At 39.1% G+C, this 53,829-nt stretch overlaps 1 protein-coding gene across 2 annotated transcripts; it reads right to left on the reverse strand.

The window, feature by feature from the left end:
- Positions 1-19,044: 19,044 nt before the first annotated feature.
- Positions 19,045-46,341, reverse strand: LOC101538594 (cytochrome P450 2C19-like). 2 transcript variants are annotated; one of them, XM_055119012.1, is made up of 9 exons: positions 46,174-46,341; positions 31,457-31,619; positions 31,150-31,299; positions 29,533-29,693; positions 27,111-27,287; positions 25,751-25,892; positions 21,624-21,811; positions 19,984-20,125; positions 19,045-19,226 (listed from the first exon to the last, which is right to left on the reverse strand). In XM_055119012.1, the coding sequence occupies exons 1-9, from the start codon at positions 46,339-46,341 to the stop codon at positions 19,045-19,047; spliced, it is 1,473 nt and encodes a 490-aa protein (XP_054974987.1). The 2 variants fall into 2 exon arrangements, with proteins under 2 accessions (XP_054974987.1, XP_054974988.1); XM_055119013.1 differs by lacking the exon at positions 27,111-27,287.
- Between the last annotated feature and the right edge of the window lie 7,488 nt (positions 46,342-53,829).

Consider the following 53,829-nt stretch of genomic DNA (forward strand, 5'->3'; position numbering starts at 1 on the left):
ATCTTGATGTACTGATTTGATGCACTGTTTGGCTAGGGCTTCAATGACAGCTTCAGTCTCAACAGAATCAAAGGCCTTCTTTAAATCTATGAACCTTAGACAGAGTGGCATCTTGAATTCTTGCGAAAGTTCAACGAGCTTGTCACTGTGTGGATATGGTCGATTGTGCTGAATCCTTTTCAGAACCGGGCTTGCTTGCATGGTTGTCCTTCATCTAGTGTTTTGTCTATTTTATTCATGATGACTCGAGTGAAAAACTTGTAGATGATGGCCAATAGGCAGATCAGGCTATAGTTGTGGATGTTTCCTTTCTCGTCCAACAGAATGGTCCTGCTGGTTTTCCATCGGGATGGAACCTTGCATATTGACAGGTAGTGTGTGAAGAGCTGAATCAGTGTATTGACAAGTACTGGCATCAGATTCTTCAGGTGTTTGGGTCTGACCTTGTCTGGGCCAGGTGCTGTACACATCTTTACCGATGAAATGGTGTGTCGGATTTTGGAAGGGAGTACGTTGGGAACAACATATCCATCCTGCGGAATTTGGTATATGGACAGGTGGATGTGGCTATCAAAAAGATATGAGTACAAGTCGTGAATAATCCTCTCCATTGCCCTTCTGGAAAATGTGATAGATCCATCAGGATGTCAGAGGTCAGACATCTTGGTCTTGTAGTTGGCGAAGGACAGGTGAGTGTTGTGAGTACTTTTCCCGGCTTCTGCCGCATCAGCCAATACTGCTGCTCTTCTCTCCTTGAGGTCTTCCTTTATCGCTTCTCGGCACAGCTTTGCGAGCTTAGATGTTATCTTGTGGTTGCCTGAGGCTCGTGCCAAACCACATTGGCAAATGAGCTTGAGAGTTTCCAACGTTAGGTGTCTGTTTTTTGCTTTCCCACACTTGGCATTCCTCATGCAGTCATGGAGGTGCTGAACCAGTCAATCGTATTCCTTGTTAATGTTGTCAATGACGGCATCGTCCTACTTTGCCGCAATAGTGCCAAAGCTCCCAGTTGGTAGACATTCTAGGAGTTCTCTTCTTCAACTTAAACTTTGCAGTCCTTTCTCCCTGCACTGTTAAGTAGAGTTTTGTACAAAGGAGATGGTGGTCTGATCCTGTTTGGAATTTTGGGAGAACAGCGACATTGGTCAGGCAAAACAGTCAATTGAGTATGATGTGGTCAATTTCGTTGTGGAACTGTCTACTTGGAGACTCTCCTGTCCAACGTTTAGATTCGGCCTTCTGGAACTGTGAGTTACCATGGATGGTCTTGGTCGACATGATGAACTCAGACAGTCTCTCACCCTGTTTATTCCATTCTAGGCCATAGGTCCCAATGTGGAGTTCTTCAGGTGACCTTCTTGGTCCTATCTTGGCATTAAAATCACCGACAATGATCTTATAGTAGGTGTGGTCTTCGTTATAGAACTTCTCCAGCTCCATGTAGAACTTCTCCGTTTCTTCTTCATCGTAGCTGGATGTTGGTGCATAGATGAGGAATATAGAAGCTGCTGGCAGTGAGCCACATCTATTCAAGCATAATGGTATGATTCAGGTTGTTAGGCATTCGAATGAATCAATGCTCATGACCAAGTTTGTGTTGACAAGAACACTGATGCCACTGACGCCTCTGTTGTCGCATGTTCCGAGGAATAGTTCTTCTCCAGTGTTGAAAATGGTGTGATGTGATCGATGCCTTCTCCTTTTGGCCAGACTAATGATGTTGTACTTGATCTTCTGTGCTTGCACCAACAGATCCTCAATGGATGCTCCCAATGCCGGTGCACATGCATTGAAAGTACAGACAGTCATTTGAGTCACTTCTTTGTTTTGGCAGTCTAGCTCATCCCTGATATTTTATCAGCCTCTTTTTGCTCATCCTTCTTAGCTCTGCCATATTGGGGGCTCTTTCGGTGTCAGGAAAATGAAGCCCATTGTTGTTACTGTTTTTGGTATATTGAATGTGCCACAGGTAGCTTGCCAGGCTCTGCCATGCGGGCCAGGTAATCTCGGTAGTTTGCCAGTCTCTCCAAGAGGGATGGAGACTTTTAGGGAAGCTTTTAATTGCCCTTATAGGTGTTCCCATGGTTCACACCATATTTGAACCCCATCAAATGTGGTGTGGAAATTATGGGTTTAAGTGTTTTATGGTGTGTCGCAAGGCCTCAAGACGGCTGCACAGTCTGGAAAGAAGTCTGGAGCGTGGTGGTGGCTGGGTAGTGGAGGTAGTGGAGGTCAGTCGATGAGGTATTTATCTGGCGCGTTTAGGGTGGGGAAATCTATGTTTGATCCCTGAGGTACCAAAGATTGGAGGAGGCAGACAGAGAATCTGTTTCCGGGTCTCGTTGAGCCTGGAGTCCAAGGTCACATAGTTATGCTTTACCTGGTTCTGTGGCCTTCACTCATGTGTGAGGTTCTGCCTGAGTATTCAGAAAATGGGCTGGAGTGTGGTGGTGGCTGGGTATCATAATCTAACATTACCCAAGTTAGATTATGATACAGAAAATGAAATAGTATTATAAATTCAAATGGAAGAGGCTGTTGCTTTCCTTGCTATGGTGGAATATGATCCAGTTGAATTACTTTCAAGTAGCAAACAGCCAAATAATTTCATTGATTCCTATACCTCTATGCTTATTGTGTTACCTGAGTGTTTTTTCCAAATCTTTAAATATTTTGAGCCTTGTCTTTCATCACATTTCTCTATTTCTTCCTTTTTTGCTTTCCACTTGGGTTTTTGATCTATGATATCTGTTTATGCTTTTCCTCTATTTTTCTCCAACTTTGTCCCTTACTGCACCATTGTATGTGCATTATGAGTTTAATAGTAGTTGATATTGAATTTAATGATTCTCATCTAGATAAACTTGAATCTTTCAATATGAAAAGGTAAAGTTTAAAACATCTTTGAATTTCCTAATCTTTCATTTTCTTATAGATAGTCACAAATTTTTATATATTCCACTGCTAATTTGGCAGCATGTAACTGATAAAATGGCTTATAGATGTAATAGCAGTGACTTAAGGTTCTAACTCATTTAGTTAGTAGTTATGTGATGTCAGACTCATTATTAACTCTTTCCATACCTAAAACCCTAAGCTAATTTGAGAGATAACAATATTTCTTAACATCCATTGTCTTTTCCTCAAAGAATAAGTCATTCAAATGTTTTTTCCCCCTTTTTATTGATTCACCGTGAGGTACAGTAACACAGCTTTCATGTTTGAGCTTTGATCATACAATCATCAAACACCCATCCCTTCACCAGTGCATGTTTTCCACCACCAAAATCCCCATTATCCCCCTGCCCTGTTCCACACTTTCCCTGCCTGTGTGGTGACAATTTGCACAATACTCTTTCTCTACTTTGGCTACATTCAATATTTCGAGACCAGTCCCACCACCATTCATACCTGCTGAAAAGGCAGTGCTAGACAATTTCTTTTGTATTGCTTGTTATGGATAAAATATAATGTTGCAGCTGAGCACTCTAGGAATTCTAAAATTTTAATAATTAGGGTTTGGAGAGATTGCTGCAGCAAGTTCCTCAGGTTCGAGATTTGTGTGTGTGTGTGTTTGTGTGTGTGTGTGTATCTGGATCATGGCCGTGTGGGAGCTTAGGAAGACGGTGGCCTTATGTGGGCATCATCTCAGTGTCCCATCAGGGCGGGGGGGAAGGAGAGGGACTGTTTCCTACCCTGTCCCGTGAGGCCTGTCTTTTCCCCCCAGTACCACCACCATGTACCCGGAGCTTTTGATTAATTCTTGAAGATGGTGGCCTCCAAGATTCCTAGGGGGCAGGTGGAGGGACCGCACCTGCTCTTGTCTGTAGTGGCCTGGCGAAAATGGCCTATTGCAAAGTCCAGAGCCATCTCTTCAGTAAGTTGCTTGGGTCTGAGATTCTTTCCAGGGTTTTTTTTCAGATAGTTATTAGTCATACTTAAACTGCTATGCTGAGTCAACTAAATATTTTATTCAATTTTCCTATTTATTAAGCACTTATACTAGTAGTTTTATATTTGTTTGTTTTTTGTTTTGGGGCCACATCGGCTGTGCTCAGGGCCTATTTCTTTCTCTGTGCTCAGGGATCACTCCTGGCTCTGAGCTCAGGGATCCGATCATATGTGGTGCGTGGACTGATCCCTCGTTGGCCCACATGCAAGACAAGAGCCCTGCCTGCTGTAATATTGCTTTCATCCCCATACTGGGTAGTTAAAAACCTGAAACATTCTCGGTTAAATAAAACACTCCTGGACCTGAGAGATGGTACAAAGGGTAAAGTGCTTGCTTTGCATATAGTCGACCTGGGTTTGATCCCCAGCACCACATATGTTGAATCCATGAGATTAGATCCAGAGTAAGATTTGAATACCATCAGCTGTGGTTTTAAAAGCTCACACTCTGGTAAACATGAAGTTGTTAAAACTACATGCTCTTTATTGAGAATTTGGATCCTAATTTCCTGAGTTCAACAAAGAAAAACACCCACAAAAGGTAAAATAAAGTTCAGAAATTAATTTCATAGTATAGTTGGATTATATATAACATGTACTTAATACATATAACATATGATGAAATCATTCTTTACTATATTTGCAACACAAAATTTATATTTGTATATATTTCTTATAATAGAATTTATATCAAATATCATAGATTAATATTATATACATTACATATCACATATATCACATATAATATACATATTTATCAGATTGTATATATCAAATTTATTATATATTATATGTTGCAAAATAACATGTAATTTATTATACTATGTATACAATATAATATGATAATTATATGATTTATCATATTTATATCATTTATAATATTTTATTGCACAATGTTTATTATGAATATCCATTGTTACAATATAAGATAATGTTACATTATATAATTATACATATAATTATGTCACATATAATTATATGCGTAATTATATATGATTATACATGATTGTATATAATCACATATGATGTACAATCATGGGGTTGGAGTGATAGCACAGCAGTTGGACGTTCACCTTTCACGTGGCTGACCCGAGTTTGATTCCTCTGCCCCTCTCAGAGAGCCTGGGAAGCTACTGAGAGTATCAAGCCTGCGCGGCAGAGCCTGGCAAGCTACCAGTGCATATTGGATATGCCAAAAACAGAAACAATAAGTCTCTCAATGAGAGACATTACTGGTGCCCGCTTGAACAAATCGATGAGCAACAGGATGACAGTGATATACAATCATATATAATTGCATTATTTATATATACTTTATATATATTATATAATTATATTATATATTATTATATTATGGAGCTATAGTTCAGCGAATAGGGCGTTCACCTTGCACACAGCCAACCCGGGTTCTATTCTACCACCCCTCTCAGAGAGCCCTGCAAACTACCGAGAGTATCCCGCTCACAGGACAGTGCCTGGCAAGCTACCTGAGGCATACTCGATATGCCAAAAACAGTAACAAGTCTCACAATGGAGACTTACTGGAGCCCTCTAGAGCAAATCAATGAGCAATGGGATGACAGTGACAGATTTTAATAATATTATATTATGTTATAATATTATTATTAGGCTGCTATAATCTCAGGGCTGGTATAAATGTGCCCGCTCAAGCAAATTGATGAGCAGCGGGATGACAGTGATACAGTAATACATGATGAATGGAGACGTTATTGGCGTCCGCTCGAGCAAATCAATGATCACTGGATGACAGTGATACAGTGAATATTTATTATATGCAATAAATTTATTATGCATAACATATACATTTGTATATTAAATATTGATATTTAGTAGAATTTAAGATGCCCCCAAAAGGAAAATTATGTTCCTTTAAAATCAAACTTAAAGATGACTCAGATAGTGGGTGCCCCCTTCCTTTGGCACTAAGGTGCCCCTCCCCTCGCAGAAGAGCCAACTTGACGGCAGCAGTGTAACAGGAAGATTTTTTAAATGAGTTGCAGTGGTGAAAGACAAGTGTTTGGTAACCAACCCTGATTGTGCCACAAATGCCTGGTCTCTCCCCCAAACATGGTCACCAGTTAATCTCCCCTTCCGTATCCCATAAGACCCACGCCTTCATCTCAGACTCTTTTATTGAACACTCACCAGAGCAACATGGCTACCTCTTATACATTAGACCAATAGCCTTTAGCCCCTACTCCAATCAACATTTTCTCCAAACCCACAAAAATAACACTGAGTATAAAAAACAATATAACCCCAATCTTTGATAAGAGTTCAGGCTAAGAACATGTACTGAATCAGCGCAAGAGACTTCACACAAGTTACCCAGAAGCACCAAAGAGAAAGGTAAATATCCTTGAAGGAGAAAAGAGACCACCACTCACTGAGTTCCCACAGAGTACTCCCTGGCAGTGAGGGGGATACACTGATAGTATTTTGGAAGGAACCACCTCCAAATCACCACAGGTACCATGGGAAAACAGCACAGAACACCCCATCTTCCACCATAGGGAATAGATGAAGATAGCCCTGAACTCTCAACAAGGAATGCCTGCATCCATAATCTCTTTGACAAAGAATTCAGAGATGAAATGATGAGGATGTTTAGTGAGTTCAAAGAGACAGTGGAATCACATCCAATAAAATACAGGAGGACATGAGAGAGAAACATTGGAATGGACAGCCAATAAGATAAAGGAAGAAATGAGAGCCTAAACAAGAAAAATATAAGCAGAAATGTCAATAATCAAATAAAATTGATAGGTGAAATGAAAAATTCAGTGGGTACCCTCAACATAGAGTAACAACAGCTGAAGACAGAATAAGTGAGTCTAAAGATAAGCTGCAGAAAATATCCAAGCAACAACAGAAGATGGAAAAGGACCTCAAAATACTTCAAGGGTGGGCAACTATGGGATGAATTCAAGAGGAAAAACACAGGAATCATCAGAGTCCAAGAGGGACAGTGGGGCATCCTCAATGAGGTAGCAACAGTTAAAGACATCATCACTGAAAAACTACCTGAGCTGAAGAATGCAGGCATCCAGATCCAAGAAGCTCGAAGAGTACCAACCAAAAGAAACCCTAGTAAAAGAAAAACTCCAAGACATCTTAATCAGAACAATGAATACCATAGAGACACAATACTGCCAGCTGCAAGATCAAAGAAGGAAGTTACATACAAGGAGTGTCCCTTAGGTTTATAGCAGACTTATCAGATAAAACCCTCCTGGGATATAATGAAAAAGCTGAAATGAATGCCTCACCAAGAATACTTAATCTGGCTAGACTCTCACTCAGACTTCAAGGAAAGTTACACTACTTCATGGATAAATTGATCAGAAACTTCACTCAAATGCAACCTTAAAAGAGGGACTGAAGGGGCTACTGTAAGACAAGACAAACATCACAAGCACAACTACTTTCTACAGAAAGATGGCACAAAACCCTATGACAATAATCACTCTCAATGGCAATGGTCTAAATACACCAATTAAGAGACATTAAGTGGCAAAATGGATTAAAAAACAATTAAATAATCTGCTGCCTACAAGGATTATATTTGTGTACTCAGAGCAAATACAGACTCAATATTACAGACTGAAAAACAATTACTTTTTTTGGAGGGGGGTGTGATCACACTCACTGATGCACAGGGGTTACTCCTGGCTTTGCACTCAGAAATTACTCCTGGAGGTGCTTGGGGGACCATGTGAGATGCTGAGAATTGAACCCAGGTGAGCCGCGTGCAAGACAAACACCCTACCTTCTGTGCTATTGCTCCAGACCCCTGGAAAACAATTCTTCAAGCAAACAACTCCGTTAAAAAGGCTGGGGTGAGTATATTAGTATCTGACAACATAGATTTCAGGCTGAAAACAGTTAGAAAGGACAACAAAGGCAATTTGTTAATGATCAAGGGATATACACATCAGGAAGAAATTACACTCCTAAATATTTATGGTCTCAGTGAGGGACCAGTAAAATACTTCAAACAACTACTAATAGACTTCAAAGAAGACATTGGTAGCAACAAAATGGTAGTTGGAAACTTCAACACAGCTTGGTCACCTCTTGATAGAACAATGACACTAAAACTCAAAAAGGAAATACTGGTTTTGAATGAAGAAATGGAGGAGAAGTGGCTAGTTGATATAGATAGGACTTTTATCGCCTAAAGGCTGAACACACATTCTTCTCCAAATCACATGGGACATTCTCCAAGATATATGAGATGCTGGACCATAAAACATGTTTCCATAAACCCAAGAAGGTAGAAATTATATAACTATCTTTTCAGAACATGATGCACTGAAAATAGAATTTAGTCACATACAGAACCAAAGAATCAAATCAACTACCTGGAAATTAAACAACTCACTGCTGAACAACCAGTAGGTTAGAGGAAATCACAGAATAAATCAAAAGGTTCTTGGAAACAAATGAGAATGAGGACATGATTATCAGAACTTGTGGAACATATCAAAAGCAGTGTTAAGAGGAAAGTTTATAGCTATACAAGTATTTATCAGAGAGGAAGAAAGGCCCACATAAAGAACTTGAGCCCTCAGCTTAAGATCTTGGAAAATGACCACAAAAGAACCCAGACCAGGCAGAAGAAAGGAAAGAATAAAATAGAGCAGAAATTAAATTAGAGCTTTTAGTTAATTAATTAATTAATTTAATTAAAAAGGATCCAAACGACCAATGAAACCAATAGCTGGTTCTTTAAGAAAATAAATAAGATTGATAAATCATTAGCAAGACTCAGAAAGAAAGAGAGAGAGAGAGAAGAGAGAGAGAGAGAAGAAAAGTGCCTGCCATAGAGGCAGACTAAGGATGGGGTGGGGGTGGAAGGAGGGAAATTGGGGGCATTGGTGGTGGGAAGTGTACACTGGTGAAGGGATTTATGCTGGAACATTGTAAGATTCAAACCAGATCATGGACAACTTTGCAAATGTTTATCTCTTGGTAATTAAAAAAATTTTTTTAAATGACATCTACAGTAATAGCTTCCTTTGGTTTAGGAAAGAATGAGCACCAACTTCACATTCAGTTTTATTTTTGTTTAAAACCTTTTATCGAAGTACCAAGATTTACAATATGCATGATCAGTTTTAATAAGCTTTTTGTAATATAGCACTGTAGCACTGTCTTTCTGTTGTTCCCCGATTTGCTCTACCGGGCACCACGTCTCCCTTGTGAGACTTGCTGTTACTGTTTTTGGCATATCAAATACGCCACTGGGAGTTTGCCAGGCTCTGCCATGCAGGCAGGATACTCTCGGTAGCTTCCCGGGCTGTCTGAGAGGGACAGAGGAATCGAACCCGGGTCAGCCACATGCAAGGCAAATGCCCTATCCACTGTGCTATCGCTCTTTTGTATATTGTTTGTAATATACAAAAGAAAATATCCAAAACTTAGAGCAAGCAAACATAATCATAATTTTCCTACTTCTCATCTTCTACCACAATGTAGCATATTAATAAGGTGAAATCTTGTCCCTTTTGCATGAATTCCAATTTTTCTCTTGCCAAGCTAAAGCCAAGGAGGAGATTGAGCTTGTGATTGGCAAACACCGGAGTCCTTCAATGACGGAAAGGAGCAACATGCCCTACATGGTATGCCTTGATACATGAAATCCAGAGATAAATCGACATTGTCCCCAACAGCATGCCTCATGCTGTGACTCAGAATATTAAGTTCAGAAAATACTTTATTCCGAAGATGAAAATGTTTTCCTCAGTGCTACTTCTTAGGAATTTTAGGCTACCAGACTTTTAAGTATGAAAAGATAGTCTACTTGTGGAGACTGCTTCCGGTTCCCCAAGAGTCTCAGTCCCAGTTCACAGGCTTGTCCCACAGGTGTGACCTCTGAGCTAGGGGGCGTGGCCTCAAGGAAAGTGGGCATGGCCTCCTGTGGGGCCAGCTGCTGCCCTTATTTTCCCCTTTCCCAGCACTCTGGACTTGTATCTCCACCTCCATCAAGTAATTCTGGGGACAATATCCTGGCCATGTCAAGCACATTAGGCTAATAATACATTAGGCTATCCCAATGGCACCATAATACCGGTAGACACAAAAATCTGTACAAGTTCAATATAAAAGAACACATCCTCCAAAGCTTCACCAGAGGCCTCACATAAGCGACAGAGGAGCAGCTGAGAGGAAGTTGCAACTACAGAAGAGGTAAAAAGGCGACCACCATCGGCTGAACTTACCCAGAATCCTTTATCGTAGCAAGAGGTAAAAGTGGTAGTGAACTGGAAGGTCCCACCTCCATACTACCATAACAACATGAAGAAACAGCACAAATCCCCACTACAAAGGGAAAATGAAGAAAAGGTCTAGAAGCTTGAACAGGAGCCACCCTCAAAGGCGATCTCTCCAATAAGGAATTTAAAGTTGAAATGTTGAAGATGTTCAATGAACTCAAAGAAACGTTGGAGCAGACATCCAGGAAATTAAAAGAGGACTTGAATGAAACAGTGGAATGTGCAGTCCAAAAAATGAGAGAAGAAATGAGAGAAGAAATTGAAAAGCTACAAACAAAAATGTCACAAATATAGGTAGATGAAATAAAAAACTCGGTGGGTGCCCTCAACAGTAGAATGACTACAGTCGAAGACAGAGTCAGTGAACTTGAAGATGAGCAGCAGAAAGTTTACAGACAACAACAAACAAAGGGAAAAGATCTCAAAATAGCTCTAAGGTGAAGCAGAGTCCTGGGGATGAATCCAAGAGGAAGAACATAAGAATCATCAGAGTACCAGAAGAACAGGGAGTCAAACCCAATGAAAAAGCCACAGTTAAAGATATCATTGCCAAAAATCTCCCAGAGCTGGAGAATGCAGGCATCCAGATCCAAAGGTCCCAAAGGATGCCAGCTAAAAGAGACAGAGCTGCCCGAAGAGCTCACAAGTGCACACGCCCTTAGGCGTGCATAGTTTTATACAGGTAACAATTAAAACAGTTTGGTACTAGAACAAAGGCAGAGCTGCAGACCAATACCCTTACACACACCCTCAAATATACTATCATCTAATCTTTGATAAAGGCGCAAGAAATGTGAAGTGCAGCAAGAAAAGCCTCTTTAAAAATGGTGCTGGCAAAACTGGACATGCAAAAAAATGGGCTCAGACCTCTACCCAACATCACGCACAAAAGTAAGATCAAAATGAATTAAACACCTCAGCGTCAGACCAGAATCTATCAGGTACATTGAAGACATGGTTGGCAAAACCCTCCACAACATTGAAGCTAAAGGTATCTGTAAGGAGAACACTCTATTGGCCAAACAGTGGAAACAGAGATTGTTGCATGAATGTTCGTGCAGTTGGAGGCTCTGAGATAAGGAACACGAAAGAAATGTATTTCATGGAGGGCCAAGGTTCTCTCCTACTCTTGACAAAGGTTAGAGAGCCCTGTGATCTCCTTTTATGGATCATGGTACCTCTAAAGGGCACAATACAGTGACTTCACCAAAGGCATCAAAAGAAGTTACAGAAAGTACATTGAGGCAGCAAAACATGCATTGTTTCCTTGCATCTGCAGGCCAGGAATTTTGGCCTCTGGAAAGAATATACAAAACCAAAACATTTCTTGGGCTACAAGCATTTGGATTTACATCCCAAAAACAAGACTGGGCTGCCACCTGAAATCTACACTTCAAATACAAACTGGGCAGGCACTGAAATCTACATCCCAAAGATTAGGCTGGGCCAAAGCCTGCAATTTACAATAACAAAGATTATGCCTGGCTAACACCTAACATCTTTAAAGATGAAAGACCACTGACAAGCAAGTAGAAGTGCAGATAAACAAATGGGACTACATGAAACTAAGAAAGGTCTGCACCTCAAAAGAAATAGTGACCAGAATGGAAAAGGAAACAGCCCATGGAATAGGAAAAATTATTTACCCAATATCCATCAGATACAGGATTAATATACAAGATATATAAGGCACTGGTAGAACTTTACAAGAAAAAAATTCCAAACCCATCAAAAAAGGAAGAGAAAAAATGAACAGGAACTTCCTCAAAAAAAGATATACAAATAGTCAAAAGACACAGGAAAAAAGGGCTCTACATCAGTAATTAGCAGGGAGATGCAAATCAAAACAACAATGAGATATCATCTCACACCACACTGTCACACATTAAAAGGAACAAGAAACCTGTGCTGGTGCAGAGGTAGAGAGAAAGGAACTTATTCATTGTTGGTGGGAATACTCACTGGTTCAGTCTTTTTGGAAAATAATATGGGCATTTCTCAAAAAATTAGAAATCCAGCTTCCATTTGACACAGCAATACCATTTCTGGAATATTTCTGGGGTCTCAAAGACACACAACAGAAATGCAATCAGCACTTCTATGTTCATTGAAGCTCTTTTCATAATACAAAGAATCTGGAAACAACCCAAGTGCCCAAGAACAGAAGACTGGTTAAAGAAACTTGGTATATCTATACCATGTGATTTATGCATCTGTTAGAAGAAATGGATTTATGAAATTTGCTTATAAATGAATGGAGAGTATCATGCTGAGTAAAATGAGTCAGAAGAAGAGGGGCAGACAGAATGATTGCACTTATTTGTGGGATATAAAATTAAACAGTATGATACTAATACACCAGGACAGTAGAAACAAGGGCTAGGAGGATTGGTCCACAGTTAGAAGCCTAGAGCTTCCAACCTAGTGCTTCTCCCAAGAGCTGGGGGGAAGGCAGTTGAGATAGAGAAGGGACCATTATGACAATGATAGTTGGAAATGATCATTCTAGACAAGGACTGCACACTAAAAGTAGGTAAAAGGACAAACATGATAACCTCTTAGTATCTGTATTGCAAACTATAATGCCCAAAAGAAGAGAGAGAGAGAGAGAGAGAGAGAGAGAGAGAGAGAGAGAGAGAGAGAGAGAGAGAGAGAGAGAGAGAGAGAGAGAGAGAGAGAGATAGTGCCTGCCAGAGTCAGTCCTTGAGTGTGGCAGGAGGGATACTGGGCACATTGGTGGTGGGAAATGAACACTGGTGAGGGAAGGGTGATGGAGCATTGTATGACTGAAACCTGATCATGAACAGGTTTGTAACTATATCTCACAGTGATTCAATTAAAAAAAATAAGAAAACAACTTCTTTCTGTCTCCTGGGTAAACTTCTTTATTAGTCCCCAGTAATGCCTGATGGATCACTGTCTTGGATCTTTTGAGGGACAGGTTGGGTATCTTTTCTTATAAAAATATAGGCATATCCTCTCCACCAAACATTTGCATCTTCCTATTTATTCTGTTTCCCCTTTTCTTCATCCCTAAACAAGATATGCTCATTTTTCTGGATTTTATCTAGAACATTAGCCAGTGTTTTCAGCTGCACAATTTTCCTTTTCCTTGAAGACAGAAAAAAGGGGGTTGGGGGTGTTTTTGCAAATAATGTTCTATGCATAATAAATACATTAACTTGGCAATTTTGTAAGTGCCTTTAAAGTTAATCAGCTTCTTCATGGACTCTAATAGAGATTAATATTTTCTATATTTTCACTACTCTGACTGCATACTGGCTATCAGAAACAATATTTATTTCTTCTGTCACATCTTTTAATAATGGAATCACTGCCACCAGTTCCACTTTCTGGGCTGAAAAATAAGGTGTTTGCCACATCTTCATAGTGGGTCCCCAATAGGCCTCTTTTAAAATCAAATTCATTACTTTTAAGAATTGAAACAAGTTAGAGGAAGTGTTTTCATTATCACACAGCCCTAATGAAGTCAGTAAGTTCTAATTGCCATCCCAAATTCATTGGAGTGCTTTTTTTAACGTGTAAATTAGTAAGGACAAAGACTGTTTTATTTGTACCTTGATTAATTAATTGGTGTAAATGGCAGCGTCTTTAAGTATTCTTCCTATTTTGTGTAAGCAAATTTCCAGTCTCTCTTTTTGTTGTTGTCCATGAGATAAAAATATCCAGTCCTTAATTTCTTTTTTTTTTTTTTGCTTTTTGCTTTTTGGGTCACACCTGGCGATGCACAGGGGTTACTCCTGGCTCTGCACTCAGGAATTACCCCTGGCCATGCTCAGGGGACCATATGGGATGCTGGGATTTGAACCCGGGTCGGCCGCATGCAAGGCAAACGCCCTACCCACTGTGCTATCTCTCCAGCCCCCAGTCCTTAATTTCTTGTTGATTAAAAAACTCCTGTAGAGGAATTTTGGAAGGAAAGCTAACAGGCATATTTCTTCATTTAAAGAGATATGCTCTAGTTTGGTTTTGTAAATTCTATCTTGTACCCATTTTAATTCAAATTTCTTAAGTGGGAATTCCCAAAATAGTTCAGATCCAGTTTATATCTCTATTTCTGAAAGTTGTTTAATGTGTTTAAGTTATCAATATAAGCTGTACCTTCTTGTGGCACAATGATATTTCTATTTATTAAATGATCAAGATATAGATTTGTATATTCCTTCTGAATTTTATCAGAAACTAGCCAAAAACCTGTCTGAGCCAACTGATCTTTTAATATGGAATACCAGTTAGAAGGTGATCATCAGTTTGGATGACTATTAAGATATCATTCATATATTGACATAACATAAACACACTCCTGGAAGGCCAAGACTAAATGTGAGGCTGTTTAACATTCCTTGAGGCCTGACTGTAGGCCTGAAATGATTTTAGGGCCTAATGATTTTAATGCTAATGATAAAGAAGAACATTTCATAGAGGTCAAATGTAGGGAACCATTTTACCTTACTGATCTTATCCTGTCACTATTTGTTTATCACTAGCTAACCCCATGCCACACCTAGCAAAGGTTGCCACTCCTAATCTTACTGATCTTATCCTATCAGCATTTGTTTATTACTAGCTGAATCCCGTGCCACACCCTGCATTTCTATTGGGGGTCCCAGCACCACCTCCTCCCAGCAGGGAGGTATAAATACTGTAACTGCCATAGAATAAAGGCCTTTTCTCCCTCCTCTGGGCTCTGTATCTGTTCTTTCGGCTGTGCCCCACGAAGGGTTCTCCCTGCTGAACAGAACAAGACCTCCACATCAACTTCCATAGTCAAACATACAGACTATATAGTTTAAACCACAATATCACATTTGCTTGGTTCTATTAGTTTTATGTGAAAAAAACTTAATTAATTACTTGTTTCAAATTTTTTAAATTTGGTGGCAGGAGGGATACTTCGGACATTGGTCGTGGGAAATGTACTCTGTGGAGAGAGGGGTGTTGGAACATTGTATGACTGAAACCCGATCATGAAATCTTTGTAACTATGTCTGTCCTGGTGATTCAGTAAAAATAAATAAATAAATAAATAAATAAATAAATAAATAAAAGGCCCAGTTCTTTTTTGAAAGAGAATCAGTTTTGCATTTATCCTAACTATTTCAAATCATGAATTATCTAGGCCAGATGTTCTAACACTTCCACACAGAAACAAAACAAACAAGTGCACTTACAGAAAAAGGCCTTCAATCTTTTACTAAATGTTTAGATGCCAGCATAAGAAAACACTTAAATTTCCAATTCTGATAAACACAAGAAGCCTTCTTTGATGGCTTCTGTGCCTCTGTTATTTGTAACACAGCCTAACTTCTCATTAAAGCCAGCTGAGATCAACATTCCATCTCAGAAACCAAACCTTTCAGTCTAATACTAGTCTAACAAGATCCAAAAGTACCTAATTTTTTTAAGTTGTTGGGTTGCGTATCACTCTGATCTATAGTGATGATGCATCTTGCTCAGGTCTGTTGGGGTCTCAGCAGCCAGCCCGGGACCCTGGCCAAATCCCTGCCTTAGAAGCAGGAGCAGGTTCTCTTCACTGGAGCCTAAGGCCCTGTGCCAGCACTCCACCCAGAAAGGTGCCTTTGGTTGAGGAGATAATGGGATGAAACCTGAAAGTCACCGCTTGTCTGAGCTAAATACCCGACCTTGAGAAGCAGGAAACATAAATCATTAGCTAACATCTGTAGAGGGCACAGCAAAGTGTTTACGCCAAAAGTTGATAACCAGGTGTTCACAGTATCCAAACTGCCCTAAAATGTTTATATAAATATCAGTGTGTGAGAGCTAATAAAATGAGAGTTGTTTGACCTCCAACTCTTACCCCTCTGCGTGGTTCTTTCTCGGTGGTGGAGGTGGGGTGGCCGAGGTTTGCAGAGGGCTGGGCAGAGGCTTCTCCCCCTCCCACTCCCTCTCCCATAGGAAGTAAGTCTGGTAGCTTGGGAGATCATACTCCAGTTTGCCGGGGTCTACTGGCCAGGACCCTTACAAGGTCTAAGAATTTCTTTTACTTCTTATTTCAGCCTGGCTGTAATATTCCGGTGTTACACACACACACACACAGACAAATTGACTCCAGAGGGGTAGCTGCCCGCCCCCAACCCAAGAACCCCCCCAACACATATACAAGCTCAATTGGACCCTACCAGTGAAATAAATAGTGCTCTCCCACTCCTCAAAGCTCACTGCTTAGTTTTTTCTGGCTCATAATGAGAATTTCCACAACAAAAAGAAAATACAAATTAGAATTTGCACTCTAGTGTCCACAGTAATATTATTTCTAATAGCCAAATATATGAAATCAACCTTAATACTTATTGACAGATTCTTCACAACAGGTTGTAGTAAATACACTGAATGCAATACTATACCACCATAAAGAAAAAAGATAAAATTGTGCCTTATTCAACAATATGGCTAAAACTGGAGGTCAACAAGTTAAGTGAAATAAGGGAAAGGCAACTGTGGATAATTTCATTCACATGAAATATATACACTACAAAGAACTAAACAAGTCTCTGAATTCTGACTCCAGAAATAAAATAATCAGAAGGGTTCAAGATGGTAGGAAAAGATGGAGAAGATCCAGTGGTCTATAGGGAGGCTCACTGATACTTTGGGAGCAGGTATGTGTACATATATGTATAATATATAACATATGTGTATGAAAATTTGTGATCTTGAAATCATAGAATTCATACTTGAGTAGAAGTTTCTCTGTAAGACTCTCAGAATGTCAAAGCATCATATAGCAGAGAAACTTTAGGGCCTGAGTGATAGTGCAGGGGCTAAGATACTTGCTTTGCATACAGTCATTCCTGGATATTCCCCCAAATCTTGCCAGGAGTGATCCCTAAGAACAGAGCCAGGAATAATCCCTGATACTTTCTGGTGTGAGTCCCCAAACTACAAAAATGTATGAAAGAGTTTAGTTGAAAAACAGAGGACTGGATCAATAGTACAGAAGATAGGTCAGTTGCCTTGTTCACAGCTGACCTGAGTTCAATCCCTGGCACATCATATGGACCTCCGAATCTACCAGGAGTGATCCCTGAGCACAGAGCCAGAAGTAAACCTTGGACACTGCCAGATGTAGTCCAATAAGCAAGAAAACAAAAAAGCACAAGGAAAAGAAAAGAATGAGAGATATTTTAAAAGAAATTGTTTTTAACTGTTTTTCACCAGAGAATTTCTGCATATGCACATATCAATAGTTTATAATTGTTCTATATATTTTTTCGCAGAAGTAGTTTTTATATGTACCACTCCAAGTGATGCCTACAGGTATAAGTGTGACAGTTCACTGCAGTTCTTGGGCCCAGGGGAAGTCAGGTCACCAGGAACCCCAGCAGTGCTCAGAAGCCACCAGGGTCACACCCAACAATGTTTGAGGACCAACAGGGCTACAGGGCTACCCAGGAGACATGTGGTAGGTATCAGATTCACAGCCTTACACATTCTAGACATATGTCCAAACTCCCCAGAACCTATAAATATTTTTTATCAAGTTTAATTTGCAATTTTAATTAAAAAGTACAAAGTTCATCTATGCTTTGAAAACACAAGTGTAGACAAAGTCTTGGATAATTTACATTAGGATGGCTATTAGAAAAGACTAATTTCCAAGAACTTGAAATGGTTTTGTTTTAGAATGATCCCCAAAGGTTACTCTTAATGGGTGTTTCCCAGGTCTTCTGATAAAACCTGAATATACACTTTAGTCAGGTTTGATAAATTTCATTTCCCTAGTAGACAACAGTCTTATTCTACTAAAATATACATTCACTCCTGTTTCTAAACAATCCCAAACCTCAGAAGCAACCAGTACTCTGGATTATAACAATTAATTAGTTTTGTGCGTCTGGAACTAGAAAGAAACAAACACTTTTAGAACACTGTTGTCAATATTTCCCAACAGGATGAAAATTCTCCAGTGCATAATTTCTTTCATTTCCAAGATGATACATGAAAAAATTCCAGGAGGCATGTAGTCACGAGAGCTCATCTACACTAATCCTCTTTGTCCTTCTCTGTGACTGTCATTATGAGGACAAACATAATCCCAAACCCTTTGGATTAATTCTTATGTCTCTTGCCTGCATTGTGGAGAGAGAAAAGGAAGTTTGAAAATTGGCTCATAAAATTTTATTTTTAAAATATAAAACATGATAAGAAAAATTTGCTGTATATTGGCATTCACTAACCCTTGCTCAATTTTATAGTGCCTACTTTCAGTTTTTGGAAGTATGAGCATATTGATGTTATGATTCAATTTTAGAAAGTATGAGCGTATAAGGGTTGGAGCAATAGCACAGCAAGTAGAGCGTTTGCCTTTCACGTGGCCGACCAGGGGTTCGATTCCTCCATACCTCTCTGAGAGCCCTGCAAGCTAACGAGAGTATGTCACCCACACGGGAGAATCTCTCAAGCAACCCGTGGCATATTCGATATGCCAAAACCAGTAACAACAAGTCTCACAATGGAGACATCACTGGTGCCTGCTCGAGCAAATTGATGAGCAATGGGATGACAGTGATAACAGTGATGAGCATATAAATGTTACAGACTATGAAGAAATAACATGGTTTTGAAGTGAAACTCTGAAAGTCCATCTTTAATGAACACTGGATCTTTTTGAATTGAAGACAATGGAGAGATGAGGGGAGGAGAGATCAGAGATAGCATCTCAGGAAATGGATAAAGAGGGAAGGAGTAAACAAAGCCCTATATGGAGGAATTTTCAGACAAAATCATAACAAAAGTAGGTGATCTATTCTTCTCACAGAGGAACAAAGCAGAGCTTGTAAGAAGGGGGCACAGAAGTGAATCCGCTAGCAACAGGGGTAGTATCAAGGTCCTTGGGATCAACCACAGATTTCAAGTTGAATTTCTGTAAAATGGTGGTCAGGAATAAGAACAGTTCCATGCGGGCCAGGCTTTCTCCTACGCATGAGCGTTTACCTGAAAAAAGGAAATACAAGAAAAGCTAGTCCTCGAACACTGTTTCTGGCTGTCAGTTGGAGAATATGCAATAATTATTTAAAGAGTGGTTAAATGGGTGAATAAAAAAATATGATGCTTTGACAAATGGATGAAAAGTGTAATACACACACACACACACACAAACACACACACCATACATTGCCTAACGGCTTATTTTAAAGGTGTTCTTTCAACGGTTATTGAGATGAACACAAAGGAAGAACTTTGAAAAGTCATTTTATATTATAACTCCTGCTTTCATATATAAGGGTTCCATTAATACTTTTCTTGAAACAAATACATTACCTGTGTTATCTGTATCTAATTTGATATTATATAATGTTTGCTGTTTCTAATTTGATATTAGATGATCTGTCCATTTTGTCTGACTCTTTTTCATACTTTAACAGAACTCATGCTAAATAACTCCAACATATCATGATATTTCAAGTTTTATCTCACACTGTTTCATTTTATAAAGTGCAATTTTCTTATATTTTGTCTTTTAAAAAAATTCTTTCTGAATTTGGAAGAAATGAATAAATTTTCCAAAATATCAGTGATCTGACCTAATAATGAAGGTGTGTAGAAAGAGGGAAAACTGCTTAGACCATAAGATTGTGTTCTTGATCATGAACAAAGAACTATTCTACCAGCCCTAGAGTGAGCTCTGTGTATTGTCAGCAAATCCATTGTCAATTGACTGCTGATGTACAAAGGAAATAAATTTTAATACCTGCTGAAAAAGCCATGAAGTAGTCACTTTTCTTAAATTTTCCACTCTCATCCAGAAAGTGGCCAGGGTCAAACATCTTTGCATTCGGGAATTCTCTTTCATCATGCAACACAGAAGTCAGTGATGTAATTATAGTTGTGCCCTGGAACAAAACACAACTAATCTGAGTCATAAAGTATTTGTGGAGCTGTAAGAAATGTACGAGGTAATATTAAGCAGCAAGGTGTTCCTCTTCAATAAATGTTAGGAAAACTGGATACTGAGATGCAAAAGAATCAAAGTAGCCCACTGCCTAGCACCATAAATAAAAATTAATTCAAAATAGATTATGGTATAGTATATAAGACTAGAAACACAAAACAGATAGAAGAAAAACAGGAGTGGGAATATTGGCCTATGGTGTCTTTGTTTACTTAATTGCAAATGGCAGAAAACAAAAGTAAAACTAACAAACATGATTACATCAAACTACAAACCTTTTCCTAAGTGAAAATAACAATGATAAATGATGAGGCACCCTAATGAATGGCAGAATATAATTGCACACCTTCCATCTGGTAAAGAGCTGATATCCAAGATTTATGAAGAATTCAGGAAACCAACAACAAAAAAATTCAATAACCCCTTTTTACTGATCAAAAATTATTTATAAAACTTAAAATTAAATATTTATGCCATGTATAAAAAATAGCTCAAAATGTATTAAAGACTTGGCTGTAAAACTTAAAATCAAAAATTATGTTGTGAAAAGCATTGACAATAAACTCCAACATCAGATCAACATGCACATCACATCAGAGATGTCAATTCCAATGACATAAGAAACAAAATTCAAAATAAATTAGTTAAATTAAACTAAAATCCTTAGGACAGTCAAGGAAACCACACACACACACACACACACACACACACACATACACACACACACACACACAAACGGCAGCTAACTGACTGGGAGAAGATATCTGGACAACATTTATAGGACAAGGGACAATTATTCAAAAGATATGAAAAGCTTACAACTCATCAAAAACAACAAAGAACAGGGGCCAGAGAGCACAGTTGGGAAGGCTTTTGCCTTGAATACACCCCACCTGGTTAGATCCCCCACACCTCGTAATGGATCCCTAAAATCCATCCCCAAAATCACTCCTTTCCAGGAGTGATCCTGAGCACAGAATCAAGAATAACCCTGAGCAGAGCCATATGGGACCTAAAAACCCAGAACAAATAACAACAACAAAACGTCAAAACAACTCAATTTAAAAATGAGTACAAGACTTGATCTTCAAGCCTGTGTTTTCTCCTGAACACGTTTCTCTTTTGATTGTCTCTACATTTCTTTACTTGTTTATTTCTACTCTGGTGAAGCCTCTGTTCATTCTTGAAAACATTTCCCTCTTTCACTCCTCTTACATCTTTGTAAGCAGTTTCATTCTATAAAAACTACCTAAAATATAAGATAAAAATTAATATTAGCAGAAGATTGAATAGATGTCATTCTAAGGAAGACATACAGGTAGGCACCAGATATGTTTTTAATTTTTGCAAATCTCTCTGTGTTCATTAAGAATTGGATATATATAATGTGAAAAGGAAAAATGGTAAGCAGAGGTCAGTATAAGAATAATAAATTTTACCTTGGGAATGATGTAATTTCTGAATTTAATATCCCGGGTCACAGCATGGGGAAGGTTGAGAGGGACGAGATCAATGAATCTCTGGACCTCGTGCACCAAGGCATCCATGTAGGGCATGTTGCTCCTGTCCTGCATGCAGGGGCTCCGGTGTCTGCCAATCACACGCTCAATCTCTTCCTGGGCTTTAGCTGTAATACACAAATCATGACTCAGAGAAAGAAAAATTTAAGCTGTGTTTGTGTACCACTTCAAGGATGCATGAAATAGGCTTGTGAAGTTATCACAACACCATTTTTGTGTCAAGAAGTGCACTTAGACATAGATAATTCTATTATACAGATAAATATCATTACCTATAAGCCAAACAAGATAGTCTATACCTACCTATTATTATAATATATGACAATACAAAGGAAAATGCAGGAATGTTTTTAAATAGAACAGAATTACATCAGAAAATTCAATCAGAAAATTAAAGTCTTGAATCACACAAAGAGAAATCAAACATTGTTTTAATCAGAATTAAAAATGGTTAAAAACTAAATTATAATGTAACTATATGTAGGTGTTGAGTTTTCATTTTTTTGTATTTACTATTTATATCTCTTATCTACCAGATTGGCTGATCTAGAGGTCACCTCCATCCTCAACTCCTATTTCCAGATTCTACTTCTCCAATATGTTTACACCAAAAGTACTATCAGAATCTTTATTTCAATGTCATTCTGATTACGCAAACAATGCACCCAAGCAATATAACCATAATCACTTTGAGTACTTACTTGTACCTAACCATATCTTCCAATTCAATTCTAACTTTATACAATCTCATTTTTTAATTATTTCCAAATAGGAACATATAGTTTCAAACCCACAACAATAATTTTTCTATAGAGCCCTCCTTGCTAATACAGAAATTAGAGGATAAAATTACTTTATTAAATAGAGGAAAATGGTCTTTGATGGAGCATATCAGTTAACTTGAAGGTTAGTACTTAATCATTTCTCTAAAGCTCAAAGTTGTCTGTGCCCTGGCTGTATACATTCTGTTGCTGACACTTGCTATTGTATTCTGTAAATACTCTACTTCTATTTCAATTACTTATTTCACCAAGACACACTTTAGTATCCCTTCAAGTTTTTGATAGTCTTCAGATGCAATTATTAGATAATGTTGTATCAGCAGTATTTTTTTTCTCAGTATTTAGGCAGACTGAAAATGTCTGTTGTAATGAGGGTCTTCTGGGTCTTTCGTTACTGTCTGCTCACATGGATGAGTTTTGTTTTTGCATTGTTCCTAATACTCAGTTTCAGAGACATGGCACATTTGCTTGTCCTATTCCAAGACTTCTCTCACAACTGGTTATGATTTTAATTGTTCTCCAGGGGCACTTGCTACCCTTGGAAGTTGGGTTTGGCTGAGCTGGTATGGACACATGCTTCCTCAGGTGTGCACAGATATGGCGTCAGGGTTGGAGTCGGGTTGCTCACACCAGAGTTCCAGATTTGCTCTTTTGGTGCATGTTGGGTTCTGGGTCACACTCACCAAAAGCTGCACATATGTCTCTTTTACAGATTTGTGTGTGTATGTGTGTGTGTGTGTGTGGTTTATTCCTACTTTCAAGACATTGATATATGAAAACAAACTAACATAATGTCTAGAATTGCTTCTATGGATACTTGATTTATGTCTCAGCTTATGATCTGTCTAAAGAATATTCCATGTACACTGTAGAAGACTGTGTACTTTGTTTTTCTGGGGTGACTCTCCCTAATACAATCTTGTATACCTAAAAAAATAAATAAATAAAATAAAACTCAAAGTTGTTAAATGTATATCAAACACACAATTCAGTTGATACGATAAAATTTTGTTTGGTTTCTGGCCGAAGCAATGGTACCACAAGTCGGGTACTTGCCTTGTATGCAGTAGACCCATGTTTAATCCCCAGCACCCTATATGGTCCACTGAGCACCGAGCAAATGTGGTCCAACCCAATGCCCCTATTTTTTTTCACTTTCTAATACTAAACACATAGCTTCCAACTGTTTTTGTTTGTTTTCAATTAATTTTTTTTCTATAAGCTAGCGCCACTACTCCAAGCGGCTTTCCACATGCTCGGGACAAGTCTGAAACAAATTCCTGGACCGAGTAGCAGCGACACATCATTATAGAGGGAAATAAATATATATGCGTCTCGGAGAGCCCAGCAAGCTACCAAGAGTATCCCGCCCATGCGGCAGTGCCTGGCATGCTCCCAGTGGCGTATTCGATATGCCAAAAACAGTAACAATCACAGGTATCATTCCCCTGACCCTGAAAGAAGCCTCCTATTGTTTGGAAAGACGAGTAAGGACAGCCTGCTAAAATCTCAGGGCTGGGACGAATGGAGACAGAGACGTTACAGGCGCCAGTTCGAGTAAATTGGTGAACAACATGATGACAGTGATACAGAGATACAGTGAACTTAAGAAAAATCTGAGGTGATTTCTCAGGTCTCTGTCGTCCCTACCATCTCCCCTCAGTACATACCCCAATTTTGATGTGTTCTTTTCTAGGTCTGACTTACTGACACTTTCATTCCCCTTCAAAAGTTCTCTGACCCCATGACTTCCTATGATGCAATTTATGACTTTAAAGTGAGAAAGGGATAAGAGGGGAAAAATTATAAAGCACACACATTTGAAGATGCATTTCTTTTGATTGCTATACAACTTAATTTCCAAATTTAGAGTACAGTTTCTAAATTTGAGAGATTGAATTTTTTTTCTTTTTTTGGTTTTTGGTCACACCTGGCGATGCACAGGGGATACTCCTGGCTCTGCACTCAGGATTTAACTTTTGGAGGTGCTCAAGAGACCACATGGGATGCTGGGAATCGAACCTGGGTCGGCCGCATGCAAGGCAAATGCCCTACCCGCTGTGCTATTGCTCCAGCCCCAGGGAGACTAATTCTTAACGTTTCTTATCAGCTGTGCATATAATGCTTTCCTTTGCATTGTGAGTTTGGCTGAGTGTTGTTGGTTCATGTGCATGCTGTCCCTGTGGAGTAAACCTCTCTAATCATATGAGGGAAACAATTACCTGATGAAAGGAGTTGTGGTGAGGCTTGGAAAGAGTACAGCAGTGAGGATGTCAACAGGCCCCAACTGGGCTAGATTTCCTCCACCACATTCTGTTCAGGAGGCCAAGGGCCAAGTGCATCAATACTATTCGGATCCTATGGACACCAAAGCCACCAGGTGGTGCTCCGGGGCTTTCAGAGTTACACTGAATGATGCTTGGGGCACCATGTGGTTCCTGGAATCAAACCCAGCAAACCCAGTCTAGTGCATACTAATCATGCTCCCTAACTGCTGTACTATCTTTTGTCCCTGAATTTGACTTTTTTAAACATATCCCTTAATGTTTACATTTTCTCCAAAAAACACTAGTTTTCAAAATTCCCACTTAGTTTTAAGAAAACTTCCCACTTTCTTACTATGACTTGAGAACAATATACTTTCAGAATTGTATATATTATTTATAGAGCCCTAGATCTGTAAATAAACTACCTTCTATTCAAAGAGAACTTTTCATAGAAATCTAGTATGCTGTTCCAGTTAATTGATGCTGGTTATGGCTGACACAAATAACTCCCCTTGAAATCCAAATCATCATTTATTACTTTTGATATTGCCAGTAGTCAGTGGTATCTTCACCTTTCTTAGCACTTCATCTTCTTGTATTATATAAAGATTTCCCATCATGATGTATAGCACTGTGGTCCTGTTGTTCATCGATTTGCTTGAGTGGGCACCAGTAAAGTCTCCATTGTGAGACTTGTTATTACTGTTTTTGGCATATCGAATATGCCATGTGTAGCTTTCCAGGCTCTGCCGTGTGGGCGGCATACTCTTGGTAGCTTGCCAGGCTCTCCAAGAGGGGCAGAGGAATCGAATCTGGGACGTGCAAGGCAAGCACCCTATCTAGTGTTCTATCACTCCAGCCCTCCCATCATGATACTTTCATTAATTTGATCATACAGATATTTATTTACTGATGCTTTCTAAGAAGCAAGATGGAAATCACATCTAAACCTTGCAAGATATTTCTGCACTCCATCCATCTATTATATTGCTCATACCCATGACCTCAGGGTGCTTCAGCAGGAGGAGAAGAGCGTATCTCAGCGTAGTGCTTGTTGTCTCTGTCCCAGCTACAAACAGATCAGCGGCTGTGATAGTCAGATTTTCAAAAGTAAACTCCAAGTCTTTATCATGCTTTTCCTAGGGATAATTTGATATGATTATTTGATTTATGATTTTTCCAGAACTAGTAAATCCAAAAGAATTTATTCTGTTATAAAATTAAGTCAACATATTAAAAGTTTGCAGGCTTCTCTGCATAAATTGAAAAGGTTATCCTAAAATTATGTTGAAAGTTGAGGGACCCAGAAAAAGCAAAACAAACTTTATAATGACAAAGCTGGGCCAAGCAAGAGTACAATAGGTAGGTTGTTTCCCTTGCAGAGCTGATCCAGGTTAAGTCCCCAAGAGCTCATTTGGTTCCCTGAGTCCCGCCAGGAGTGATCCCTGAGTGCAGGGCCAGGGGTAAGCCCTGAGTACAGCCTGGTATCGCCTAACATTACCCTGTTATCCTGGCTGAAAATAAAAAATGAGAAAGTTGGGATACTCATGATTCTCAATTTAAATCTTCCTACAAGCAAGCAACTATGACTATATTTTCAGTCAACTCATTTTTAACCTGATACAATGCAAATTCATGCTAGAAGAATTGTCTTTTTCAGTTCAAGTAGCAAAACTCATACTTACAGATATCAATACCAAATTTTGCGTTTATATCATTTTATACCACTTTATATGAGTAGAGGTTTCTCTCTTCCATCCACCAATTCACTCCCAAGACTCAGTTCTATTCCTCCATTCATACAATTTGGCTATTTGAAACTCCCTTAACTAGTTTACACCAACAATATGTTAAATTTTATTTCCAATCCTCACTTCTATTCCTCCATTCATACAATTGGTTATTTGAAACTCCCTCAATTGTTTACACCAACAACATATTAAAGTTTATTTCCAGTTATCAGACATACAGAGAACTCAGAAAAATTGAAGTTTCGGTTTAGTCTTCAATATTAAGTGTGCCACAATCAGGATCCACCTTCAATTATGGAATGATATTTAGCATTTTGTAACTTATTCGTAATTTGTTGATTCTAGTTTACCTGAAGTGTCATTCTCTCCTCCCAACTCCTCCACCACTATAAGTGCCTAAACAACTTATACATTCCACTTATCCTAACAATTTAATTTTACTTCTTCTGTAATATTTTGTTTATATTAATTTATGCAATAAATAGCAAAAGACCTTGTCAACATTAGTTGCCTTACACAGAATGCTTCCTCGTAAATATAGCACTCATTGTTTTAAGTACAACACGCTTAATAAACCAAATAACTAAACTACCAGTCACATTTTACCTCTTGCATTTTGATGAGGAAACAGTCAATAAAGTCCCGAGGATTATTAGTGTCCAGAGATGCTTGATGTTCTTTTGTTTTCTCAAGAACATAATTTTTAAAAAACTCAGTATTTTTTATTACTTTGTTATGACTTCCAGGGAAATAGTCAATGAGAACAGGGAAAGTATTACAAAGCTAAAAGAGAAAACAATGATTTATTAAAGTTTTGAGACTTGAGTATTTCATAGGGGTGCACTCCCCTGGTGCTGGTCAGTGCTTACTCCTGGTTCTATGCTCAGGGATTACTCCTGTCAAAGCTGTGGAACAAATAGACAAATAGGGCCAGCTATGTGCAAAGCAAGTGCTTTAATCCCTAGCTGTCTTTACAGTCCAATGAAAAGAAAATGATTAATGAAGACATACACCACATGACAAACCTTGGCCAAAAATTTTAAAAGTGTTTTGTGTCTTAAAAGGAAATTTTGTTTCACTCATTCATAATTTATACACTGATAGTTGTGTTTGATGGAGAAAATTCTGACAAGCAGATCTAGATCACAATTATTTTCTATATTCATACATCATGTTTATAATATAAAGCATCTTGCATTAATTATTTTATTGTTTACTTCAGTTCCCTATACTATTGAAATTCTGGATGACATAAACACTAAGATTCCCATCATGTGGGTAATAGAGGTGAAGGGAGGATGAGCATCCTGATATAGCTATAGTTTTGTACTGCTTTTTTTAAATCCTGTCTCATAGCCTCAAACAGAATCAGTTAATTTAGAAGTGGGAAAATCCTGAAGATACTATGCAGCACCTTTCAATTTTATCTTCACAGTAACTATGAGTAGAGTAGTTAAATTAATCTCTCTGGTCATATCACATGGTTTAAACAGAAGGCAGACATCTTATCTAATTACAGCGTAATACTTGATATTTGTTTATGGTTGGAAAATCATAAACCCAATTACTTTATCACTCGAAAATAATTGCCTGGAGGGCTTCGGAGTGATAGTACAGCAAGTAAGGCATTGCACGCAATTAACGCAGGTTCAATCCCTGGCATCCCATATGGTCTCCCAAGCCAAGAATAATTTCTGATGGCAGAGCCTGGAATAACCTCTGAGCATCGCTGGGTGAGACCCAAAAAAGCAAACAAACAAATAAATAAATAAAAAATAATTGCCTTGATCATTAGGATATAAAAAAGAGATCATCAAAAAGGGCAGGAGCAATAGTAAGCACATAGGGCATTTGCCTTGCATGTGGCTACTGGACTAGATCTCCATCCCAATTCGTCCTCAGAGCACTGCCAGAAGTAATTCCTAAGTCCAGAATCAGGAGTAAACCCTGAGCATCATGGGACTCGACTCAAAACCAAAAAAAAAAAAGAAAAGCATCAAAAATTCTCACTTTAGTCAGTGTTATCTGACATCATGTGTGAACCCTAAAATTCTCTTTTCTTAAATAAGATATTCTCTTCCTAGTTTAATTCTAGCAACTAATATAATGATTTGATAAATGTTGATTAATTATATTATCTATGGATAAAGGAAGTGTGGATTTCCTTTAGTGATGTGCACATTTTTTAGGAAAATACAAAATTATTTTGTGAAAGCAAGACTTTGGGCTTTTGTAGGAAAAAAGAACACTTAAAAGTGCTAATTATCGTGAATTTCTGTTTCTTATTCTGTACAGAATTTTTCAGTCTATATTTAAAGTGCATTCTATGAAGCTAAGCACTGAGTAGAAATTGTGGTTCATATATTTACTTCATAGTTTGGTGAACTAGATGTTTGGACTTGGAGAAAACAGCAAACATTATGATTAAATAGTAAAATCATTCAGCTTGTTCTTCAAGCCCATGTTCTCCCTTGAACATGTATCTTGATTATCTCTATGCTTCTTTGTTTTCTTATCTCCGCTCTGGAGAAGCCAATGTTCTCTATTGAACAAGTACTACTCCCTCTATCTCTCCCTTCACATATTTCTAAATAAGTTTCAATAAAAAACTACCTTGCTTCACACACACACAAACACACACACAAAACCCCCACAATCCTATAGAATTCTCTTTTTTCACATATGGGTTATATAGATATATAGAAGGGAACAGCAAAGGATCAAAGGCAACAGAACAAAAAAGTTGGTCTCTTGAACTGATTCAACCAAGGGGTGAGGGGTAAGGGTGAATAAGGGGCTACTCAAGGACATTTTGGGTGGGACAAGGGGAAGAGGACATTCTGGGGGAAGGGATGGTACTGGAATATTGTATGCATGGACAAAAGTGCCATGCATGGAACAGTGTCCATATGTTGGAACAATGTATGCTTAAGAATATCATCTTCAAGTGAACAATGCATAGAAAACAGTAGTATAAAGCATGGAGAGCAAATAAAACTCAAAAAAAAGAAAAGAAATTTACACTCACTTGCAACCATAAAGAATTGAGAATCCTGAAATTTTCGTTAAATTTTTCCATTAGACTTAGAAAATGTGGATCTCTATAATCAAAACGATGCTGAAATATAACGGAGCAGATCACATTGCAGGGAGCACAACCCAGGATAAAAGTAGGATCACAAGGTGATGCTACAGAAGAATAACAAAAAAAAATTAATAAAATTAAACAATGAAAATACAGACATATGCTTGTTGTAGCAAGAAAAAGATCATCACTAGAAACTTAAGAGCGACATCTTACATATAAATTCCTTTAACAATAAAATATTTGACAAGCATAAACAAACAAATCACTAATGGCTTACAGTAAAAGCAATTCTAAGAGTAAAATTTATAAGTGATAAAAAAGCTACGTCAATAATAAAAGAAAGATGGGGCAAGAGAAATGGTACACATGCATTGGACCTAGTCCAGTAGGTCCAATTTCTGGCACTGTACATCAATGTACAGTGCCCTAGCCAATGCCCTAGCATCATCAGATATATCTCTGAAGCCCCAAATCACCTCCAGGGTTGACCTCATGGTCTCTAGCCACAATGGTATGAACACCACCATATCCTCAGGCCCTTGCTCTGAACCATTCAATATATTTGATTTCAAATCACTATGAGTGCCCCACCTCCAAGCTCCATTTTGGGAGGCCCTTCCTATATTCCAAAACAGGAGAAATAAAGATAACAAATAAACAATGTAACTTTTTTTCTCAAGAAACTAGGAAAAGGACAATTATGCCTAAAGCAAAAAAGAATAGTATAAAGATTAAAGAGGAAGTAAATAAAATAGATTAAAAAAAACAATATGACACAGCAATGAAACTAGAGCTCTTTTTTTTTTTCTTTTTTGGTCACACCCGGCAATGCACAGGGGTTACTCCTGGCTCTGCACTCAGGAATTACCCCTGGCAGTGCTCAGGAGACCAAATGGGATGCTGGGAATTGAACCCGGGTCGGCTGCATGCAAGGCAAACGCCCTATCCGCTGTGCTATCACTCCAGCCCTGAAACTAGAGCTCTTTTGAAAAACTTAATCAAAATTGACAGACCCTGCTAGAGAAAATAAAAAGAAAAATTACTCAATTAAAATTGAACACTACTTATAACACATATGAATATTAATAATATTATTTAATAATAATAAAAATGGAAACATCAACATTATACAAAGTAAACTAACATGGAAGAAATGAAGTCCTAGATATGTAAAATTAACAGTACTGGATCATGAATAAAAAGACTCTCTGACAAATCAATAATGAATAATATACTCAAAGAAGGTTCAAATATTAAAGAGTAATGTCAAAATATTCATGTGTTAGGTACACCACCTATTCATGATTATTTATTTTAAAACAAACTATCAGACTTAAGAGAGAAACAGATTAAAAAATCTTTTATATTCACACTAGATGCACAAATGTGAGGTATACACAAACACAGCAAACAGATAAAACCTCTTGGTTTTATGCCTCGAATCTTCCCTACACTACATAATAGCTGGCAGCTACTACCTTAATGAAAACTGACTGCATCTGAAAATTTTCCAAGGATGTGATTAGAGAGGGTAACAGTTGGGCATTGTATCTATACCATTGGTTTTTCTCAACTCCTCCACCAGGCAGTGGGCTTCTTCTTGAACACGATTCTCAATGCTTCTCTTTCCCATCCCAAAATTTCTCAAGGTCATAAGAGAGAAGCGCCTTATATCCTTCCATTTCTTTCCATTGCTGTTAATAATTCCTACCAGAAGAAGAAATACAAAGTGTAAGTGAAGTCCTAAGAAAAAAAGGAATAAATCAAGAGGTGGCAGCTCCTTCAATGAGCACACACTTTTGATATCTGCCTTCCATCTTCTCCATCCTCATTAGTAATGCTACATGAGTACATTCACACCTACCATTTCCATTAGTAGTTCTATCAGCCAGTGGGAAACTGCCTCTTGCAGAAAATTCTTCTCCAAAATCAATCAGGGCCTCCTTCACTGTTTCATATCCATGCAGAACCACAGTGGGTTTAATGCCCAAATACACAGTGAACACAGGACCATAGACTTTTGAAAGCTGCAAAGAAGATGCATATGATTGTCAAAGAAGACAATCCGACATAATCTGAATACATTTTCTGAATTTAAAACGTAAACATGAGTTACTGTAGTAGCTGCCAATTAAGGATGACTAGGATATGTCAAACAATGGCCCAAGAAACAGTACACGGGTTATAATTAATAGCACTGTAGCACTGTCATTCATTGTCCATCAATTTGCTCGAGTAGGCACCAGTAATGTCTCCATGTGAGACTTGTTGTTACTGTTTATTAATTGCATAAATTAACTATCAAAAAACTACAACAGTTTTATTTCCCTCACTTAAGGTTTATTTGCTCCACAAATAAGGAAACAACTAAGAAATTTCTCTTCTTAGAAAGAGATCCCAAGGAGTGCTCTATCATCCCATTACAATAGTTAAGCTCACTGGGAACTGAGATATCCCAGTTGCCTAAGCCTAGCCAAACACGTCTAGTCCACTCCAGTCCACATCTGACTGTTAGCAACATGCCTATAGCCAGAAAGCACTCTGTGGCACTCCCAGAACCCAGCCAGCTAGCAAAGCATCTCCCGTAGTCTGCTGTGTTCCATCCAGCTACTTTTGGGCTTGTACTATGTGACTGAAGCATAGCTTACTCCTAAGGCCATTACTCCACAAATTCTCAAGCCACAAAGAGGCCTGTTTGACTGCAGCAGAACAGACGATAGGCTGTCAACATTAGATATCGAACTTCCGGTAGTCACTTAAGGCTCTTCGTCTTGGTTCTCTGGAGCATCTGGGCACTCAGAATCTTGACCCCAAATCCCCTATATCCTCACTAGATCTATTACAAATTACAGCACGACATCCCCTGTAAGTTTCAACTCTTAGTCTTTGCTTCTAAGGGATTCTGGGAGATTTGTATCTATGCCATACTTCAGGAAGCTTGAACTTGATATGAAGCCAACACAGTCTCTTGTGAATGTGCACCCTTGTTAGTATTCAGACTTCCTCAAACTTGAGGTACAGGAATGTCCAGCCCTTGGATAGTAGAGACAAGAGCCAGGAGGACTGGTCCATGAATGGAAGTCTGCCTCAAGTGCTGGGGGAAGAGGACAGCTGTGATAAAGAAGGGACCACTATTACAATGGTTGTTGGAAGGGTTCACTCTGGATGGGAGATGTGTGCTGAAAGTGGGTAAAGGACTAAACAGGATGGCCTCTCAGTATCTGTATTGAAAACCATAATGCCCAAGAGTAGAGAGAGAAAGAAGAAATGTGTCTGCCATAGAGGCAGGCTGGGAGTGGTGGCGGCAGGAGGGATACTGGGGACATGGGTGCTGGAAAATATGCACTGGTGGAGGGATAGTTGTTAGAACGTTATATGAATGCAATCTGATTGTGAAATCTTTGTAACTATGTATTTTACAATGATTCGATTAAAAGAAAACAAAAGGAGTACCATGTTATTGGACATCTGAAACCCAGGCTAGCTAGCAATCTTATTAAAACATGATAGGCAGGCATTTACAGGCATTTACTAAGTCAAACTCTTGGACCCATACCAGGACTCACTAGGTGATTTTCTGAACACATGATGGGAACCCATTATTTGCAAATTTGGTAGAGGCAAGTTCCACAAAAATGTGGTGCTATGAATCTTTACAAACCTTTGCAATCTCAATCACAAGACTGTACTAATGACCTTGCTACTACAGTTGCTGCCAGGTTCGGGAAAATTCAAATCCCTTAGTAGATTTGGGACTGCTGAGCATATTGCTGCTACTGGACACTCAAGACCCCAAATCCTCAACAACTTCTCAGGCCCACTGAATTTCAATGCTACTCCAATTACCAGGCACTAGCCTGGGTCTCAATCCAGGTCTCAATAGCAGCTGCAAGAAATTTATGACATTATCATCAGTCATCCAAGTCCAGAAATTACAGAATCACTGTCTGGAATTTATTGTGATGAATTCCCAATTACTATTGAGGACTTCTTGAACACAGGTCTTTCTTGCAAGCCTTATATAGCACAAGACATAATGAAAAAATTGAGAGACTCACCTGCCAGATGGTCAGAGACAAAATTCTGGGAAGCGCTCTAGCACATTATAGCTTTCTAAATTCCCTGATTAAGACTTCAAAGCAACTCGGTCAAACTCTTGGACCCTTGCTCAGTGAAGTGAGGACTTAGTGGAAGAGAACTTCAGTAGAACAAAGCATGAGAAAAAACTGAGCACATCACTAAGGTAAGGAATAGATAAAGTTTAAAAATAATCCAATTCTTTGGAGCAATGTATAACAGAGACTTTAACCGGAAAGCTTTGTAACTTTCCACATGGTGAATCAATAAAAGAATTTTAAATAAATAATAATAAAAAAAATAATCCAATTCAGTTATTCTCTGGTTTTTTTGAAGCATAGGGTCAAACATAGGACCTCATGTATTTAGGGTAAATATTCTCCCACAGAGTACTAATCCTGACCCTTCTTTACATCAACAATCTTCTTTGAATTGAAATTCATAAATCTATTTCTTAACTTTCTTTCCATAAAGTTTTGATTGCACACATTGTCAGGATTTTGAAATACTATGATAAATAGCAAAATAAGGGTCAACTCTTAGGACATTAGTTAGGGCATATTTTTTGCACATATGAAATCTTGATTCAATCCCTGACATCACAGGTTTCTAACCACTGAGATTTATAGGGTGCTACCGTAAAGTCCCAAAAGCACCACCATATTTGATCCTGGTGGTTTCCAGAACTTCAGGACCCAATCAAAATTGTTATCTTTGGGTCCTCGCATTCAACTCTATGAGCATCATTATAGTATAGAACCATGGTGCTGCTTAGTAACAACTTTTTATATTATTTGTACTTTTCTCTTTTTTTTAATTGAATCACTATGTGGAAAATTACAATGCTTTCGGTGTTACGTCTCAGTTATACAAGGCTGAAACAACCATCCCTTCACCAGTGCCTATATTCCACCACCAAAAAAAAACCCCAGTATACCTCCCATTCCTCACCCCCCCCACAGCCCCTCCCTGGCCTGGGTAACTGATAAATTTCACTTTATTTCCTCTTTACTTTGGTTACATTCAATGTTTCAACAAAAAAACTCACTCTTATTGTTAGGAGTTCCCCACTAGAGTCAGACCTGCTGTGAAGAGATATGAGGTCTCTGTGAAGCGAAGGCAGCCATGTGGTTTTGGATTTCTGTATTTTAGCAACTAAGTCCAGGGAAATTTCTTCCAGGAATAATTGGATCATTGCAAGCTTGTATCTCTCATCTGTGGTCCTCACACTATGACAGTCACCACGCCACCCGCCCCCTCCCCGGCAAGGAAAAGGCGAGAGAGAAAAACCTTTCCCCTCCTGAGCAGGAATGGGGCCTCGGCTTTGATCTATCTGGAGACATTCTGCAAGGAGCTGCCGATACCAAAAGTAGTTTAGCTGCCCTCTGGAGTCATGCTCGTGCAGCTGCGGTAAGGCCCCACACGTGCAGCCTCCGGGATCTTATTTGTACTTTTCTTAATAAATTTCCGCACGGTAGAGCCTTGCAACCTACCTGTGGCGTATTTGATAAGCCAAAACCAGTAACAAGTCTCACAGTGGAGATTTTACTGGTACACGCTCGAGCAAATCGATGAGGAATGGGATGACAGTGACTTAAATTTATTTATTGAATCACCGTAGAGCAGTTACAAAGCTTTCGGGTTTAAGTCTCTGTCATACAATGACTAAACACCTGTCCATTCACCAGTGCACATTTTCCACCACCAAAAACCCCAGTATACCCCCCCCCGTCCCACACCCTCCCTCTACCTGTGTGGCAGATGATTTTCACTTTATTCTCTCTGTACTTTGATTACATTCAATATTTTGACACCAGACCCCACCATTATTATTTTGGATTTTACCCCAGCACTCAGATCTGCCATAAAGGCAATATTAGACAATTTGTAATTTTTTTAAATTTTATTGAATCAGTGTGAGATAGTTACAAGCTTTCATGTTTGGGCTACAGTCACAAAACGATCAAACACCCATCCTTCCACCAGTGCACATTCCCCACCACCAATTTCCCCGGTATACCCCCTTCCCCCACCCTCCCACTGCCTCAATGGCAGATAATATCCCCATACTCTCTCTCTACTTTTGGGCATTATGGCTTGCAACACAGACACTGAGAGGTCATCATGTTTGGTCCATTATCTACTTTCGGCACACATCTCTCATCCCGACTGATTCCTCCAGTCATCATTTTCCTAGTGATCCGTTCTCTATTCCATCTGCCTTCTCCCCTCCTCTCATGAAGCAGTCTTCCAGCTATGGGGCAATCCTCCTGGCCCTTGTATCTACTGTCCTTGGGTGTCAGCCTCATGTGATGTTATTCTATACTGCACAAATGAGTGTAGTCCTATGTCTGTCCCTCTCTTTCTGACTCATTTCACCTAGCATGATGCTCTCCATGTCTATCCACTTATAAGCAAATTTCATGACTTCATCTCTCCTAACAGCTGCATAATATTCCATTGTGTAGATGTACCAAAGATTCTTTAACCAGTCATCTGTTCTGTGGCACTTGGGTTGTTTCCAGATTTTGGTTATTGTGAACAGTGCTGCAATGAGTATATAGGTACAGATGTCATTTCTACTGTGCTTTTTTGCAGCCTCGGGATATATTCCCAGAAGTGGTATTGCGAGGTCATAAATTACTAGCTCAACTTCTAGTTTTTGAAAGACTATCCATATTGTTTTCCAGAAGGGCTGGACCAGTCGGCATTCCCACCAACAGTGAAAGAGCGTCCCTTTTTCCTCACATCCATGCCAGCACTGGTTGATTTTGTTCTTTTGAATGTGTGCCAATCTCTGTGGTCTGAAATGATATCTCATTATTGTTTTGATTTGCATCTCCCTGATGACTGGCAATGTGGAGCATTTTTCATATGCCTTTTGGCCATTTGTAATAAATGGGGAGAAGAAATGAACAGACAAATTATATTCTATTGCTGATTATGAATAGCATATGATATCACGCCCTTACCTGGTTCTCCATTGTTCTCTGGAAAATGATAGTCATTGAGCCACCAGGGGAGCCAGCAAATAGATGGCACCATTCCCCAACTGGAGTGACCCGGGGCTGGTAACCTAATGCAAAGTCCGGATGCATTTTTGCCAAAAGCCACTGGGTTCCGAGATTTGTTTCTGAGCCTCTGGGATCATGGCTTTAGCCCACGTCAACCATCTTAAGCAACATACTATCTCCCTGTTTGAGTGCCTCACATATCTTAATACAGTGAGTAAATTTTGAATTGGAACTTCAAAAAAGATGAGGTAACCTGGTTTGCAGCTGTCAGGGAAAGCTGTTGTAAGCATACTACTTTCAAAATGTAGGTCTTTAGTAGGTGTGTTCATCTTTATTTTTCCTATTTTTAAAATGGGAATAGGCAACTCTCCTACACACACACACACCAAAATAGAATTCAGAAGCTGGATTGTATTGTACTGTATGGATAGTACAGATAGTTGTGTGTTTGTCAGGCATGTGGCAAACCTGGATTCAATTCCTGGCATCCTGGGGTCTCCTGAGTCCCACCGAGAGTGATCCCTGCGCAGAACCAGTAGTAAACCAGATTACTGCTGGGTGTGGTGAAAACAAACAAAAAGTACACTTTGGGCACTCAATAACAGAATGATAGCAGTCTTTGGCACTTTAGAGATGGTAGAGGTGCAGTAACTTTATATATCATATTCATAAATGTTAACATAATAACTATGTTACCTCAGAGTCTCTTGCCCGCATGTCTGGCTGTCTTCCCTGGGGCCCCTCAGAGGGGATGGGCTCCAGCTTCCCTCCCTGCCCTGAGCAGACCTCCCAGCAGCCGAAGATCACCAGAACCTAGCCATAGCCATGCTCAAGGCCCCTCTCCACACGTTAAGACAAGCCTCACACATGAAGGTACTGGTAGAGGATCCCAGGTGTGTGTAATCCCATCAGTGGCCAACATCCAGAGACTTAAAAGCAAGTTCCCAGAAGCGCACGATATCTTATAACCTACTTTTCACTCTGGGAGAAACTAGCAAGTGACTGAGAGTTTCCTGCCCACATGGGACAGCATCACAATCTTCCCATGGTGTATACATATGCCAAAGCCAGAAACAAGCTGGATCTCATTCCCCTGACCCTGAAAGAGCCTCCAATGCTGCATCGTTGGGAAGGCTGAGTAGAGGGAGGCTTCTAAAATATCAGGGATAGGACGAATGGAGAGGTTACTGAGACCGCTCGAGCAATTCAATGGGATTTCGTGATCCTGATCGTGATGGTACCTCAATAGTTACATAAATAGATGTAATATAATAATTACATTATATTTATTATATAATAATAGATATTATTATAATAGAGTTCTATCATCCAACATAATAAAAATTGTGATATTTTATTTTTATAATAAACATACTTATTTTTATTATATAAATATAAATAATAATAAAATGCTGTATTTTATTATATAATAAATATATTAACTTTGTTATAAATTTAATGATTTATAATTGTTAATAAAATAATAAATGAAATAATTTAATAAAAATAGAGATCTATCATCCAACAATTTCTTTCTTGGGTATTAAGGGCATAAAATGCAAATGAGAAGATATATATGCATATACATATATAAAAAAACACTTGTTATTTACAGACAATGCAATACCACTCAGCTACAAGGAGGAAAAAAGAAAAGGAAATCTTACCTTTTTCTACAACATGGATGAAATTGGTGTAGGTGATGTAAGCAAGATACTCAGGAGAAAGATATATACCAGAAGTTCTCACTCACACACGTTATATAATGAAGCAAGAAGAGAGAAGAGAGACAACGGCCAATGCAATCAAACCCTTAGATTCTCCTGACAGAATTGGGGATATTGGTATTTTGTTGACAGGTATAGTGTCTTATCAATGTGGTCCTGAACCCAGGTATGTGGGACTTTGTGACTGAAAACGCTGGATTCAACAGAATCTGGAACAGGGATCCTCTGCCTGTATCCCTGTGCTTCCTGGCACTCAGCATTCAACCCATAAACCAATTCTGGCTGGCGCCAGATAATTTTATCATCAGCCTTGATCCAGAGTCTCATGTCCTTCTCTCCGGAATGAAGCATAACACGACGACACACACCGTAACCATGGCCCCAAACCCCACTCCATGATGCTTCATTCAGGGTGCTCTGAAGGGGGACAGTGAGACCCCTCCCAACCCCAAGGAACCCAGCCCTGTCAGCTGAAAACCTCCAGAACTCAACCGCTGCCATGCTCAGGGCCGGTCTCCACATGCTGGGGTGAGCCTCATCAAGAAATGAATGCATTTCTAGACCTCACAGTTGCACTGGTGGCCTCATGACAACTCATACCTCACACCACCCATACTCCAAGAGTACCAACCACATTTAATGGGGATTAAGTAGGAGGCAACCAATCTTAAAGGGAAATATTTTTTTAACAAATATTATATATATATATATTCACACAAGTCTCAACTTTCAGCAACACGTCTGATTTCTTATAGAAGGGCTTAATGGGCCCTGGGTAAAATATAATAATATTCACATTCTTTTTTTTAAGGAAACATTGTTGAAACATTTTTAGTGGTTTTTCATAACAAACAATACAAAATAAATTATTTTGTTTCTGCTCTGGGGGCAGAGGTTAAAGTTCAGGATGGAAACATCTGAAATATGGTGGTGGAAGGTATAATGGTGGTGGGATTGGTGTGCTAATATTAAATATAATCAAATATACCAAGCTGCTTTATAAAATAGAAATTATTTTTTAAAAATGTAGTCCTATATATAAGATTTCCACTCCTTTAACAAATGCTCCTTGATAAAAAGAATATTTAAGGGACGTTTAGCCGCTGCCCCGTCCTGCTCCCCGCCACCCCTGCCATCCCATCCGGCTCCCTCCAATCAGCCCTTTTCCCAGGTAATTAAGCGACTCCCAGCCACGCCTCCCAGGTGCCCCCCGGTTCCCACGCGGCTGCCCGGACATCGGACCTTTAGCCGCTGCCCCACCTCGAGTCCCATGACCCCCACAACGTAGAAATTGGGGCGTGGCCTGTATCTCGGGGGCGTGGTCTAAAAAGGGGGCGTGGCTCTGCTGGAGCGGCGGCCGATAATGAGGCCGCAGTTATTACTTTCTACCTTAGCACATCAGGTATAGTCTTTTTCTTTGAAAATTGCTTTAGCCCATCTCAATCACTTATGCGAAATAGCCCATTAGATTTCCTTCAACTTAAGAAAAACTATCAGTGAATAATAGAAGCTTAGCAAAACCTTTCTAAAGAGAACTTGGCCTTAAGTCTTCATTAAAGCCCCCACATCAATAAGGAAGAAACGCCTGAGTATAAGGAAGAACTCTAGAATAGGAACAAGGCTGCCATCAGCAATAGCACAAACAGAACCCCTCTTTCCCTCAGCAAGTGGGAGTAGGAATAAACAACTACAAACTTCCAATTCTATACTTCCGTAACAATATGAAGAAGCAGCGAAAATCCCCTCCACGAAGAGAGGGAGAAGAAAAGATACCAGAAAACTCAAATGTTGCGACACACATCTACGACCACTCAGATAAGGAATTCAGAGAGGAAATCTGGACGAGAGTCGACCTACTCCAAGCAACCATGGAACAGAAATCCAATAAATTAAGGGAGGAGATGAATGAATCACTGGAACGATCTACCAAAAAAATGCAAGAAGAAATGACAGCAGAAATTTCAAACCTATGAACGGAAGTCACACACAAATAAAGGAATCGGTAGATGAATTAAAAATCTCACTAGATGCCCTCAACAGTAGAATGACTACAGCTGAAGACAGAATCAGCGACCTTGATGATGAGCTGCAGAAAGCTTACAGACAACAACAAATAATGGCAAAAGACCTTAAAATGGCTATACAGCGAATCAGAGTCCTGGGGGATGACTTCAAGAGGAACAACATAAGAATCATTGGAGTACCAGAACCACAGGGAAGTAATCCCAATGAAAAAAACACAGTCAAAGACATCATTACTAAGAAATTACCAGAGCTGGAGAAGGCAGACATCCAGATACAAGGAGTCCAAAGAGTGTCAGCAAAAAGTCACCCAAATAAAAAGACTCGGAGGCATATCATAGTCAGAATGGCGGATGCTGTGGATAGAGACACAATTCTACAAGCAGCAAGGTCAAAGAAGAAAATCACATACAAAGGAGCAACCCTCAGATTTACAGCAGACCTGTCAGAGGAAACCCTCCAAGCCCAAAGACAATGGTGGGACATAGTGAAAAAACTCAACAAAATGAACGCCTCACCAAGAATACTGTATCCGGCTAAACTCTCACTCAAACTTGACGGAACCATACACTATTTCTCGGATAAACAACAGCTCAAGAACTTCATAGACTCAAAACCAAACTTAAAAGAAGGTCTACAGGGGCTACTGTAAGCTAAGGAAGAACCCCATAAGAACAACTAACCCCACAGAAAGATGTCACAAAACCCCATCACAATAATCTCACTCAATGTCAATGGCCTAAATGCACCTATCAAGAGACACAGAGTGGCAAAATTGATCCGGAAATTAAACCCAACATTCTGCTGCCTGCAAGAACCACACCTGAACAAACAGAATAAACACAGACTCAAAGTCAAAGGATGGAAAACAATCCTGCAAGCAAACAACTCCCTTAAAAAAGCTCGAGTGGCTATCCTAGTATCTGACAACATAGATTTCAGGTTGAAAAAGATTAGAAGGGACAGCGAAGGACACTTTCTATTCACCAAGGGATATGTACAACAGGAGGAAATCACACTCTTAAACGTATACGCACCCAATGAACTACCGGCTAAATACTTAAAACAACTCCTAACAGACTTCAAAGAGGACATCACTAACAGCACAATAGTAGTCGGAGACTTCAATACTCCCTTATCACCTCTGGATATATCAACAAGTACAAAACTCAGCAAGGAAACACTGACTCTGAAAGAAGTAATGGAAGAGTGATAGAAGGAAGAGCCTTATAGACCTATACAGGACTTTACACCCCCAAAAGAAAGAATACACATTCTTTTCCAGTGTACATGGAACATTTTCCAAAATAGACCATGTACTGCGCCTGAGAACATACATCAACGAAAAAGGAAAAATAGAAATTGTATCAACCATTTTTTCAGACCATGAAGCGCTGAAGATAGAAGCTAACCACACACCAACACGGAGAACCAAATCAAGCACCTGGAAATTAAACAACTCAATGTTGAACAATGAGTGGGTCAGGAAGGAAATCAAAGAAGAAATCAAAAGATACTTAGAAACAAATGAAAATGAGGACACGAACTACCAAAACATATGGGACAAAGCTAAAGCCAAGTTTAGGGGAAAATTTATAGCTCTCCAAGCATTCCTCAGGAAGGAAGAAAGGGCCCACATAGAGAACTTTACTTCATGGCGCAAGACCTTAGAAAAGGACCAGAAAAAGAAACCCAAACAAGACCGAAGGAAAGAAATAATAAAAATTAGAGCAGAAATTAATGACATGGAAACCAAAAAAAAATCCAAAAGATAAATGAAACAAAGAGCTGGTTCTTAGAGAAAATAAATAAGATTAATAAACTGCTAGCAAGACTCACAAAGAAAGAGAGAGAGAACCCTAATAAATCGAATCAGAAGTGAAAAGGGGGACATCATAACAGAAAGCAGTCAGATTCAAAAGATCATTAGAGACTACTTTGAAGGTCTATATGCCACAAAACAAGAGAACCTAAAAGAAATGGATGAATTCCTTGATTCCTACAATCTCCCAAGACTGAACAAAGAAAACTTAGAATATCTGAAAAGACCCATTAAAATTAAGGAAATTGAAAATGTAATAAAAAATCTCCCCAAAAACAAAAGCCCAGGCCCAGATGGATTCACTGACGAATTCTTCCAAACATTCAAAGAAGACCTATTGCCAGTTTTACTCAAGTTTTTCCAGGAAATTGAAAAAACAGGAACTCTCCCAAACAGTTTCTATGAAGCACACATCTCCCTAATACCAAAAGCAAATAAAGAGGTCACTAAGAAAGAAAATTATAGACCAATATCTCTGATGAACACCAATGCAAAGATCCTCAACAAAATATTAGCAAATACTATCCAACAACTCATCAAGAAGATCATACACCATGACCAAGTGGGATTCATCCCAGGGATGAAAGGATGGTTTAACATTCGGAAATCAATCAACATAATCCATCACATCAACAAAAGTAAAGATAAAAACCATATGATCATATCAAAAGAGGCAGAGAAAGCATTTGACAAGATCCAACATCGTTCATGATTAAAACCCTCACCAAAATGGGTTTTGGAGGAACTTTCCTCAAGATAGTCGAAGCCATGTACCACAAGCCTATGGCAAGCATTAACCACAATGGAGAAAAACCAAGGGCCTTTCCTCTAAGATCAGGCACAAGACAAGGATGCCAACTCTAACCACTTCTCTTTAATATAGTACTGGAAGTACTTGCGATAGCTGTTAGACAAGAAAAAGAGATTAAAGGCATCCAGATAGAGAAGGAAGAAATCAAACTCTCATTATTTGCAGATGATATGATACTATATCTAGAGAAGCCTAAAGCCTCTACTAAGAAACTCTTAGAAACAATAGACTTATACAGGAAAGTTGCAGGCTACAAAATCAATACCCAAAAATCCATGGCCTTCCTATATGCAAACAATGAGACGGAGGAAAGGGACATGAAAAAAGCAATCCCGTTCACAATTGTGCCCCAGAAAATCAAGTACCTCGGAACCAGCTTAACCAAGGAAGCAAAAGACCTCTACAAAGAAAACTATAAAACGCTACTCCATGAAAGAAAAGAGGACATGCGGAAATGGAAACATATACCTTGCTCATGGATAGGGAGAATCAATATTGTCAAAATGGCAATACTCCCCAAAGCATTATACAGATTCAACGCCATCCCTATAAGGATACCCGTGGCATTCTTCAAAGAAACGGATCAAGCAATCCTAAAATTAATATGGAACAACAAATGTCCACGGATAGCTAAAACAATTCTTGGGAAAATGATGATGGGAGGCATCACCCTTCTCAACCTCAAACTTTACTACAAAGCGGTAATAATTAAAACAGCATGGTACTGGAACAAATGCATACCCGCAGACCAATGGAGAAGTGTGGAATATCCCTACACACAACCCCACATGTATGATCATCTAATCTTTTATAAGGGATCAAGAGATGTGAACTGGAGCAAGAAAGCCTCTTTAACAAATGGTGCTGGCACAACTGGCCAACCACATGCAAAAGAATGGGCTTAGACCTCGACCTGACACCATGCACAAAAGTCAGATCAAAATGGATTAAAGACCTCAACATCAGACCACAAACCATAAGGTACATTGAAGACAAAGTCGGCAAAACCCTCCACGATATTGAAGATAAAGGTATCTTCAAAGATGACATGCAACTGGCCAACCAAGTGGAAACAGAGATCAACAAATGGTACTACATTAAACTAAAAAGCTTCTGCACCGCAAAAGATGCAGTGACCAGAATACAAAGACTATCTACAGAATGGGAAAGGATATTTACACAATACCCATCAGATAAGGGGTTGATATCAATGGTATATAAAGCACTGGTTGAACTCTACAAGAAGAAAACATCCAACCCCATCAGAAAATGGGGTGAAGAAATGAACAGAAACTTTCCCAAGGAAGTGATATGAATGGCCAAAAGGCACATGAAGAAGTGCTCTACATCACTACTTATCAGGGAGATGCAGATCAAAACAACCATGAGATACCACCTCACACCACAAAGACTAGCACACATCCAAAAGAACAAAAGCAACCGCTGTTGGAGAGGATGTGGGGAGAAAGGGACCCTTCTACACTGCTGGTGGGAATGCCGACTGGTTCAGCCCTTTTGGAAAACAATATGGACGATTCTCAAAAAATTAGAAATTGAGCTCCCATTTGACCCAGCAATACCACTGCTGGGAATATATCCCAGAGAACCAAAAAAGTATAGTCGAAATGACATCTGCACTTATATGTTCATCGCAGCACTGTTTACAATAGCCAGAATCTGGAAAAAACCGAGTGCCCTAGAACAGATGACTGGTTGAAGAAACTTTGGCACATCTATACAATTGAATACTATGTAGCTGTTAGAAAAAAGGAGGTCATGAATTTTGCATATAAGTGGATCGGCATGGAAAATATCATGCTAAGTGAAATGAGTCAGAAAGAGAGAGACAGACATAGAAAGATTGCACTCATCTGTGGAATATAGAATAACAGAGTAGGAGACTAACACCCAAGAATAGTACAAATAAGCACCAGGAGGCTGACTCCATGGCTTGGAGGCTGGTCTCACATTCTGGGGAGAGGGCAACTCAGAGAAGGAATCACCAAGTACAATGTGGTCAGAGACCATGCGGGGGAAGGGTGATGTGGGCTGAATGTGGGCTAGAGACTGAACATAGTGAACACTTAACACCTTTATTGCGAACCACAACACCTAATTAGAGAGAGAGAACAAAAGGGAATACCCTGCCACAGTGGCAGGGCGGGGTGTGGGGAGATGGGATTGGGGAGGGTAGGAGGGATGCTGGGTTTACTGGTGGTGTAGAATGGGCACTGGTGAAGGGATGGGTCCTCGAACTTTGTATGAGGGAAACAAGAGCACAAAGATATGTAAATCTGTAACTGTACCCTCATGGTAATTCACTAATTAAAAATAAATAAAGAAAAAAAAGTACATTTAATAAGTAAAAAAATAAATAGATTCAGGTGCTCTAATGCAGTGTGCTTCAACTACCAGTCCCTGATTGGGTGCTGGCTGGCAGGTATGAGAAGCTTGAAATATTCTAATGCCCAGGCTGATAAATTGCCCCTCTCCCAATATAGGGAATAGTGGCATCATAGAGGTAATTTAGCACATGCAGCACTTTATGGAAGCACAATTTTTCCAGCCTGTGTCTTCATAGGATATAGACAGAAGTTCTTGTTAACATTCACATGAATTTGGTTACCAACATTGGGTCCTGCTGATTACTTCTTTCTTTCAGTCAGTCAAGCTCTTCCCAGAGCAATTTATTGAAATCAGGCCCACTCTGTCACTTCAGAGTAAATCAATGTTCATTGTTACTCTTAGAAAAACACACTTTCTATAGTAGAGGAATGTGGCATAAAATCTATAATCACAAAACCCCTTTTTCCATTTATCCTGAACCAAAAATTATAGCAAATGACTGAAACAAAATTTTTGCCATAGTATTATATTGATTCTATCATACAAAACTCTAAATTTTTCTTTACCGACAAATACATCATTTCATTCTACTGTTTGTGATAATACATTGAAAATGGCAAAAGAAATGTGAATCATTTCAGGGAATAATTTTATTTGCATTGATTAATTTTAATAGTGTGCCAAGACTAGACATCATTTTAAAATTTGAAGCTAATTTATTTACCCATTTCATGTCACTGGAGGATCATAAAACATACTTACATTGCTCAGGGATTTGCTGACATTCTTAACATCTATCTGTAAGATATTTCCAATAATTGGGAGAGGAGTAGGGCCAGGAGGGAGACGTCCTTTCAGAGAGCTCTGTTTCCAGAATGAAAGGAGGAGGCAACAGGAGATACAGAGCACCAGGAACACAAGCAGATCCATTGAAGCTTTCCTACTTAGATAACCGTGAACCTCAAACTGAACACTCCCTACTAAATCAGCTTGTGCCTCTGAAGCTATGAAGAAACCAATTTGTTACATCCACTTTATAGTCTCTCCTGTGTGGACTCTGATCTAATAATACTGATTAAATGAAAATGTACTTTAGTCCAGATTTTCTTCAAGCCAATCAATGAGTTCACTAGAGTTTGTGTCTCTTGGACTTCCTGGAGGAACAGGTTAGAGATCTCTGACTTAAGTGGTTCCAATATGCAGCCTTGATTTATAAACATGGAAGTAAGTAATTTAATATCAGATGGCTTATCTCTACATTCATATTGTTTTGGAAATTATGACTTTGAAGATATGTGTATGTATCATAGCATGGTCATCCCATTTTTCATCGATTTGCTTGAGTGGGCACCAGTAATGTCTCCATTATGAGACTTGTTATTACTGTTTTTGGCATTTTGAATACACCACAGGTAGCTTGCCAGGCTGTGCCGTGTGGGCAGGATACACTCGGTAGCTTGCAGGGCTCTCTGAGAGGGATGGAGGAACTAGGGTCAGTTGCAAGCAAAGCAAACGCCCTACCCACTGTGTCCAAAGAAGAGTGCATATCTAAGTATATTTATTATTTAGCTAATAGGATGTTTTTCTGTAAATTGAACATTTTTATATCTTAAAATACTGTGAAAATGAAAAAAGTTATACGTAAAATACTTCATATAATTAAACACCTTGAATGAGTAAATATATATAAAGTAATCACTTAAGTACATTTTTATGTGTTTTCCAGGAGAAATTACCTCCTTTACACATATTCCTGAAAAAAACTGAAAAAGATGAAATTGGGCTTTGTAATTTTTAAATAAGCAAGGGTTAAACAGAAAGAACTAGTTGCCTTTCCTGTCCTTATTGCATACCTAATATTTCTTTACTAGGAATTAAACTAAGATTCGTTTCACACTAAAATAGTTATGAAGACCACCAATATAACTAGATTTGCACTATGATTCAGTGTTTCAAGATAGATTGAGATTTTTTTCAAATGTGTCTAGTCAATAATTACATTTGATTATAATCAGGGTCAGAAAAGGTCTAGCATTTGTGTTATCTCTCTACCAACACCTCAAGGTCTCCTCCCATCAGCCATTCCCTTGGCAAACTCATTTTTTAAACTTTGACTCTGGGTTACAGAAGTAAGAAAACCAGATAAAGTGGGTCGGGGAACAATGAGGTATACTGATATAACATGGGAAAACTGGCCTATGGTCTTGAACACTTCGGTGGTAGTGAGGTGAGGTAACTGTACATCAAAACTATAAGCACTAACAGTAATACATATGTGAGGAAATCTATATTAAATTTAAAAAATGCGGTTGGCATTGAGTTGGAATATTTTATGCTTGAAACTATTACTTATAATTTTACTATAAATCAAACTCTCTAGACTTTGATTTTTGAAAGAAAAAAAACACTTATCTTTGTCCTATTAAAAGCTATGCCAAATCAAAATGTACTCACTCAAGTTTAAAGATTGCTTGAAGAAATTTGAACTATCATAATAAATGCAGGCTTAAAGCAAAAATCAGTTAGAAACCAATCATACTGACATAAATGGCTATAAAAAGGTAGAAATAGCCATATCAGATTAAATAGACTTCAGTCTATACAGGTAATAAAAGACAGAGATGGACATTACACATCAATCAAAGAATGTATACACTAAAAACAATCTTAAACATATATGCACTAAACAAAGGATCATCTAAATACATACAGCAATTACTAGCAGGCATAAAGAAACTATTGACAGCAACATAGTAGTAGTAAGATATTTTACTACAATACTTTTCCTTGCATGGACCAACTAGAAAGAGAACCGGTAAAGAAATCGAACTCATAGAGAAAGAGATGGGTATAATATATATCTAGGGCTCTCCAATCCCTGAAAGCTGAGTTCACATTCTTTTTCTGTACTCATAGATAATTCTTGTTGTTTTATTTGGGGCTAGGCTGGGCCAAAGCCTGCAATTTACAATATCAAAGATCAGGCCTGACTAACACCTGAGATCTGCATGTCAAAGACCAGCCAGGCTTCTGTGAGAAAAGGAACACTGCCCCTTACAAGACACTGGAATTATTTTCTGAAGACAGCTTGAAGAGGGAAAATGTTCCTGTCTGTAGTACAGTATACCTGGGCTCACCCTGATAGCTCAGTCTATCCCCAACAAGAGATAAACAGATGCGACTACCTCAAACTGAGAAGCTTCTGCACCTCAAAAGACATAGTGAACAGAATTCAAAGATAATCTACAGAATGGGAAAGTATATTCACCCAATACTCATTGGATAAGGGGTTGATATCAAGGATTTACAAGGCACTGGTTGAACTCTACAAAAAGAAAACATCAAAACCCATCAGAAACTGGGGCAATGAAATGAACAGAATCTTTCCCAAAGAAAAACTCTGAATGGCCAAGAGGCACATGAAAAAATGCTCTTTGTCACTAATCATCAGGGAGATGCAGATCAAAACAATAAGGAGATATCACCTCACATCACAGAGTCTAGCACACATCCAGAGAACAAAAGAACATATCCACACCAACACAGTGCTGACATGGATGTATGGAGAAAGGGACTTTTCTTCACTGCTGTTGGGAATGCTTACTGGTTCAGCCCTTTTGGAAAACAGTGTGGACACTTCTCAAAAAATTAGTAATTGAGCTCCCATTTGCCTCAGCAATACCACTTCTGGGAATATATCCTGGAGATGCAAAAAAGTATAGTAAAACTGACATCTGCACCTATATGTTCATTGCAGCACTGTTCATAATAGCCAGAATCAGGAAAAAACCCAAGTGCCCGAGAACAGATGACTAGGTCAAGAAAGTTTGGTACATCTACACAATGGAATACTTTTCAGCTGTTAGAAAAGATGAGGTCATGAAATTTGCATATGTGTGGATCAACTTGGAAAGTATCATGTTAAGTGAAATGAGCCAGAAATAGAGAGACAGACATAGAAATATTGCACTCATTTGTGGAATATAAAGTAACAGAATGGGAGGCTGACACCCAAGAATAGTACAGATAAGTACCAGAAGAATTACTCCACAGCTTAGAAGCTGCCCTCACATGCCAGGGGAGAACCAGTCCAGATAGAGAAGGGACCGAGTAAAGGGTGCTAGGAGGATACGGTCGGGATGGAAGACACATGCTGAAAGTAGACTATAGACCAAACATGATGGCCATTTAATACCTCTATTGCAAACAGCAATGCCCAAAAGGAAAGAGAGAGCAAAAGGAAATGCCCTGCCACAGAGGTGGGTGGGGGTGGCGGTGGTGAGGGATGCTTGGGACTGTTGGTGGTGGAAAATGGGTACTGGTGGAGAGATGAATACTTGACCATTGTCTGAATGAAATGCAAGCATAGAAGTTTGTAAGTCTGTACCTGTACCTCACTGTGATTCAATACAAAAATAAAATGAAATAAAAATATGTATATAATCTATTTGAGTCTATAAACCCTTTTCCTTTGGAGTTTTGTTTTCTCAGATTTATTCTTTTTGTGTTCAGCCTTTTTTAGGTACTGGACCTAAAAAAATGTTGAATTTTTTGTCTTATATTCAGGATATGGGCAATCAATATTTTGTTGTTCTGAATCTGCGCTAAGATAAAATCACAAAAATGGAAAACTCACTCAGGAACTCGTTCTTTTTCAAGTGCTTTCTGTAATTCAGAACCTCCATGCTTTTGACTCTTTTCCAGTGTTTGTTTCATAGTTTATAGTAATTATGTATTGGAGAGGACTTTCAAAAGAAATATCATAGTTATGACTACTCTATCAATATTTCTCATTTATTCTATGTTATTGCAAAATAGTCCTTTAAAACTGTGACTGTATCACATGATTTGAAATTTTTGGGTTTTGTTTTTGTTTTGACATTTTGGGTCATACCTGGTGATGCTCAGGGGTTACTCCTGGTTCTGCACTCAGGAATTACTCTAGGCAGTGCAAAGGGGGACCATATGGGATGACCCAGATTGAACTCAGGCTGGCTGTGCTGAAGGTTAGCACCCAACCAGCTAGACTATCGCTCTGGCCCCTGATTTGAAGTACTTGTGTGATAATCGAATCAAGGTGCCATGAAATATACTTCTTTTTGTTTGGTTGGTTCTGTTTTTTTTAATTTATTATTTTTGTATTAGTGAATCACCATGAAGGTACAGTTACAGATTTACATATTTTTGTGCTTGTGTTTTAGTCATACAATGCTCGAGAACCCATCCCTCCACCAGTGCCCATTCTCCACCACCAAGGATCCCAGTATCCTTCCCACACCCAATCCCCTCCCCCCTCACCCAACCAGCTTCTGTAGCAGGGCATTCCTTTTTGTTTTCTCTTTCTCCATTTGAGTGTTGTGGTTTGCAATAGAGGTATTGGGTGGCCATCGTGTTCAGTCTATAGTCTACTTTCAGCATGCATCTCCCATCCCGAGTCCTCCAACCACACTTTACTTGGTGTTCCCTTTTCTATGTGAGCTGCCTTTTCCCCCCAGCATGTGAGACCGGCTTCCAAGACATGGAGCAGCCTCCTGGTACTTATTTCTACTATTCTTAGGTGTTAGTCTTCTATTCTGTTATTTTATATTCCACAAATAATTGCAATCTTTCTATGTCTGTCTCTCTCTTTATGACTCATTTCACTTAGCGTGATATTTTCCATGATATGTACTTCTATGGACTATTTTTTAGTAATTATATCATTGTCTTCTGCAGTTTGTTTTTTATATGCTGATATTTAGTGATGCCTTATGAGGAATGTGGATTATTTTATCTTCCTCTAAAACTTATCACTTTTTGTTTGATAGTAAAATTGCTGGTAGGTGTTTATCTGTTAGGTTTAGGATAATTCTATGATAATATTAGGATAATGTTATTGCTTGCTCATTTTAACTTCGAATTGAGTTTGGGTATGGCTCTGGGCTGTTTCTTAATCCAAAAATTACGGTTGTAGACAGTAACCACAGAGAATCTAAGGTGTCAAGCAAGTTCTCACCAGTCTGGGGTGAGAACTTCTATGTCACTGCACGATATTTGCCATCTTTCTGGTATCTGTCTTCTTTTTTCAATTCTCAGGCAATAATACAATGGTAGATTTTAGAGAAGTTTTCTTCTCTATCTGTGCCATAATATCCACAGCCATGGATTTACATAGAATAGTTTTATGACTCTTGAGATCATCCAATCATGTTTGTAGACTCTTACTCTCCTGTTTGCTCATGAGTTCTAGGTGCAAATTTTTGATATATTCAAAAAAGTGTATATTCATCACAGCACTGTTTATAATAGCCAAAACCTAGAAAAAACCTGAGTGTCCAAGAACAGATGACTGGATAAAAAACTACGCAATGGAATTCTAAGCAGCTGTTCGAAAGGATGAAGTCATGAACTTTGCATATAAGACTATCAACATGGAAAGTGTTGGATATCATTGGTTTGTCCTGCTCCCCTTGCCACAAGGAGCTTAGGTTTATCAGTCACGCCCATCAAAGTGTTCCCGAGTCACTCCCATTCCTTTGTTTATCTGTAACCACTTCTACCAGTTTATCTGCTCTTCCTCTAATCAAACTGTTAATTTGTAAGGTCAGACCTTGCTAAGACAGTGAACTTGTATTGTAAGTTAATATTGTCTTTCTCCTCTCTTATGTCTTTTGAATAGTTTACCTTAAAACAATATCCTTTTTGTATGGACAAAGAAAGACATTTATTAATATGCTTTGGTAACATGGGATTTAATTGGCTTCAAGTATTATTCATTCCTGGGCATCTGCTTTCTTGACTTAAGCCTCAGCTGGCCTTACTTCCTAGTACCCTCAAAAGCAGGGTCCCAACGAGGGACGGGACAGACCCAGGGCAAGTGGTGAGTTGTGTGTTACCCTGGCATCGAGATGGGCCTGGCCAAAGTGCCTAATGCTTAACTATATGTTAAGAACTTGGTCATGGGCATGTCATGTTATGATCCAAAAGCAATGACGAGACTAGGGCCCTGCTAGGGCTAGGAAAGACTAATCTGGCCTGAGTGCTGTAGTCTGAGATCGAGGTGACCCCGGAGAGCAATTCTATAAGCTTAATGCGTCTCTTGCTATGTCCATACAAAATGATTTATAATATGAATACTTATATGCTAGTCGGACAAAGAGAGGAGAAACACACCCATGGGATTCCGCTCTTGGGTGGATGTCCCAGATGTCCCGCTGAGAGAGATTCTGTCCTAGTGAAAGCATCCCCTAAGGGATAGAACTTTACCCCCTATGGATTGTAACCACACCTACCCATAAGCCCTGGCCCACCGCATCCGGAGTGGATATGGGGGATTTAAGGTAGCTGTATGAGGCTGGGGGCAAGGTCCAGTGGAAGCAGAGAGAGAGAATGAAGTAGGATGGGGGAGGAAGAAGCAGGAGGAGAATCAGAGGAGAATGGAGATAGGAATGGAATAAACTGCGACTGAGACCAACCAGCCTGGCTTCGTTCATTCCTTCACCTGCCTCGTCATCGCCATTCAACCTCCCTGGTGTGGAGCCCCTTTCTTTTCTTTTTTGTGTTTTTACACAGAAAGTATCATACTAAGTGAAATGAGCTAGAAAGAGAGAGACAGACATAGAATTGCACTCATCTGTGGAATATGAAACAACAGAATGGGAGACTAACACCCAAGAATAGCAGAAATAAGTACCAATTTTGCTCCATGGTTTGGAAACTGGCCTCACATGCTGGGGGAAAAGGCAGTTCAGATAAAGAAGGGAACACCAAGGAAAATGTGGTGGGAGAACCCACTCGAGATGGGAGAGGCTTGCTCAAAGCAGACTATAGACCGAACACATTGGCCACCCAATACCTCCATTACTAACCACAACACCCAAAAGGAGAGAGAGAACAAAAGGGAATGCCCTGCCACAGAGGCGAGGTGGGGGGAAGGGATGATGGGGTCATCAGTGGAGAATGGGCATTGGTGGAAGGATGGGTACTCAAGCTGTGTATGACAGAAACACAAGCATGAGAATATGTAAACCTGTATCTGTAACCTCACGGTGATTAATTAATTAAAAAATCATAATAACAACAAAAAAAGAAAATATTGACTGCCAGATTTCAGAGCAATGCCTTCTGGCCTGTTGTTAGACATTACCCACCTACTCCTTTGCAGCAGAAATGACATTCCTGAACGCTGTTTCTTTTAATTTTCCACTCTCCAAGATTCAGTTCAAATTTCTTGCATGAAATAAATTTGCTCTATCTCTAGTAAAGCTACTATTTTGTTATTATTTAGGTAACATTATAAATAATCACTGTCACTGATATCCCATTGCTCATAGATTTGTTCGAGCAGGCACCAGTAAGTCTCCATTATGAGACTTGTTACTGTTTTTGCCATATCGAATGTGCCACTGGTAGCTTGCCAGGCTCTGCCATGCGGAGGAG

This window comes from Sorex araneus, chromosome 11 (assembly GCF_027595985.1).
Source record: "Sorex araneus isolate mSorAra2 chromosome 11, mSorAra2.pri, whole genome shotgun sequence".
NCBI classification, from domain to species: domain Eukaryota; kingdom Metazoa; phylum Chordata; class Mammalia; order Eulipotyphla; family Soricidae; genus Sorex; species Sorex araneus.

Bases quoted from the DNA above. Each gene is read 5' to 3' on its own strand.
- LOC101538594 (XM_055119012.1), bottom strand. From the start codon at position 46,341: ATGGATCTGCTTGTGTTCCTGGTGCTCTGTATCTCCTGTTGCCTCCTC. The intron at 25,893-27,110 runs GTAAAATGTGAC...AATTATCCCTAG, and splicing joins TCCTCATCAAAATGCAAGAG to GAAAAGCATGATAAAGACTT. The intron at 21,812-25,750 runs GTATGAGCAATA...TGTGTATTACAG, and splicing joins GAAGCACCCTGAGGTCATGG to CTAAAGCCCAGGAAGAGATT.